A 72,089-nucleotide genomic window follows, 5' to 3' on the forward strand; every position below is an offset into this window, starting at 1 on the left:
AAAACGCAATCAGCAACAACCGTGAATTATTTAAAGTTAAAGCTTAAAAAGCTTTGTATCACGTCGTGGTCACCAAATGTTGATCTAATAAGATTTTTTGTTAGCTATTTTAAGCAATCAGGGACAATGTTTTTGTATAGAGATTTCGAACGATATACTTTATTGGTGTACAATGATTCGAAAGCGAGGGATCCGAAAGTCATACACTATTCAAAGATAGGATAATGATAACAAACCCCTTAAGGCATTTTGGTAAAACCAATGGCAACTAAACTGCTAAAGACATTGTTGACGTTACACGCTTTTTTATTAGCTATTTTAAAGCAATTAAAAAGCGAGGTTATGTAGCGATTTCAAACGATATGTTTTTATTGATTTTAGTGAATGAGATTCTGCATCGATGTTATATGTACAAGTAACGAAAGCGATTGACGACTTAATTACAGAACGAAAACCTGAACGCTAAGCGAGAATACCAGCGCGAGAGAACAAATTAATTTAGGTCTTGCTGGCTGAGTGACCCGAATAATATGTTTCCTTCACTAAAATGGAGAACTTCACCGGAAAACTGGAAAGGAAAACTGGAACTTTACGGTTGAATATCGAAGATTCGGACACATGAAACCAACCAGTGGTTTCAAGGCCAATTCGTTTTGATAACTATTCATCCAACTTCATTCTGAGCATACCAACAAATCATAAAACGACATGTTGCATGCCAATTCCATTGTCCAAAATTAACTGTTTGCAATCATGCTCCGCATCCGAACGAACAAATACATGATCACATTGAAAATGTATCGAAATACGTACGTCGATTACCATTTTTATCGGTGAAAAAGAAAAAACCATCTTTTGGTCTCTGGTGCGGAAATGATGCAAAAAAAATTGCTCACGGAAATTCTCGATACAGAAATAGTCAAACAAGTCAACTAATAGTGACAGTGTTCCGACCTTAGGTTTGTCTGGATGACACAAAAGGATCAGTTATAAGTTGGGACCGTCCATCCCAGAAAATTAAAACGTCAAATCCGCCCAGATATTTGATCTATACGGGCATTTTACCCCGTAGTAGTATTTATGCAGCCCATACTTGGGTGGGGTCGACTGTTTGAGCTACATCGCTGATCTGCAAACTTTAAATGCAATACATTTTCATAGGCTCATATCAAAAACTAAAACAAACAAGGCACACATTCGTGAATGCATCCGAGGAAGCGTACGGATTAGCATTACGAATTAAAGCCAAGTACCATAAAAGCCTATGATGGAGTTTTATAAAAAATTTCAAACATTAAAATATTTATATACCTCAGGAAGCAAATATGATCAATACAATAATTTATATTTGGCACTACTTTTACAATAGATTTTAAAATTTACTTGCTAAAATTAAAAAAGGTGAGGGGCAGAATAAAAGTACACCATTTTAATGTGTTTATTTTAAATGACCGATTAAATCTACGAAGTTTTTTTAATTTGTTTTGCTATTTGAAATTTTAATAAAACCATTTGTATTATTAAAACTTGGATATTCTTATTTTATTTATTAAATTATGTGATTAGTGCTCTAAATATTTTTTTTAATATGATATTTTACAATTAAGTTGAGTAAATTTAGCAAAACCAATTTTGCTATTGGAATATAAGTTAATATTATTTAAACTTTGAATTCATTTATGTATTTTTAAATACTTTAATAATAAAAAAACAACCAATTTTATAGTTGTTTTCTAACCATTTCTGAAAGCATTGCAGATTCATTAGACATAACGGCACCACTGGAATCGTTAGCACCATATAATGTGCTTGTTCCGCGTTGAATGGTTCTGTCCTCATAGCGAGTACGTCCCTGTGAAGCCATCGGTCTATTAAGTGTATTGTTTACGTTATTCGGTGAACTTGGTGGAGTATTATGTGCAGTAAAATGTTTACTAACAAAATCTTGCTCTTTCCATCCATTTTTTTTATAAACGTCTCGCAATTCATTATGTTGCCACATGGTGTATAAAACTTGACTTGCAAATTTCAACACACAGGAGGTATATTTTTCTTTCCGTTTTGTTATGTTCATAAGTCTATCTATCCCACCCGAATCCAATAGGGAACGGGAAAACTCTGGATTTTTTTTTATAACCTCATTAATTGTTGCTAATACAGCTGTGATTGTATCATCTGATGTATTTTGGTCATGTTGTACATTTCCAGATGGAAGTTTCTGAACTAAGTCGCGCATTGCGTACTTTCCAATTAGTTCTTTGTTGCGTTGATCTATAGCTAAATTGCGCAGTGCTGTGGCGACTGCACAAACTACGCGATCCACTTCCATCCTAAGAAGCTCAACAAGTATCGGTAGACCTTTCTCTTTACGCACTGTTGCGCGAATATCAATACTGGGTTGCCAATAGCATGCAGACAAATTTTGAATAGCTCCAGCAGCGGCTTCAAGTGTTTCTGGATTAGAACAACTTTGCAATAATGACAAATAGTATTGAACTACTTCAGGTTGCCATAATTGTTCATATCCCTTGTTTAACTTGTTATATGTTACAGAACTTTTAGAATAGTCAGCGGAAATGTTGTATTCGTTGAGAGCATCGGAATTATTAGCTTCTTTTTTTTTTTTATTTGTTCCAAAACAGCCCAAATTTTCTCCTAAAAATAAATAGGAAATATTTATATTTCAATAATATTATATTTAATAATATAATATAATATAATAATAATATATATAATATAATAATAATAATATATATAATATAATATAATAATATATAATAATTGTATCATTTTTTATTTTGTAATTGTACATTTTTTATTTGTCAACCATTCACCATTTTTCTTATAGGTAAAAGCGACAAGCACTTAAAGATTGAAAGGTTAAACATGGAAAGGTTTCAGTTTTTGGGACGAAAGATGGTTATACCCGTTACTCGTAAAACAAAAGAGTACAGTAGTTTCTTTGTATGTAACAGGTAGAAGGAAGCGTTTCGGACATCAAAATATATATATTCCTGATCAGGATCAACTGCCCTTTCCGTATGTCTGTCCGTCCATTTGAACGTCGAGTTTTCAGGAACTATAACAGCTAGAAGGTTAAGATTAAGAATACAGATTCTAGAGACAAGCAAGCGCAAGTTTTTTGACCCTTGTTGCCACGCCCACAAACTGCGTAAAACTGCCAAGCCCAAAATTTTTGCAAAATGTTTTGATATTTTTTCATATTTTTATCGATTTTACTTTTTCTTCATACGTTTCAACCAATCTTGGATACTGTTTTACTCTACGATTAACGAGAATACTTTTCCACCATTGCGGGCGTGACAGCTTAGTCCGGTTTGCGGACGTTGTACTCGGACGTTGATACAGATTAGGACTATAAATACTTATATGGAGACAAATATCTCCTTTACTGCGTTGCCATTTCTGACTTAATCAAGCAAAAAGATAAGATATTTTTTTAAATATTTTTATTAGTCTTGTAAGTTTCTATTGATTTCATAAAAAAACTTTTTGTCACTCTAACGCCCACTAGCCGCCCATTTTTTGTCATTATATTTTCCAATATCTCCTGAAATATTATAAAATTTTGTGTTCTCACTTCCACTAGCTGAGTAACTACTAATCGGGGAACTTGACTATAGCATTCTCTCTTGTTTTTCATTATTGACATGAAGTATCTATATTTTTCGCAAATTCGATTCATACATGAGTAACAGCCGGGAAATATAAACAAAAATAAACTTTTTTTATTTATTTACCTTTAGATGATGATGGAATAACTTTTTCTGGTGTTATAAAGGGATGTTTGTCGTAATTGGGATCATCAACTTCTTGACATCGGTATGAAAGATTCCGAAGTATACATACGCAATTTTCTACAGTTTTATTTCCAATATTATTTTTCTCAATTGATGTTCGCACAACATAAAGAAGGCATTCAACTAAGTGCTCACAATTTCGAAGACATCCTCTTGCATGTTCTCCAGCTGTCACTTTATAATTTCATCCAAATCAAGTTCTTGGAGCTCGTTAAAAATTGTTCTAAATGTTTGTTTAAGCTCAACGATCAGCTCCAACTTCACAAGAAGATCAAACTCATTACACAAAATAAACGCAGAACTTGACAAACAATCCGCTAATCTTTCCACTCGATTATTATTTGCAGACGCCATTAAAATGTCATCCTAAATTTTCAGCAGCCATGGCAACAGCAACAACAACAAAACGGCAGAAACAGCGACTTGAAATTCAGTTCAAGCGGGAAGATGAGTGCAAAGAAGAATTAGCGGCAGCTTCCTATACTTGGTTATGTACGCGCACAAATATTCTTTATGTATACCCAATCTCGCGTAACCAACGAAGTTACTTGGTCACTGCCTTTAACTTTGCCTTAATATTGCAGACACAAAATGTTGTCCAAAAACGCAATCAGCAACAACCGTGAATTATTTAAAGTTAAAGCTTAAAAAGCTTTGTATCACGTCGTGGTCACCAAATGTTGATCTAATAAGATTTTTTGTTAGCTATTTTAAGCAATCAGGGACAATGTTTTTGTATAGAGATTTCGAACGATATACTTTATTGGTGTACAATGATTCGAAAGCGAGGGATCCGAAAGTCATACACTATTCAAAGATAGGATAATGATAACAAACCCCTTAAGGCATTTTGGTAAAACCAATGGCAACTAAACTGCTAAAGACATTGTTGACGTTACACGCTTTTTTATTAGCTATTTTAAAGCAATTAAAAAGCGAGGTTATGTAGCGATTTCAAACGATATGTTTTTATTGATTTTAGTGAATGAGATTCTGCATCGATGTTATATGTACAAGTAACGAAAGCGATTGACGACTTAATTACAGAACGAAAACCTGAACGCTAAGCGAGAATACCAGCGCGAGAGAACAAATTAATTTAGGTCTTGCTGGCTGAGTGACCCGAATAATATGTTTCCTTCACTAAAATGGAGAACTTCACCGGAAAACTGGAAAGGAAAACTGGAACTTTACGGTTGAATATCGAAGATTCGGACACATGAAACCAACCAGTGGTTTCAAGGCCAATTCGTTTTGATAACTATTCATCCAACTTCATTCTGAGCATACCAACAAATCATAAAACGACATGTTGCATGCCAATTCCATTGTCCAAAATTAACTGTTTGCAATCATGCTCCGCATCCGAACGAACAAATACATGATCACATTGAAAATGTATCGAAATACGTACGTCGATTACCATTTTTATCGGTGAAAAAGAAAAAACCATCTTTTGGTCTCTGGTGCGGAAATGATGCAAAAAAAATTGCTCACGGAAATTCTCGATACAGAAATAGTCAAACAAGTCAACTAATAGTGACAGTGTTCCGACCTTAGGTTTGTCTGGATGACACAAAAGGATCAGTTATAAGTTGGGACCGTCCATCCCAGAAAATTAAAACGTCAAATCCGCCCAGATATTTGATCTATACGGGCATTTTACCCCGTAGTAGTATTTATGCAGCCCATACTTGGGTGGGGTCGACTGTTTGAGCTACATCGCTGATCTGCAAACTTTAAATGCAATACATTTTCATAGGCTCATATCAAAAACTAAAACAAAAAAGGCACACATTCGTGAATGCATCCGAGGAAGCGTACGGATTAGCATTACGAATTAAAGCCAAGTACCATAAAAGCCTATGATGGAGTTTTATAAAAAATTTCAAACATTAAAATATTTATATACCTCAGGAAGCAAATATGATCAATACAATAATTTATATTTGGCACTACTTTTACAATAGATTTTAAAATTTACTTGCTAAAATTAAAAAAGGTGAGGGGCAGAATAAAAGTACACCATTTTAATGTGTTTATTTTAAATGACCGATTAAATCTACGAAGTTTTTTTAATTTGTTTTGCTATTTGAAATTTTAATAAAACCATTTGTATTATTAAAACTTGGATATTCTTATTTTATTTATTAAATTATGTGATTAGTGCTCTAAATATTTTTTTTAATATGATATTTTACAATTAAGTTGAGTAAATTTAGCAAAACCAATTTTGCTATTGGAATATAAGTTAATATTATTTAAACTTTGAATTCATTTATGTATTTTTAAATACTTTAATAATAAAAAAACAACCAATTTTATAGTTGTTTTCTAACCATTTCTGAAAGCATTGCAGATTCATTAGACATAACGGCACCACTGGAATCGTTAGCACCATATAATGTGCTTGTTCCGCGTTGAATGGTTCTGTCCTCATAGCGAGTACGTCCCTGTGAAGCCATCGGTCTATTAAGTGTATTGTTTACGTTATTCGGTGAACTTGGTGGAGTATTATGTGCAGTAAAATGTTTACTAACAAAATCTTGCTCTTTCCATCCATTTTTTTTATAAACGTCTCGCAATTCATTATGTTGCCACATGGTGTATAAAACTTGACTTGCAAATTTCAACACACAGGAGGTATATTTTTCTTTCCGTTTTGTTATGTTCATAAGTCTATCTATCCCACCCGAATCCAATAGGGAACGGGAAAACTCTGGATTTTTTTTTATAACCTCATTAATTGTTGCTAATACAGCTGTGATTGTATCATCTGATGTATTTTGGTCATGTTGTACATTTCCAGATGGAAGTTTCTGAACTAAGTCGCGCATTGCGTACTTTCCAATTAGTTCTTTGTTGCGTTGATCTATAGCTAAATTGCGCAGTGCTGTGGCGACTGCACAAACTACGCGATCCACTTCCATCCTAAGAAGCTCAACAAGTATCGGTAGACCTTTCTCTTTACGCACTGTTGCGCGAATATCAATACTGGGTTGCCAATAGCATGCAGACAAATTTTGAATAGCTCCAGCAGCGGCTTCAAGTGTTTCTGGATTAGAACAACTTTGCAATAATGACAAATAGTATTGAACTACTTCAGGTTGCCATAATTGTTCATATCCCTTGTTTAACTTGTTATATGTTACAGAACTTTTAGAATAGTCAGCGGAAATGTTGTATTCGTTGAGAGCATCGGAATTATTAGCTTCTTTTTTTTTTTTATTTGTTCCAAAACAGCCCAAATTTTCTCCTAAAAATAAATAGGAAATATTTATATTTCAATAATATTATATTTAATAATATAATATAATATAATAATAATATATATAATATAATAATAATAATATATATAATATAATATAATAATATATAATAATTGTATCATTTTTTATTTTGTAATTGTACATTTTTTATTTGTCAACCATTCACCATTTTTCTTATAGGTAAAAGCGACAAGCACTTAAAGATTGAAAGGTTAAACATGGAAAGGTTTCAGTTTTTGGGACGAAAGATGGTTATACCCGTTACTCGTAAAACAAAAGAGTACAGTAGTTTCTTTGTATGTAACAGGTAGAAGGAAGCGTTTCGGACATCAAAATATATATATTCCTGATCAGGATCAACTGCCCTTTCCGTATGTCTGTCCGTCCATTTGAACGTCGAGTTTTCAGGAACTATAACAGCTAGAAGGTTAAGATTAAGAATACAGATTCTAGAGACAAGCAAGCGCAAGTTTTTTGACCCTTGTTGCCACGCCCACAAACTGCGTAAAACTGCCAAGCCCAAAATTTTTGCAAAATGTTTTGATATTTTTTCATATTTTTATCGATTTTACTTTTTCTTCATACGTTTCAACCAATCTTGGATACTGTTTTACTCTACGATTAACGAGAATACTTTTCCACCATTGCGGGCGTGACAGCTTAGTCCGGTTTGCGGACGTTGTACTCGGACGTTGATACAGATTAGGACTATAAATACTTATATGGAGACAAATATCTCCTTTACTGCGTTGCCATTTCTGACTTAATCAAGCAAAAAGATAAGATATTTTTTTAAATATTTTTATTAGTCTTGTAAGTTTCTATTGATTTCATAAAAAAACTTTTTGTCACTCTAACGCCCACTAGCCGCCCATTTTTTGTCATTATATTTTCCAATATCTCCTGAAATATTATAAAATTTTGTGTTCTCACTTCCACTAGCTGAGTAACTACTAATCGGGGAACTTGACTATAGCATTCTCTCTTGTTTTTCATTATTGACATGAAGTATCTATATTTTTCGCAAATTCGATTCATACATGAGTAACAGCCGGGAAATATAAACAAAAATAAACTTTTTTTATTTATTTACCTTTAGATGATGATGGAATAACTTTTTCTGGTGTTATAAAGGGATGTTTGTCGTAATTGGGATCATCAACTTCTTGACATCGGTATGAAAGATTCCGAAGTATACATACGCAATTTTCTACAGTTTTATTTCCAATATTATTTTTCTCAATTGATGTTCGCACAACATAAAGAAGGCATTCAACTAAGTGCTCACAATTTCGAAGACATCCTCTTGCATGTTCTCCAGCTGAACTGACATTTCGTAAAACTCCAGAAGCGTTTCGAAATACTGTAGAAAAGCATGTTTCTCCACAACAAACTGCATCCCAACCAGAATGTGGCTTAATAACGCTGCAAACTACAGCAATGAGCGCTTCATCAATAATTGACCGTTTCAAGTCTTCACAGGAAGACATATTCCACAAAACGCCAGTCACCAATTCTTTTACTTCTGTTTCTTGTGACCGACATAAAAGATGTACCAAAGCTGCTATTCCACCAGCGTTCTTTATTCCACGTTTGTTTTCATCATTTTGTCTTCCGTAAGATAAATTACGTAAAGCACCGCAGGCATTTCTGAAACAAAAAAAAAAGGTCTTAACTTCCGACATATATGAAAATTATAAACGTAATTTAAATAAATATATAAATTCGACAATCTTTGACAATCTAAAATCGATAATCTTTTTCTAAAGTAAAAAAAATCGAACAATGTTTGTTGAGCTAATAAACTTCTTTATTAGCGATTTTAAAGCATTAAAAATACGAGATTCATTTAGCGATTTAAATGTTTTTATTGGTTTTAGCGAACGAGATTCTGCGTCGATGAGATATGTACAAAATAACTACAGCGTTGCAGAGCGAACAGCAGAATGCTAAGCCAAAGGTGTAGGCGCGAGAGTACTAGAAAGAGAGCGAGAGAGGGGAGCTTAGATAAGGAAAGATATTGCTGCACAGCTGAGGTGCCGCAGAGTTTAACTATCTCCAAAGATGGTATATTTACAAAGTATAAAGTAAGGTATTGCTAGCGGCTGCGCGACCTGACATACTCCATCTGTTGAATGCGTGTCTTTCAACAGATGTCTTGAGGGGTAGCATATACAGCAGATCAGATCGCTGGGAGATAAACTTGATCCACAGGGCACGTCCGACTGCGTATGCCGCTTTCTTCTGTACAAGAGAGGCGTGGTGGGTTCCACTCTGACCTTACCAGCAGCGCTCCACCTCCGGGCATTCTTACAGGACCGTATCCACCGGGGGCTGTTTGATTGGTGCTGCGGGTCCTGATTGGAATAAGGGTGTTGAAGCGAGGGAGGCTACTGCTGCAAGGCTGTTGCTGCATTTCCTATCCGGGATCGGCGGTAGCTTTTGAGAGTAGCTGAGTGGTCCCTGGCCACTTGTTGACCCACAACCCCTTAAAGGTGGCGGTGGCATTACGTAAGGTGGTTTAACCATTCCACCGGGTCCTACTTGTGGCGCCATAATCTCGGGGGCATGCACCTGGAGAAATAAACGTCAGCATAGTTGCCATCGGAAATTTCCAGTGAGGGAATGGTTTCCAGCGCAGTGTCCCACATCATGTCTGTCGTAGATGCTGCAGCTTTTTTATGTTGGTGAGGTCAGGAGGGCTATCTATTATCGCCGTAAACATGAAAAAAGTTCAGCCAGTTAGCAAAGCCAGTTGCAAGCTCAAGAGGGGGCAGCGACGGTGCGCTATTTCGGAGTGAACGCAGCTAAAGTCCATAATCACACGGACAAATGGCGTCAGTAAAGGCATTTGTTGCGCGACGCACTTTAAAATCTCCCCCCGAACTGAGGACTAAAGCGTTAAAAGAAGATTAACAAATTTATCACTCAAATTAGTTTCATTTTCATCTAAATCAAGTTTTTCAAGTTCGCTCATCAGCCCCAACCTCTCAAGAAGAACAGAATGGTCAAACGAAGCTAACGTTCTGCATTGACAAAAAATCCGCTAGTCGTTCCACTATTTAATATATTGCAGTTGCCTTGCGCTTTAATAATGTCACCCTGTTTGCATCAGCGATAACGTTTCCAGAATGGAGACAGCAGCCAATGGAGACAACAACGAAACGGCAAAGACAGCGATTTGAAATTCGGTTCAAGCACGAAGATATGCGCAAAGCCGAATTAACGGAAGCTTCCGTTGTTTGACTATGAAAGCGTAGCCAACGGGTTTACTTCTAGTGTTCACTGCCTTTAATTTTGTCCGAATATTACAGACAGCAAAACGGCGTTGTCAAAATATTTATTCTCATTTATGTTTATTGGAAAAGAAAATATTTTTTTATTTGGGCAACCAATTAGGCGTCAGTTAATAGAATTTTTTATTTGCTACTTTCGGAGTTATATAAAAGCGATTTAGTGCCTAACGATATTGAAGGTTTATTTGTTGTTTAATCGAGATGATACGCAACTTAATTATAAAGTGAAAGCTAATGTGGCAGCATATAAGCAATGACTTTAGGAACTATTAGCGCCAGCGAGGCCCCACAAATTCTATAATTTGGAACTATCGCTGCGAATATGGTTTCATGGGAGCAAGATACCCTGTTTTTCCACTCTTCATCTACCTTGAAAAATTCGTTAATTTCTTTGCGTTGATTATCGCATAATATCCACCAGTCACATGTATCGTTTCATATGTACACTGCGAGCTTTCCTTGTACTTTCCACGATTTAGCGAACTGGATCTTGCCCCACGGCTTGAATTTTGAAAATTAAAGAAGCTCTGTTTTAAATGCCGCAGTCCCACGTATATGGTATCGTTAGCATTGCACGCTGGTTCATGGCTCAACGCATCCAAGAAAAGGGCTAATTATGTTTAAGGCATGTAGCTGCTACTGCCTTTCAAATTCAGGAGGTAAATTTTCATATACACCCAGAGGACTTTCCTATTGCTCTCAAGACCATTTTTGGTTGGGGGAAGTTGAAGGTTCGAACCCGCTTGTGATGCTCACCCTGTTTCAGCGGTTACTCATCAAGTGGAATTTGACATTCTGGCTCGGTCATTTATGACGATGGCCAGCATTGCCGAGATCCGCGCCATTATAAAGGACTTCAAGGTGTCAGTCGTCGAAGTCCGCGCTGGTGAAGACGCAGGAGCTTTCCGCGGCTATCGCTACACACAAGGTGAAGGTACGAGCATTCGGCGAAGCTTCGCTGGGCACCAAACAGCCGTATTTAGCCTGCCCGTCCCCAAAGGGGAGACAGTCTCAAAACCCAGCCGCATTAAATTCTCTGTGCCGGATCCGCGAGATGAGTGTCCCGCCACGATGCTATAGCTGCCTAGAGATGGGCTGCATTGCAAGTGAATGCAAGAGCCCAATAGGCAGGAGTGTTAGGTGCAAATATTCGGGACACAAGACTTCAGGGTGCTCCAAGAAGCACAGTTGCTTTGTTTTCGTCGCTTTCGACCACAAAGCATCAAGCAGGTGGCAAATAATGCCCCTCGGAATGCGGGTACTCGCAGAAACCGTCTTCATGCAACTAATTAAACTTTACATGAATCATTTCGGGGTGGTGCAGGAGCTGTGCACCTAGACCGTCTGCAATCTAAAGGCAGAGGTGGCTCTTCTTAGCGAGAGGTACAGGGTTAACCCTTGTGGCAAGTGGGTTTCAGACCGAAAAGGAAGAAAGCACCCATATGTGTATGCGGGGAGGTCGCAACGAAGGTAGTCTAGGTAATGGCAGATTTGTCTGTGAAAAGGTAGGCAGGATCTGGATCTATAGCTGCTACCTGGAACCAAGCCTCTGCCTTAATGCGCTCAACAGCGTCATGGACGACCAGCTGCAATATACGAGGACGCAGTAACGTCGTAGTCGGAGGGGACTTCAACGTGTGGGCACTGGAGTGAGGCTCACCACACACAACTCCTAGAGACATCAATCCATAAAGCATTCGCTACGCTGAACGTTCCTGACCGAGGAATGTGACGAGGAAGACGTACCGAAGGCACCACACCGCCGTTTTCTGGTGGAGGGACGAGATTGCCGTATAGAGCATCATCGGCCTACGCGCTAGGACACTCGTCTCGTGGCACCTCTCGCCAGGAAGATTGTCACGAGGAGTATAAGGTCGTGAAAAGGGCATTCAAGAAGGCGATTAGAGCCAACAAGCGCGAATGCTGTCTACAACTTGGTGAAGCGGGAACGTGTCAAGTGGAGACGAATTGCGGCCGGTCACGGAGCCCGAGTTCCTGGCGGTTGCGAGGAACCTTAAAGCCAAGGTACCAGTTCCTGATCGGATCCCAAACAAGGCAACCAAGCTGTTGTCAATACACCCGAAAAGGGCCGCCGATTTATTCAATAAAAGTCTAAGCGAGGGAAAGTTTCCCAAAGGATAGAAACTCCTAATCCCGGACAAGCCAGGCAAGACCCGGTAGAACCATATTCGTACAGACCTATTTGCCTGCTGAACACGATTGACAAGGTCTTTGAGAAGGCGATTGCGGCGTGGCTTGAGCAATAGCGGCAGCGGGGGGACTTCCTCCGAGCCAGTACGGATTCCGAAAGGGATAGTCGACGCTAGACGCGATCTCCACGGCTGTGAGCGGTGAGGACAGCCTTTGCCTTTCGCACAATATCGGACGATGCTGCTATAGTCATCGCTGGGCAGGTTTACCTTGGAGAACTAGTGCGGGTGAAGACCCACGAAGGACAGCGCCCCATAACGCAAAATCTGAGGCAAAAAAGGCCACCAGGAGGCGTAGCCTAGACAACCGGCAAAACGCTTGGGACAACTCTTCCAAAGCACCATGGGCTGATCCCAAAAGTGGAGCCCTGGGTTAACAGGAAGCACGGCCAGATTGACTTCTACTTTACTTTAAGTGCTGAGTAGACACTGCTGCTTTCGGGGTACCTTAAACGCTTCGAGATGACGACTGTCCCATTCGATCTCCTGAACTCAAGGACCAGTACGAGGGTTTTTTGGGCGACTATCTACACCGGGGCCATAAAGAACAGCTTACACCAGATCAGGTAGAGCAAGATGGGACCGGATCCTAGAAGCATTAATTAGCTTCGGGGTGCCAGCCTACCTAGTCAGGATTATACGCAGCTACTTCTCGGAACGGGTTCTACTCTGCGAGACGTCAGGAGTCTTCAGGCACCAGATCACCGGTGGAGTCCCGCAAGGCTCGGTTCTTGGCCCGCTTCTACGGAACGCCATGTATGACGGGATACTTCGCCTACCGCTGGTTGGGAGGAGCGAGATCGTAGGCTTCGAGGACGACGTGGCTTTGCTCGTTGTTGACAAGCATCCCGGTAAGACTGAGGAAACGTCCAAAAAAAACATCAGGGCCATTGAAAAGTGGCTCAGCTCAATGAGGCAATTAGGTACCTGGGAGTCATGATAAACACCAGGCTTTCGTTCCGAGAACACCTAGCCTACGCTAGCTCGAAAGCAGCAGGAGTAAATCGGGCGTTATCAACCATAATGTTGAACACCCGAGGCGCAAAACAGGCGAGTAGACGGCTGCTGACGAGCGCCGGCCGCGCTACTATGCTATATGCCGACCTGGTGTGGGCAAAAGCGCTTGAAATAAATAGCTACGCTTAGGGCCTTTGGGTAACATTTAACCCATAGATTGACGGCACTACGTATCTGCTGCGCATTCAGAACAGTTTCCAAAGAGGTGGAATTGGTGATCACAGGAATACCGCCTCTAGACCTATTAGCGCAGGAAAACAAAGTGGTCAACTAAACCAACGGTGGAAGCCTCTCCTCCTGCGCCAAGAGGTCAATACGAGCAGAAGCAAGGCAGCGCACCCTGGAGACATGCAGCACAGGTGGAGCAACGGTCTAAAGGGCCGCTGGACGCAGCAGTTTCTAATTCTCAAGCCGTGGATAGAACGAAATAACGTCCCATTCAACGCAGCTGATCAGTGGGCACGGTTCCTTTCGCAGCTATCTGCAGCGGTTTGGACAAGCGAAAGGAGATCCCTGTAAACCGTACTTGGCAGCAGACTGAATGCGGATAATCTAGTCCTATTCATGCTGCAGGAGGAGGTGGAATAGCAAGCGGTGAAAAGCTTCGCCGCAGCGGTAACAACAGAGCTCAGCCGAGAGAGCCAGAAGGGTCCACGATTGAGCAAATCTTGATCGTCCGCGCGAAGCAATGCTTCAGGGCCATACCGCGGGGGGTTCTGTATTTGCCTCCAAATTGTTATTCTGTTTACTTTTGTTCTAATAAATGTTAAATGTCTAATAAACGAATTACAAAAAAAAACACCAGCTCAGATAGAGGAAAGCTCAGTTTTCTATTATTTTTTATTACACTAACCTTAAACGCATTGTTTGGCGCAAGAACGAGACCGACCCACTGCTTCATTTTCGCCTGTTGCCGTTCTCATTTCTGGCGGTTAGAGTTTTAAAACTACTGGCCGATGACCGAATCATTCTCGGGAGGTGCTATTCTTGGAAAGTGTCATTCTCCAGGGGGCTATTCTTGGGAAGTGTCATTCTCCGGAGGTGCTATTCTCGGGAGAATACCGTCTTAAGAGCTTTGAGAGATTTTGTCGTCAAGAGTCCAGAGAACCCAGAGAAGAGAGAGGATCCAATCCTGCGCAAAAGCCCAGGATTCCAAAATCATGGACTGGATAGATCAGGGGCACGAAAAAGGGCTTCCCGTAAAGGAAGACCCACTCTTTTAAACCAACAGACAGGAAGTCAAGAGTGCGCCTCGTTAGAGAAGGCCTACAATCAAAAGGAATTTAAACAAATTTCCAAGGCCTCCGAGAATACAGCCAATATGATCAACACCGTGAAAGTAATCGACCACAAAAACGAGATCCTAGGTGTACTCAATGGCCAATGTCATGAAACGATTTAATTAATTGCCCCTGGGCAGATAAATAAAGAAATATACATTTAAAACAAGAGAGAATACTATAGTCAAGTTCCCCGATACTCAGCTAGTGTGAATGTAATCGCTAAATTTCATATCCCAGTTTTCTGGGATATCGATGGGTATTGGGGAATAAAATGAGAAAACATTTAAAAATTGTTAAAAGAATGGGCGTGACAAGTTTGGCGGCTTTATGGCTTTAGTGTGGACGTTGAAAAGATTTTTAACAAATCGATAAAAATTTACAAGACTAATCAAATTATGAAAAAATGTCGGAAAAATTTTTAAAAATGTGGGCGTGGCACTTTTAGTTTAGGGCGTTAGAGTGGGCGTGGGAACATTGGTCAACAAGCTTTCGCAGCGTCTATATCTCTAGAATCTGTATGCATAATCTCAACCTTCTAGCTTTTATAGTTCCCGAGATCGAAACGTTCATACGGACAGACGGGCGAACGGACGGACAGATGGACATAGCCATATCGACTCGGCTATTAATCCTGATCGAGAATTTATAATGTTTATATAGTCGAAAACGCTTCCTTCTACCTGTTATATCCTTTTCAACGGGTATAATTACATAGCGGACGCTCTATCCCACCACTTGAGGAGACATACTTGAGTCAATAAGTTTTTATTTATTTATTTTATTATTATAACACATCACTTAAATCTATAACGATATTATGACCAGAGAAAAAGCTGAACAATATTTGATAGACCGTTTTTGCGGAAAAAAAGCGTTGTATATTTAGAGTGAAATCACCCGCACGCACACAAACTAACCATAAACACCAAATAAACAAACATTTTATGAAACTCGATTTTGTTGAAAAACATAACCAATTGTGCAGAATTTAAAAAAATCATCTTGAAACAGAAATCTTTAACGATATTATGAGCTGAAAAAAAGCTGAACAATATTTGATAGACCGTTTTTGCGGAAAAAAAAGAGCGTTGTATATTGAGAGTGAAATCACCCGCACGCACACAAACTAATCATAAATACCAAATAAACAAACATTTTATGATTTTGTTGAAAAACATAACCAATTGTGCAGAATAAAAAAAAATTCATCTTGACACAGAAATCTACAAAGCTTTTCAGGGAGACTTACTAGTTCTCTAATAGCCGGCTACTTATCCAGAGTATAAATGCAGTATTTGGAATCCGTCAAAAACAGAGCATATCCATTCTACACCCACAACTCCCCAACCATACACACATAAACAATCACACACACACATTAATGGCTAAGTACAAAATGTAATCAAAGATCGAGAGCCCTTCGAGCATCATGTTCCAAAGTCTAGACTCTGTGGCGAGACAACTTACCCTAAACATCCTTGGCGAGCCAATTGAAATAACAATAACTTCCGCCCACACAATCGTCTCAGGATTCTCCAATTACTCCTATTTTTCGGGAGCTCCTCTCTTTACGGGAGAATAGACTCCTCTCTTTTCGGGAGAATAGAGGTAGATAACTTTATTCTCTTAAACTTCGCTCTTAAGCTATCCCAATCTGCCTATATAAGCCCAAACATGTCCCCATACAGTAGTTCAATTCTGAGTACGTTATCAATCGCGACAACCCTGCAAAGTTCACTTCAACTTCGAAGTCCATTATCCAACCTAGTGATAATCCAAAGGCTCTAGTTCTTCCTTTATTGAAATGAATATAAACTTTTAATAATTCATAAAAAACCCAACTGTGTTCTTTTTTTATTAAACTCTCGGTCTAAATTCGTAAATGGCGCAGTCGGTAGCATAAATAGGAAAAATTGTTCGAGTTGTTTACAAATATAAATCTAGTGACAAAAGATCCTTGTACGACCAAGCGTATCTTTTAAGATTGAACCACGGAAAAATTGTGCGAGTTGTTTACAAATATAAATCTAGTGACAAAAGATCCTTGTACGACCAAGCGTATCTTTTAAGATTGAACCACGCGAATTTGCGCTAAAGTGAACATAAAATCGTAATACAATTAACTCTTTTTATCCGCAAAAGAACTACGTATAATCTCAAACCTCAAACACTCAATAGTCAAACCTACTGCATACGGTTAATAAAAGTGTAAAAACAAAAATAAAAATAAAATCATCAACCTTGGCAACTGAGCAAGTCAAACTGTTATCGGAATCCCATCTGAATCAAGTCTTAAGCCAAATTAGGCACATACGAACATTCAGCGGTAATACCCAAGAACTCAGTGCCTTTTTCCGAAGGATCGAGTTCATACTTCAGCTCTATCCATCAACGGACACCAGGCAAAAGTGTCGCAATTGAGATGCAGGTGATGGTCAACGAGTATCCCAGTTATCCGGAGCAACAACCTGGCCAACCCTAATGAATGCGCTCATTAGCGAATAAAAAACCCAAACACCATTTGAAGAATTACTCCGTCGTCTTTACAACACACCCTTCAGCGGAAGTATCCGTAAGATCGTCGAAGAGTTAAAAATGAAGTCGTTCACAATATCGAATAAATTTATGCTAGAAAATGATATCAACAATACCGTATTATACACAAATGCATTAAATAATACAATTTAAGATGTAATCATGAGAAAATTGCCCGATAGGTTATTTATGACTCTTGCTAAATTTGACATTACGACAGTATCTAAACGCAAACAAAAGAAGGTGTATACGAAATAACTTTCAATGACAGAACAAGACCCCAAAATAATTCCAATTCTAACAAAATCCAACCCCAAACCTCTAAGAATAAGGGAAACTATCCAAATTTCGTGAACAATGCTATGCATAACACAATTACGTCAAATCCAAGCACTACTCCGAGACCCTGCGAACTAAATCCAAGGTTAGCAAGAGAGCTCGCACAAAAATTAAATACAGGTAGAGTCCAGTATCCATTAAATTTTTAACACAGAAGTAATAGTGCCCCAAACCCTCCCGTCAAAAGACAGAGAGAAAATGATAGTGCCCAATACAGAATGGATACAGGATGCGAACATTTTCTTCAACCAGCCTCGGAATCAGAAAGCGATTCAGAGAAGGGGGAAACCCATTCTTAAAAATTACAATGAATAATATTACTCTTAAATGCTTAGTAGACACTGGTTCGTCAATTAATATTATGAAACAAAATTTCTTTAATATCCCAATTAAACCTTCTAAAGTAAATGTCCACACTATTAATGGCAATATAACATTGAACCAAAGCCTTTCATTGCAGTCAAGCAAACTTTGTCCCATTAAACAAACATTCTATATTCACAACTTTTCAGAAAAATATGACTTACTATTAGGTAGAAACTATTCAGAACCAACTTACACTCAAATTAATTATTCAACACAAACAGTCACTATAAATGGCTACACATCCAAACAGATGAGTCCAAGGCTACCAATGAGTGCCTCAGGTCATCTAACCCAGAGGAAACCCAAACACACACCAAAAAAGGAGAAAACCCTCCGGGAAACTAAGCGGAAACCCTCCTTAAATTCAGACGAGTCAAAGGTTATCAATGAGTGCCCCAGATCATCTAATTCAGAGGAAACCCCTCTACATATACAGAAAAAGGAGAAAAACCCTTGAATACCGTGATATTCAGTACAAAGAAGATGAAACTTAGACCTTTACAAGTACGATTAAACTTGGATTTTGATGACCCTTACTTGACTAAAACCTTATTTATTTCGTTAGTCCGTCCGATTCTCGAGTACGGATCACCTGTTTGGAGTCCACAATACGCAGTCCACTCGGACCGCATTGAATCGGTCCAAAAATACTTCTTACTTTTTGCCTTGCGGCGCCTAAATTGGGATGCAAACCGTATATCACCTCCTTATTCCAGTAGAATAAGAATTTACCGTCCCTAGCTAACCGTAGAACTATGCGTGGAACAGTCTTTATTTGTAAGCTTATTCGTGGGGATGTTGAGAGTCCCGACTTGATTGTCGGTTGCAAGTAGATTTACTAGAAACTATATAGCCCTTATCTTAAATAATTGTAGATCTAATTATGAGTTGCATGACCCTTACAGAGTTTTATGTTCTGACTATAATAGACTTTATCCTATTATCTGTAATCTTGACTCTCTGCCGCTCTTAAAGCATTCGATTTTATCTTTTCTATTACATAATTAGATCCTACTTACACTAATATTTAACATAGTTATTTCACATTATATTCATTTCCTCGGTCGGTTGGGCGGGAGGTGTGGCCGTGGGACCCGTGCGTTAAAAAAAAAAAAAAAAAAAAAAAAAAAAAAAAAAAAACATTCTATTCATATAAAACACGAAGACCCTATCTATAAAAAACCATACAAATACCCCCAAACGTTTGATCAAGAAGTCAATGAGCAAATCAACAAAATGTTGTTCTCCAATTTGGATTGTGCAAAAGAAAAGTGATGCTTCTGGTAAACCAAAATTTCGATTAGTCATAGACTATTGTAGTCTGATTGAAATAACCATTGACGACAAATGCCCTATTCCAGTAATGGAGGAAATATTAGACAAGCTTGGACGCTGTCAATACTTCACAACCATTGATCTAGCTAAAGGTTTCCATCAAATTCAAATGGACCAGCAATCAATATCCAAAACAGCATTTTCAACAAAATATGGACATTAGGAACTCGTATGCCTTTTGGTCTGAAAAATGAACCAGCAACATTTCAACGCTGCACGAACAATCTCCTAGAATACTTAATTTATTAAGATTGTTAAGTTTATTAAGATGATATTATCATTTATTCCACTTCATTGGAAGAACACATAATGCCACTAAAAAGGTATTTGATACGCTACAATCAGCTAATCTAAAATTGCAACTTGATAAATATGAATTTCTGAAGAAAGAAACAGAAATTCTCGGTCGCATTATCACAACAGACGGTATAAAACCAAACCCTAACAAAATAAATGCAATTATTAATTTTCCACAACAAGACAACACACGCAAGTAATATAGCCATAGGTGCTGTATTATCCCAAGAGCATAAACCCATGTGCTATGCAAGCTGAACTTTAAACGATCACGAACTTAACTATTCGGCTATAGAAAAATAACTATTAGCTATAGTACGGGCAACAAAATATTTTAGGTCCTACCTATTCGGTAGAAAGTTCGACATTTTAAGCGATCATAGGCCACTTGTATGAATATGAAATTACAGAGATGGAAGATAAAACTTATCGAATACGATTATACTATTCAATATCTACCCGGTAAAGAAAATCATGTAGCTGACGCTGTATCTAGGGTTCAAATTCAAGAAAACTTCCTAGGAAAAGACAACCCAGTTTTCCTTTCCACAGCAGCTACTGTGCACCTGTGCACAAGAAGACAACCAAAATCACATTTCAATAACAGAAAGACTTCTTAATTATTATAACAGACAATTCGAATTTATAAAAGACAATTTTGACGACGTCCAAATAATAAAATATTTTCATAAAACCAGAATTAAAATCAATTATAAAGAAATGACTGAACCCTTGAAAAGATAACATTAAATAATACTTCTGCACTAAGAAAAGTGTTATTTACTTCCCTAATGAAATCGACCTTCAAATATTTCAAAATGCGTATATTCAAATAATAAGTCCCGACAGTTTCACTAAAACTATGAAAACCATTAGTAAACTAATAGACATTTAAACATATGCCAAATTCAAGGAAATCATTCTCAAAACACATAAAGAATTATTACACCCTGGTATAGAAACACTTACACTTCAGTTCAAAGAACTTTACTATTACCCTGATTATCAAAAACTTATCCAAAACATCATAAACGAATGTGAAATCTGTAACATCGCTAAAACTGAACAAAGAAACACAAAATTAACCCCTGAAACAACCGCAGAAACATTTAGTCCCAGAGACAAGTATTTCATGGATTTTTACTTTGTAAACAATAAACAATTCCTATAATATATTGACATTTATTCTAAATAGCCTCCCTGATAGAAGCAAACAGTAGAGAGCATGATACTCATGTTATGCCTCCTATCGACAATTAACACACAATACCTAGAAATAACCCCTATCCAGGTCAAAAACGGTTACCTAATCTTTCAAACCGGATCAATAGATTTACCGATAAACCACGAATATCATTACATATCCATTAACTTAACTAAAACAGAAAATACTTATGAAAAACTTAATAAATTAACTCAACCTTTTAATACCTCAGCACAAATACAGTATCTAGTAGAAAAACTTAACAGAGAAATGAACGGTATACGAATTGTAAAACGTAGTAAACGCGGTCTTGTTAACTTTATGGGAACAATTTACAAATGCTTATTCGGTACTTTAGATCAAGAAGATAAAGAATTATAACAAAAAATAGCCGACATCTCTAAAAATAATGTACAAACAAGCGAACTTAACCACGTAATAGAAGTCATTAACCAAGGTTTTTAGCTATTGAGCTTTTTCAATAGCTGTTGCGAATAATAAAAAACCGAAGAAAGTTTGTTTTTATTACGACAGTTTTTATTTTGCGAATTGTTATTCTTTTACGATAGCGATAGATGAATGCGTAAGTTTGGTCTTTTCCGAAACACGAAGAATTGGCAACTGGCGGGCAGACAGCCGAAATGCAGCGCCCAAGCTTAACGTAGGTAGCTAACAACAACAAACAAGGAATGAGCGCCGTACAGATAAATGCGTGCGAGAGCAGCGGTTTGCACTATGGGCATCGCAACTGCTACCACTGACTAATTTGGCTTATAATATTAAAGAATATGAGATATCATGCGGCTGGAAGCTTGGCTTCCAACAGAGTCCTCAAGGGGAAGCAGACACAGCTTGTTCACTGCCCGCCTTATTACTCCAGACGCGGTCCTCAATTCTGCAACTCGAGCGACGCCGTCCCTGCCAGGAATCAACTGCATGACTCTCGCCAAAGGCCATCTCATTGGAGGTAGATTCTCGTCCTTAACAAGAACGACGTAGCCCACGGCTACGCCAGGCTTTGGGGTGCGCAACTTGGAGCGCTGCAGAAGTGAATCAAGATCAACATCAATGCTGTTTCCCTTGCTGGCTGAAGAAAGAACGCGTGAAGCTATTAAGGCGCTACCGCAAGGGCGCGCGCAGCCTCCAGACACAACCCAGCCCAGACGAGTTTTTTGAAGCAGGGGCAGTCCTGGCAACAACTTTATCTGACCTACGCACAGCAGCTCATAAAACAGGCTAGCTCCTATTAACAGGTCAACACGTTAAGCTTTATAAAAATCCGGGTCGGCGAGCTGCATGTTTTCTGGAATCTTCCAGTCCCCAATGTCCACATTAAAACTTGGCTGGCGATCCGTTATATTGGGAGCGATAACTGCTGTTATGCTCGTTGAGAAATCCGAAGTGACAGACCGAATCGCAATTCCTACCGAGAATCCATCAGTCGCGAAATTGGAATCCCCGATTCCAGTGACGGAGTCGGACGACCTCGACCTCTTAAGTTGCAGTTGATTTGCAAACCGAGAGGTGATCAAGTGCCGTTGAGAGCCAGAATCTAACAAGGCCCTGCAGGGAACGAACAGTCCCGACCGATTCTGCACTAGAACGGTTGCAGTGGCTAGCAGCACAGGGTCACTACCGAGATCCTGGGCAATTAGAACAGAAGAAGTCGAAAGCGGGGCAGAAGGCTCAGTGTGGGAGCTTGAAGACACCGGAACATGTGGCTGCGAGGAAGGCGGATCATCTAGATAGAGCAGCGTATGATGCCTGATTCCACAGGTGCTGCAGCGGCTCGAGCTGCATTGCCGTAGCTGATGACCTGTCTTTAGGCAATTTAGGCAAAGTGCTAGTCTCTTTGCCTCGCGCAGCCGATCTACTGGCGCTAAGTCTCTAAATTGCGGGCAATAATATATGGCATGCTCTGCACTATGGCAAAGCATGCAACCAAGAGAAATTTGGGTGGTAGCAACTAGTGTCGAACGATCTCTGCCCACCTGAACGCCTGGCGCATAGGTTGCCATTGCGCAATCCACGGCCTCCAAAGTCCTACATCGCTGCTCCAGGAATGCAGCCATCGATTCCTACGACGGAATAAGGTTGGCAAGGACCGGATCCTCCAGGCGCTCCTCCAGGCGCTCCTCCCACTTAGCTTGGCTCGCCGCATCCAGCTTTTGCAGCAGCACTTGAACTATGATGCAGCCAGAGATTTGCTCAGTGGTGCCCAAACCCTTCAACGCACGAATGTGAGCGTTAAATTTGTCCGACAATTCCCGAAGCGATACCACTGAACCATTCCGTACTACCTTTAAACCCAGAATCTCGGTGATGTGCGCCTGAAAAACGAGATGCCGATTATCAAACCTTTTTTGAAGCAACTCTAAAGCCGCTTCGTAATTGCTGTTTGAAATCTGATCGGATAGTTTCCAGCGCTGAATCCCTCAAACACTACCGCAGATGTTGAAATTTCTCAATGTTGGAGAGCTCCGGATGGCTGTCGATTATGCTCGTGAACACGGAGTAAAAATCCGCCCAGTTTGCGTAGCCTCCGCCAAACGTTGGCAGCTGCACGGGCGGCAACGGCATCGGCCGCGGCTGCGTTTGAGGACCACTACACTGGTGGGGCACAACACCTTCCGCAAGCGTTGAGTGCGGCGCGAAATGCACATTGCGTTTGGCTATTTCCGCGCGCACACTAGCCTTGAATTCAACGATGAATTCATCGAAAGACTCGCTCATTTCACTGCCAATTTCGTCGAAATCCAATTCCTCCAGTTCTGTATGCAGAACATTGAAGGCACTTTGCAGCTCATCAATCTGCTCCAGCCTCACCGTAAGAGTGGGTTCGTCGTATCCGCTTAGCGTCTCATTAGACAGCGACGTTTGTAGCCTCTGCAACCTGCTGAACAGCGCATTGGCTTTTCGCTTTAAAAAGGTCACCCTGTTTTTTTCACCTTCAGCGGGCATAGTAACAAATCGTCTTTAATTCGGTTCAGCGGGAAGATGAGCACAAAATAGATGCCGAAAATGCAAGCGGAGTCAATGCACGCAACGATATATGTAGCAATGTATGTATATATGCAATGCTAGCTCGCTTAAACACAGCCACTATCACCGAAATCTCCACTCACTTGTCCAACCGATTGCGATTTAATGTATTTATATTTATTTATAAACGGGATAAGTGCATTAATTAATGCATGCAAATTAACACGATCACGTCGGGGTCACCAATGTTTAGCTATTGAGCTTTTTCAATAGCTGTTGCGAATAATAAAAAACCGAAGAAAGTTGGTTTTTATTACGACAGTTTTTATTTTGCGAATTGTTATTCTTTTACGATAGCGATAATTGAATGCGTAAGTTTGGTCTTTTCCGAAACACGAAGAATTGGCAACTGGCGGGCAGACAGCCGAAATGCAGCGCCCAAGCTTAACGTAGGTAGCTAACAACAACAAACAAGGAATGAGCGCCGTACAGATAAATGCGTGCGAGAGCAGCGGTTTGCACTATGGGCATCGCAACTGCTACCACTGACTAATTTGGCTTATAATATTAAAGTATAATATTAAATGAGATATCATGCGGCTGCTTGACTCAACACAAGGAATCGAATTGACCATTCATTTAAATAATAAATCATTTTCAACTTACAACAATTCACTGAATACATTGAAGACATAGGGCTTGGTTTGCAACTGACACGCTTAGGTATCTTTAATCCAAAACTTTTAAAACACGATTCATTAATTCACATAAATTCTGAAAAACTTCTTAATATTAAAACTTCAGCTTGGCTTAAATCTGATACGAACGAAATTCTGATAATATGCCACATTCCAAGAGAAATAACCAAAACCCCCGTTTTTAAAATAATACCCTACCCAGACGGAAAATGTAACATACTAACCGAAACAATACATGACAAATATTTTTCACACAATAATCAAACTTACACGGCAAGTTCTCAAAGCTTAGTTGTAAATAAATATATAACTGGTATACTAAACCAGGTCCCAACACAATCTAGATACAGTAAAACATATTCTAATTTTGAAATAAAATATGTAGAACCTAATATAATCACAACTTGGAACCTTCCCATGACTATCCTAAACCAAAACTGTAACAATAGAGAAACTATAATATAAGGCAATAACATGATAAAAATTTTATCTTAATTGTAAAATTTTAAAATCAAACCCTAAAAAAATGAAATCTTATAAGTCTTGAAACAGACAATACTGCACCCCCCAATACCCCTGTATTGTACCCTAATCTAAACGCCTGAGGAGAGGCTTTTTCTTAAGGATGGGGAAGTAACATATCCATTCTACACCCACAATTCCCCAACCACACACACTATTGTAAACAATCACACACTCACATTAATGTCTAAGTACGAAATGTAATCAAAGATCGAGAACCCTTCGATTAAGCTTAGCTGTCATTTACGCACAGCAAAGTGCAAAAGTCCGAAATCTAGACTCTGTGGCGAGCCAACGTCCACGTCCCCTAAACATTCGATCACTTGGAGAGGCGACTGAAATAACAAAAACTTCCACCCACACAATCGTCTCAGGATTCTCAAATTACTCCTATTTTTCGGGAGCTCCTCTCTTAACGGGAGAATATACACCTCTCTTTACGGGAGAATAGACGTTGATAACTTTATTCTCTTAAGCTTCGCTCTTAACCTATCCCAATCTACCTATATAAACTGAAACATCTCCATAAAGTAGTTCAGTTCTGAGTACGCTATCAATTGCGAAATCCCAGTTAAGCCCACTTTAATTTCGAAGTTTATTATCCAACCTAGTGATAATCCAAAGGCTCTGAATTCGTATATATAGTAGCATAATATGCTTCACATATTATGCTTACATAAGCATTATACATACAATCTTGCACCGCACATACAATACATAAACACACGAAACAAGAAACCAATTCACATTTTTGCTTACACCTAAGCGCATGATTTGTTGTGCAATCATATCATTCTATTTGTACACATATAAAAAAACCAAACCCCACAAATATGCTGACTAGGCATTTCCGTTTCTCACAACTTACTTCGAGCCGATCAAAACTCTGTACATTTAGTCTTAAGCTGAGATTTCTTAAATAAAGACGTTTTATTGTTCCTGTTTTCGATTTAAAGTTGGTTCAGCGTTGATCTTTGTCTTTGTTATTGGCGGATCATTTATTCGACTGACAAATTAATAACTACGTAAGTATATATATATTAGAGAAAAATAAAAGTTGTAACATAACCGTATTTTTGGAGTCTTCTTGTTGTAAGATCTCACTCCCGCAATTAAAATAAATCTTTCCTTAATCATCACAAGACAATAATATTTATATAATATAATTTTTTAAAAGTTAATGTTATTATATACATAACTTCTTGTTAGAAAGACCATTTTATATTGCTGTAATCATGACTGCGGACAACAACTTACAAATGCTCTAAATTGATAGTCAGGAAAAACTTCTATGAACGTTTAAGACAGTGATATTTATTACATTTCTTGTATTTAAAGATTTGTACTTACTTATGTATTTCCGGAGAATCATAAGATAGCAGTCGAACTAATGGTGGTATACCTCCCAGAGATCTTGTACGTTGCTTGTTTGGATCATCCATGTAGCACAAATGCTGTAGATAGGCTGCTGCATTAGCTTTTATAGCACTACTCGGGTTGCTTAAAAAGCTTATTACTTCTGATAGATTTGGATCCCGCCATCTCATTGTAGAACAAATATCATTTTCTGATCCTTCTATGTAATCATCCTTTTCTTCCAATCTCTGCGGCACAGTATTTATAGAGCTCATGGCGAATTGAGGTAATTTAAATTCAGCTGAACTTTTAAAGGTTCTACATTGGGAATCCGCAACAGCTTCTGCTCCATTTAGGTTATCATTAAAAGGCCTTCCAGAAAATGGTTTAATATTTGAAGTCGAGTTTTGAATTCCTGTATAGTTTGCATCCGACGTATAGCAGTAAGGTACGACAGCTTCAGCGGTGTACTCAGAGTCTATTCCACAAGTTAAACCAGCTACACCATATTCGGATGTATCCTCATATTGACCCCCTTGTACATATCTCACTGTTGTAGCTAATGGATGGTTCTCTATGTCTGGAATGGAATTGTCTGTCGTCTCAATCTTATTTTGAGAGCAGTGCGGCGCAACTTTTGTTATTGCACCTATTCCTGTGGGCTTTGTTATATATAACGGAGTGCTTGAATATCCTGATGCCGAAAATTGATCATAATTTGGAAAAGACGCAAATTGGGATTGCATGTTTGCAGACTCATGCGTCAATGAAAGGTCCATGTTTATGTGAGTTGAATTCATATTTAAACTGAAAAGGGAGTTAAATTTCATTAATATACGAACTCTTGGCATATTTAAAGACTGTCAGTCCAATCTAGATGTAATTTCGATTGGTTTGGAGTTCAAACCAAATGATTACCTGCCAGTACTTACAATATGAATTGCAATAATTTATTGTACTGGCTACAGATCAGGCTCCAGGCTCTCTCAAATTTTTGTTCAAAAGCCAAAGAGCGGAGAGCTCTACAACAAGCAACAGACTCCTGGTCATGTATGTAGTCCCACGGGAAACAATTGCAGTCCTAAGCCCCAATAAAATTCTGGCATTTATACAGTGCATTGGACTTCAGGGGGATCTTTGAGTCATGAAGGGGTAGTACAATAGATCCGACTGGGTCGCAGTACACCTACAAGCCCATTAAATAATAATAAATTAAAAAAATTTAAAAAAATTTAAGGAACCTTCTGCATCTTTTAACCTTCTTCCCTGATTATAACACCGCTTTAAATTCGAATAAGTGAATATCCGATTATGGCTTATTTTAAACAACTTTGATTTGGATTTATAAAAAATTTGTCTTATCAATGAAATACGTACATATTTAGAGAATTTCATACAAGACGCGGAACAGGGACTTTATTTTTTGACTTAGATAAATCGTATACCTGAACATTTTAAAAGACATTTTGAGATAATACTGCTTTTAAAACAACTGAACAAATGCGGAACTTAAACGAACAATGTGTAATTAGCGCAGCCGCACCAGAATTAATTTATTTAAAGATGCTTTGTATTGTCAAAACACGAAAATGCAGTTCCTAAGATTTATGTGTGCAAGTTATCCAACCCGTAAATATAGGACTCTGCCCCAGTTGATAATTGCAAACTCCAATCTCAGCAGTATCTCAATTATCCAACACGTTAATATACCTTTCTGAAATCCGGAGATCGCGAACAGTTTCAAATCAAAGATAAGCTATTAAAAAGTGCCTTGTAATAGTATAAGTGAAAAAGTCTATCACCGAATAAATACTAAATAACAATAAAAAAAAAAATGATTTTTTAATTAATTATATTGTAACAATTTTAACTGACGCCCAACGTCAAATATTAATAAATAAAATATATTAATAAGTTAAATATAAAACGGAATTCGAGCCGCCTAGAGCTCACATTTGTAGTGGAAAAATTAAAACATCCACATTAATCCACCGACATCTAACTACTGTAACAGTGATCGTGGAAAAACGTAATTGGAAATTAATTAATGCAATAATCCAATTAAGAAATGAATATTTAAAAAGGTGCACTGAATACTTAATACAAATAACAAGAACACAAGAATAATAAATATCAGACTCAACAAGAAACACAAATAAAACCAAACCAAAATCTATAACCAAAAATATTAAAAAAATTAATACCAAGGAGGAATAACTGAGGGCAATCCCTCGCTACAAAAGGACTCCAACGGAAAATATCATGAACAGAAAATAATATTAAGTCTTTAAAAGTTATTAATAAAATAAGAACAAGATACAGGGAATGCCTTAAAATTTTTAAATTAAACATTATAACATCAATTTTAACAATTAATTAAAGAAAACAATCTAAAAAACTTAATAAATAGTTTTGAAAATTTAAATTTAACAATGGCAACCGGAGGTTCAGCACCAACCTTTTCTGCGGGCGGGCGCTGGATACCACCAATTTAAAAATTAAATTTATTAACTGTAATATGTTAACAATATTTGAAACCAAACATCTATGTTATGGAATAGAAGGTTTAGAATCCGACTTATTAATTGAGTACAATATATTAAGGAAAATTGGAGCTAAAATAAATGCAGAAAAAAGTATCATGGAATATAATGGGAAAAAAGAAAGCTGGAATATTATGACAATGAGTTGTTTGGTTATGCATCCCGCAGTCATCAGCAGCTCATCATAAATTTTAGTTCTTTTATTTTATCGCTCTTATACATTTCTCTGTGCAGCAATAGGTTTCGCATTCCCCATTGTGCTACGTTCCTCTCACTTTCAATATAGAGCCAGCACAACTGTTTAAATCTTTATTCTGTAAAACTAATTTCTTTGCTGACCTCCTGATCACTGATTTGGGTAAATTTTCAAGGTTGCGGTAATCTGAGAGTTTGGTTATACACCCGCAGCCAGCAGCAGCTCATCATTTGAGTTATTTTATTTCTCACTCTTATACATTGCTCTGTGCAGCTATAGATTTAGCATTTCCCTTTATGCTATGTTCCTCTCTCTCAATAGAAGACGAGCACAGCCTTTCGTTTAATACCCATTACACCATTTCTCAAAGTCGATGAAAAAGCTCATTGCCTAAACAATTTGTGACCCCGACGTGATATGTAACATTTCTTTATCATGAACTCAAAAACAGTTTAATTAATTTCGGTGCACTTTTGTGTGTACATAAGTGGCTGCATTTTTCGCCGTAGCTACTTTTCGTTTATCGCAAGCTTTTTCGCATTGCGGCAGTTGCACCCGTTTCGCTTGCTGTCGTTTCGTTTTCGGTTTCTTCTTTGCCCACCGCCAAATTCGTGTCGTGCAAAAAGAATTGTTTTTGTGAATAAGCACACACACATCATTGCTATTGTGCGTGCAGTTTGGGTGCCGGTGTAAACACGCTCGGCCGTGGTTTCAGTTTCTTCTTTGAATGCCGCCAAAGTCGTGTCGTTTTGGCTGTGCATAAACACACAAAAAATTTTTTATTTTCATTAGTTTATTAGACATTTAAGATTAAGATTAATTAAAGTGATAACAAACAGTATGGAGGGCAAAACCAGAACCCCCCTCGGTATGGCCGTGCCATTACTTTAATTTTGCTCAAGATTTGCTCACTCGTGGACCCTCCTGGCTCTCTCAGCTCCTCTGAGCTCGGTAGATTATCGCTGCGGCGAAACTGTTGACCGCTTGCCATTCCGCCTCCCCCTAGATTATCCACATTCAGTCTGCTGCCAAGTACGGTTTCCAGAGAGCTCCGTTCCCTTACATATTTTTCGCACGAGAAGAGAACGTGCTGTGGGGTTTCGCTCCGTCCACTTCCGCACCATGGGCAATCATCCGCCTCCTCATGTCCGAAGTCTTTCAGATAGCTGCGAAAGCAACCGTGCCCACTGATCAGCTGCGTTAGATGGAACGTTATTTCGCAATGCGTCCGTTCTATCCACGGCTTGAGATTAGGAATCAGCTGCTGCGTCCAGCGACCCTTTAGAACGTTGTTTCACCTGTGCTACCATGTCTCTAGGGTGCTGCCTTGCTTCTGCTCGTATTGACCTCTTGGCGCAGGGGGAAAGGCTTTTACCGTATGTTTGTTTCTAGGCTAATAGGTCTACAGGCGGTGTGCCAGCGATCACCAATGCCGCCTCGTTGGACACTGTTCTGAAGGCGTAGCAGATACGTAGTGCCGAAAGTCTATGGGTAGCATTGTAGCCTGAGCGTAGCTTTCTGTTTCAAGCGCTTTTGCTTACACCGGGACGGCATACAGCATGGTCGCGCGGGTGACGCTCGTCAGCAGCCGTCTACTCGCCTCTTTTGGGCCTCGGGTGTTCAACATTATGGTTGATATCAGAGGCTTCGTTCAACTTGGCTCACGATTCCCTGGAGGCACTGGATCTAAATAAAATGGGAAGCTTGTTCGACTATGCGTCAAGATCCAGGAACTGAGTGGTCTTCTGGTTCTCTTTTTCGACGACATAATGTGCCTGACCTGAAGCTACCAACCTTTAGTGGAAATTTACTGTATACACAGATTTTATGTCGATGTTTTCCACTGTCATCGATAAAAACCCAAAAAGCTGCGTGAACTGTCCGACCAAATTAATTTGCGTTTATGGGCACTTCACAACATGGGCACCCCTGTGGAAATATCCGAGTGTATTCTCATTTATTGTCTTCTCCAAAAGGTCGACCGTGAAACACAGCTATGTTGGGAGGATGCTGCTTCCATTGAAAGGCTTCCAATATATAATGAATTTGTTAAGTTTTTGGAGACAAGATGTCAGAAGGTTGAAAACATCGAACGTACCAATTTTGCACTTGGAATCATGCCAAAGGTTGTAAAACCTAGGAAAGCCATCCACAACTATAGAAACTCATTTGTCGCCACTACCCCAGCTTGCTGCTCTGTCTGCAATTCTGTAGACCACATCATTTTTGATTGCCCAAAATTCAAAAAACTGTCGCTTCAAAATCGCTTACAGGCGGTAAAAAGGTTGGCTTTATGCCAAAACTGCCTTAAAGATGGACATCACCTACGACATTGTAATGCCGATCGACGTCGTATTTGTGGAAGTAAGCACAACAAATTACTACATTTTGGCTCAAGGTCTTCGTCATCTCTCTCCCAGCCTGCTCAACCTCAGCTAGATTCTGATGCTCATTCCAACGGATTGCAGAAGACGAAAAAACGTCGTTTCCAATAACTCAACCGAAAAAGTCTTGGAGATCATGCCACAGACCATGGGATTCCTGGATAAAGGTCCTTTTAAATTAAGAAAATGGTGCTCAAATGATCCAGATTCCCGATTCAGAAAAGAATTCCTTTCTTAAATTTTATGATGGCAGCGACAACCTCGGATATTCTGCTATTCTGCACATCGCCCATGAAAGCAGTTCTAAAATGCTGCAAGCGCTCTGTCCTGCCTACAATTGCTCGCTTTTACGGCCCTCTTGGCTCAACTATTGCGGGAAGTCCTGGAGCTTGGCTTAATTTCATGCCTGTTTATTGATGGTCAGATTCTGCTGTGTTGCTGTCCTGGATTCAAGATGAGTCTTCACGCGTTCAAACTTTTATTTCTAATCGCATCTCTTTAATCTAGAGCTGTCAAATGCCATAGAATGGCATTATGTTCCTACTGCCTGCAAATCCAGCGGACATACATTCCAGAGAGGCACTTCCTAGTGAGCTGATCGAGTCCAGTCTTTGGTCGCATGGTCCTGACTATTTTCAAGACAAATCGCACTGGCCAGAATCTTGTCTCGCTCCAAAGGTTCTCCCTGAGCTAAGGAAGAAGGCCCTCGTCACTCTCAAGACCCCTGCCGACATCGACATCCCAACCAGTTGTAAATTTGTCAACTCCTGGCAAAAATTGAAGCATTTTTTTGGATACATCTTCAAATTTCGTTATCGTATCAGGTACCCCGGCATAATTGTTAATCATCTCACCGGAGGCATGAGGGTTATCATTCGTTCCATGCAGATGGCACATCATACCGAGGACTATATTGCCCTGCTCAACAGTCGACAAGTAAAATCATCGAGCTCAACTTCATCCCTCCCTCCCATCATTGACAACTCTGGACTTATGTGAGTTGGTGGCAGACTGAAGCACTCATCGTTGGACTATGACACACAGCATCCATTAATATTACCACGTCAGCACCCAGTCACTCGTGCCATTATACTCGACTATAATCGTCGCAATCTGCATTCTAGCACAACTCGCTTCCATTCGACTGTAGTTCTGGGCCATTGGCGGTCGCAAGACCACTGCATGTGCAGTCAGCAAATGCATAATATGTTTTCGAGTCAAGCCACACATAGGGTTGATTTTCCTGAGGACCGCGTAACAGCTTCACATTCCTTCAAGGTCACTGATCTGGACTTTGCTTCACATTTTATTACAAAAATCCTGTTCGGAACAAAGCACCCATCAAGTTCTATATCGAAATCTTAATCTTCTTTTCTACAAAGGCTGTTCACCTTGAGCTGGTTCAGGATCTCTCCACTTCTCCATTTCTTAATGCATTGCATCGATTTATACTGGCTCGTGGAAGGCCGGCACACATATGGTTGAACAACGCCACAAATTTTGTCGGCGCTCGGAATTAGCTGAAGGATCTTAACCGTTTGTTCCTAAACACATCACATCAAACTGCAGTACATGAATTCTGCATGACTGATAGCATTGAATGGCGACTCATCTCTCCTCGATCGCCGCATTTTGGAGGCCTCTGGGAGGCGGCTGTCAAAACAGCAAAGCATAATTTTTACCGAGCTGTTGGCCCTGCCGTTTTGCCCGCTGATGACCTACGCTCATTTGCCACATTGCGGCAATAATTAATTCAAGACCTTTTGTTCCTCTTTCAGAACACCCTGACGACCTTGATGTACTAACGCCAGCGCACTTCTTAGGCACGGCCCCCTTTGCCTTGTTTGCTAAGCCTGATCTAACAAAATTAAATCTCAACCGATTGGATCGCTGGCAGCGAATCACCTACTACCATCAAATATTCTGTAGCCGGTGGAGACGTGAATATTTAACGCTCATCAGCAACGTTCAAAATAGCGAACACAGAAGACGTTCAAATCGATGATGTCGTTTTAGTAAAAGACGAAAAGCTGGCACTCCTCGAATGGCCACAGCTCGTGTCCTCCAACGGGTGGAGGATGTTTGGTTATGCAGCCAGCAGCAGTTCATCATAATTTTTGAGTTATTTTATTTTATCATTCTTATACCTTGCTCTGTGCAGCAATATGTTTTGCATTCCCCTTTGTGCTATGTTCCTCTCTCTCTCAATAGAGAGCGAGCACAACTGTTTAAATCTTTGTTTTGTGAAACTTGCTCATTTGCCTTCTGCATAGCAAAGTCAGTTACAAATCGCACCGGTACTGCTGTGATGCACTTTAAGTCTTAATCGGTTCGGTACGGGCACTTCAGCCGTTCGTTTTATACCTTACAGTCCTGCGTGGCAAAATATATTGAAATAAAACTGAAATATTAATTGAAACATTAACTTTACCGTGTTTATAAATTGCCACAGCACTTCTCCTAGTCCATGAAAAAGCTCATTGCCTCAACAGGAGAAAAAAACGATTTGTGTTTAATTGGGAAAGAAAAGGCTCTTATAAAAAAATACTTTGATGAACAAACAGTATTTCAAACCGAAACGGTAATGGGTGAAGGAAGTTTATATAGCAGGAAGTTTATGAGCACGTCGACGTTGAATTTTCTGACAAAGAAAAAATTCATAATCTAAAAATAATATCAAATCAAATTTAAGAATTCGAAAATAATATGATGAATATAATTGAAAAGGAGCATTCTAAAAGAAATATGCAACTTTCTTTTCGAACATATACTCGAAGAGAAATAAATACTGCGTAATTTTTACCAAACAATATCCATATGCTATGTCAATCTCTGATTTCGTTAATAATGAAATCGATAAAATGCTAAAGGAACAAATTATAAGACCAACAAGCCCTTATAATTCACCAGTCCTTGTAGTACCCAAAAAGGGTCAAAATGATGATAAATTTCTAAAACATCGACTAGTTATTGACTATACAAAATTAAACGAAAACACAATACCGGACAGATAATCGATACAAGACCCGTCCATAATATTATCTAACTTAGAAAATTCAAAATATTATTTCTCAACAATTGATTAGGAATCAGGATTTCACCAAATTTTAATGAAAGAGTCGTATATTGAAAAAACCACCTTTTTTTTATTAACAACGGGCAATTTGAGTTCTTTCGTGTGCTATTTGGGTTATCAAACGCACATAGAATATTCCAAAGAGCAATGGATGCTATACTAAGAAAACAAGTCGGAAAAACTGGCCGCGCTATATTTCACAACAAGCTAATATGAAAATCCAAAAATCCAAATACTTTAAATTAGAAACAGCGTTTCTTGGTTATGTTTCTCACAATAATTAAAACAGATCCTGAAAAAAATTCCACAATTATGAAGTATCCGACTCCATTATACATTAGAGAGCTTCGAAGTTGTTTAGGCCTCACTGGATATTACCGAAAATTTTTCCAAAATTGTGCAAAAATTGCCAAACCTATAACCAAAGAAGATACTGCTAAAATTTCTTTTTTTTTTTTATTAATTTATTTATTAAGGCATACAGGGAAGTCTTTAAGCCCCTTTAAGTCCTTCTTATCTATTAATTCATTTGGGCTCGCCGGCTAACTATAGTTAGCTTTTTCAAATTTACACTAATTTTACTACAATTACATAACAATCACATATAACAAATAGGATTTAAGATAAGCGTCAGCTTCTGCTGACCCTTGTCAAAGGAGATCGGGTAATGAGATCTCTAGGTTGCCTTCTATTGAGCCTCCTTGGTGGGCGAGATCTGTTTAGAGCGCAGGCCAGCCGATTTCTGTGATTTTCATATCATATTTCATATTATTTTCATATCTAAAACCTTAAATAAAACCGAACAACTTTACGCCACAAATAAAAAACCCGAACGTAGCAATGAAAAGATGGTATTCTTTCATAGAAAGTTTCACTCTAAAAATAATATATAAGCCCGAAACAACAAATGTCGTAGCTGACGCATTACCTCGAAAAAAAAAACTTGCGGTGCGTCTTTGTTTCTAGAATCTGTATCCTAAATCGCAACCCTTAGTTACTTTAGCTTAAATAATTCCTAAGTATATCGACTCGGATATTGATCCTGATCAAAAATATATATATATACTTCGTATAGTCGGAAAGGCTTACTTTTGCCTGTCACATACGAATCTAGTATACCCTTTTCATTTACGAGTAACGGGTATTATGACTGTATTGGATTTATTGTTATAAGAGTATTCAGCTTGCGACGTGTGAAAAATTGGAGAAGACAATGATTCTTAGGTGCCTATTTCCGCACATCGTGCCTCAAGAAATTAATTTTGCAATGAACAGGTCACATATTTTTAGTTATTTGAAAGCAACATTTTTGGTGATAAATACTGATGAACTATAGTTGATTTTTAAAAAATATTTAGAAACATGTATTTGCAGCCATTGAATAAAAATCATAGTGGGCACAAATCTCATCAGGATTGCGGATAATTGCTGTAGTTGTCCTATCATAGTTCTACAACAATAGCGCTTAAAATAGATCAGGAGTAAATGGGATGATTAAGAACGAATCACTTGTTCTCAGACAAATTTTCCATATGCCTCAAGCTATCGCGGCTAGCATACGAATTTCTCCCGAACAAGGAATCCTTTACGATAAACAAGGGGACTAACATACAAACTCAAATTTTCATTGGCATGTTCATAAATTGCTGACTGGTGACGGTAAAATAATAGTGTGTATACAGAATATTATATATATATTATATGTATATAAATTAAAAATATATAATATATATAATTTTATTATATATTCTCTTAATGGAAGGCATGTGTGGATAGACAAAAAACTATATTGTGATATTTTTTCAAATAAATCATGGGAACATTATTGTAATTCTTTCGGAATTATGGGCGAAACTGTAAGCCACTTTAATACCGAGCCACTCCCTCATAGTTATGTATTCAAAGGAGTCAGGTATATAATTTTTTGTATTAAAAAGACCTGTTAACTGTATTGGAAAATATTATTGTTAATGCATATTCGCTTGCATATTAATTTATATGTCATGTATACACACACTAATTCCTTCTTTTTTCATACAGTGATTGATTAGTACGAATTGAATTATCGGTTTTTCTTGTTTTATTATGTTACACAAAATTAAAAAATTAAAATATTTTTTTGATTTCATTAAAACGAGCATTCCTGTAATTTTGTTAACACCCTCTTTGCTCTTCTTAAATGCGAATTCCAACATACGTACGTTTAAATTAATATCACATACCCGATTAGGCTGTGTTTGAGAGATCGCGCTTCAATAGGTGTCCATATGTAAAACTACATATTCACAAAACTCGAATCAAATCCGTTTTTCAAGATATTAAAGCCTATAGTACAACATCATACACAAAAAAAGGAAATTCTGTAATGGTTGTGACAAAAGAACTAGTTCATTATTAAGTTGTTCGATAATGTAAGCACAATCGAATACTTTATGTGAAAACAAGATATACTTAATACATTCAGGTATGCTCCGGTAATCATAATTTGTTTTCAATTTCGATTTGGGCAAAATCTTTCGATTTCGTTTTTAGGTGCACTGGTTTTCTCAAAATTTTTAGTTGGAGCTGTTTTCAAGACAATAGAGTGGCCACCTTATTCACAATTTAAATTCTGATGTTAGCAATGGTTTTTTCACCGCACTTTGTCCATTTAGGTAATTAAATGAAATACCATTATTAACGAACAACACTTTTGGTTAAAAAATTAACCATATATGAATAAATATTTTATATTTTATAAGTATTTATACCTGCCTGTTTCGTTTCACCAACAGAATGGCACCCTTTGCGATAACTTTTGGGGACGTACTTATCGACCCCTTGCCAAATCGACAATTTTTTTGCAGACGGCTGTGTCTGCTATATCTGAGGTGGGGTTAGAAAATTTTTTTATAAAATATCAGAGTAATATAATGATCTTGTGGTGCTGTGAAATAAACAACTATGTTATTCCCTTTGTAAAAGATCTATTTTGATATAAAATAGGCATTGACTTTTCAGTTCCGCCAGACGAAAGTGAACGTTTTACAATTCGAAAAATCGAAAATTTGAAAACCCGATAAATGATATAGATTTTTCAAATTGAAAAATTTCTTATGAATTCAATTACCTGAGCCTGCCTGAATATAACGAACTAAGAAAATAAGCCTTTTTATTTGAAATAATAGAAAAGATAATATTTAAAATTAATATATTTGAAATAAATTAATATCTTTACACCAAAAAAATTTGAAATGTAACTTGGTAAAAATTACCTTGGCTGTTCAAAACGGCTAAAAGTCATGTGATTTCATTTTAATTTACATTCTGAGCGATAACGTATAATATATCGTTTAGACATAATATTTTTTCGACCAAACTAAACATTTAAAAATTTGTACAAGGAAATATAAAGGCAAATAGTAACAATGATAATAATTTTTGTATAATACTGGTTACTTGTAAATTACCGCTGGACATTTATTATTTTTAATATGCCTAATTTTATTAATATTGATTTCCAAAAACCTTAGTCCTGTTTAACCTAAAATAGTATTTGTATAACAAAAAAAAATTTATTTGAACTATTTACATAAATACATTTACATAATATAAAATTACATATTTTACATGAAATAGTAAATACTTTATTTATTTTCTTAAATACTGATACTAAAATTCACGACAGCGTCTATCTAAAATCTTATTTCTTTACAAAAAAAATTAATGTCTTGCATAAAACTGGTCATTTAATGAAATTGAATAACAAGATGCGTACGGCCTTACATTGGTTATTGTTTATTCAGCATAATTAAAATTTAGAGCGTACAAATCTAGAAGTAGAATGCGCATGCTTGTGTAAGTTTTAACCGAAATCAATCTATACCCAAAGAACGAACTTGCACTTTTAGAGTCTTGGCCAATTTTCTCGTTATATGATCTAATCTAATATTATATAAAAATGTATTCCCTGACAATTATGAATGAATTTGAAATTTTTTAATGTTAAACAATATTCTATGTTCCCCATTGAGAGTAATGAATCTACATTCTTTTATGCACTGTTGATTTTTATTATTCTTAAAAATATTTTATAAAAGTGTATTGTGTATGCGGGGCTTAAAATGTATTTTACTTATATAAAACCGAGTCAAACGAGTAGTTTTTTCAAGCTTCTTTTGATATGAGTATCAATTATCTGCCCTTATCGCAACTGGGTCCTTAACAATATACATATGTACATATCTATTGAATTATCTGCTCGAAGTTAGTTCAATATGTTCATATGTACATAGTACATCATTGCACATATTTTGGTGATAGTACCTCTCGTTTGCCTCTGCACAAGTGTGACTAAGTTTCTAAAATGCCAGTTATTCCCGTTATGGATTCCATGATGTAACTCTTGGACCTCTTTAACGGCATCAAAATCAACTGGTCCGTCAGGGGTCCGTCAGAAGATGATTCCCTATTGACTTGAAAGGATGCGGAATTTCATAAAGTATTTAATGTTTTTATTATTAAAGGTAACGTATGGTTTCTCATTGCTGAATCCCGACATACTTCCTTCGATGGAACCGTGGCATTCAACATGATATCTAAGGTGCAGCAGACGCAGCTCATCCTCTGCTCGCTTCGTCGATCCTGCTGCTGTATGAATCTTCGGAACGATGATCGCGTTTCGGCCACTGAATCCAACGAAGACTTCTCCAGATGACCATATACTGGACGAGGGCCATCTTGATCAACAAAGGGTGAAAGCTAGGCAGGTGATCAGATTGGTGTTCCAGTCTCCTAGTGTACGAAGATTTTCCAAGCAAGACTTCGACGAAATTCCTGTACTGGCATCTGCGTTAATGCTGTAGGTTGCCAATCAGTTATGGTGTTCGTGCTATCCCAGCGACTGCAACCTCCAGAAACAACCAAGCCTAACCGAGTCTTTTGCCTTAGGGGCAATCCTAATGCAAAGCAGTTCTTAAAAAAGACTGGCGGTCACTAATATATCTATGGAATGAAAACAATGAAAATCTGGGTCCGCAAGCTTAAGATTTTGGGGTATGTTCCAGGTGCAAATGACAGGGCTGACTTTCGATAATATTGGAGACAATATCAGCAGTGATTTTGATCGATTATTAAGACGTTCGAGATCGCATTGAAATACTAACTGACGAACAATCTGTTTCATCTTCTTAACTTGATGCTGATTTGCGAATCGTGATGTTAGAGGGTTCAGTTGTGATCCAGAGTCGAGAAGGGCATGCCAAGCCACAAAGGTTCCTGAACAATTTTTTACTAGAACGGTGGCATTGGCTAGGAGCACAACGTGTTGACTAAGATGCTGCGTAAGAAGCGCATTACACTTTCCAGGCAATACAGAGGGTTCTACCAAATACGTTACAATAACAAGATGCGTAACGGCCATAAATTGGATTTGCACTATGCAGCCACTATTTTGGTGACGGCCAAAATTGAGAGGTCAATCGAGCTCGCCTAAAATTAAAATTGAGAGCGTATGCGATGTCGAAAATAGCATGCATGCTCACAGTTAGTTAACAAGTCCTATCACAATTAAACTGGTTAACAACATAAGTTCACTAAAAAATACTTACTATCGATTACAATTATCGATCCGTGACATACCCGACCCCATAATGATCCTCGATAGGATAGATAATAGGAGTGATTGCCTTGGGTTTATTTTTGACAAATTTTGAAAAAAGGAGTTGCATTTAAGGTTTTAATTGAATTTGTTCCAAACGAAGACCAAAAATTCTATAGTCATGGGTCGCGGAAAGCATTGTACCGTCGAAAAAAGACATTCGATTCAAAAAATGATCTCTGAAGGTAAAACCTACGCTGAAATTGTTTGCATTGTCGGTTGTTCAGACAAAATGATCCGCAACGCACTGCTGTTTGTCGAAAGGAATGAAACACATGGAAGAAAGCCCTCAATGTCCAACGTGGAGATCAAGCGCTTGGTTCGGCAAAGCAAGAAGGAGCCTTTTAAGCCGGCGACGGAACTGAAGAAATACTTTCAGATAGCAAGCGTGAAAACAGTTCGCAAACGCTTAAGACATATCAACCTTGATGCGTGCAGTCCCAGAAAAGTCCCGCTTTTGACTGTGAAGCATGGGGCAAAGGGAATCGAATATGCCAAGATTTCTGTATTTTTGGCGGTAACAAAAATAGCACTGTTTCTCTTAGTTTGTAAACTCAAAACTCAATAAAAAAATAAAAAAAAGAATTCAACAAATGGATTATATCTTAAGAACTATGTTTAATGAATATTAATATTTGGTTGAGTGACCTTTGTTGGCAATGACATCTGCGCATCGTCTTGGCATGGAGTCCACCAAGTCCTGGGACCGTTTTTGAGGAAAGTTCCTCGTTATTATTTGGTTTGGCTTCAGAAACCTTTTTTTTCACGTCCGCCCAAAGGTTTTCGATTGGATTCAAGTCGGGTGACTGAGCAGGCCATTTCATTACTCGGATCGATTTCTGCTCAAACCACTTTGAGCATTCTTGCTCGTGTGTTTTAGGTCATTATCCTGTTGAAATGTCCAAACCAACGGCATTTCATCGTCGGCATATGGCAGCATCACATTTTCCAGGATATCTGTGTAAATGTGCTGATCCATTATGACTTGAATCCAATGGATCGGACCTACTCCATAGTATGAAAAGCACGCACATACCATGATGTTTGATCGCCCGGACTTTACCGTCTTAAAGGTGATGTGTGGATTATATTCAGTTCGTGGTGGACGCCGAACATAATACCGGGAGCCTTTCCCACCACACAACACAATTTTGTTCTCATCTGACCACATAATGTTGCGCCACTTCTCAACAGGTCAGTCCTTGTGTAAGTTATTGCCCTACAATCGATTCTCTCACATCTTGTGTTCCTAAACACAAGTGCCCAAAATGTTGACCAGAGGTCTGCATAGTCTCCGCTGCCATCAACGCCAACGAACGGTTAAGCGCGACATATACACTTCTCCGCAGCGCCGCTGCCGACGCCCGCTGCGACGCTGCTGACGACTTCACTTGATTGCTAGAGACTAAGGTAAACATTTTGTATGTTAGATTTAGTTTCAAATGATGAATTACAATAAACGGTCGCTTGCGATCTACAAAATAAAAACAAATTAACTGTAATTATTAACTGGCGCCCGAACAGGGACCAGCGAATAAACGCGAACGAAAAACAAAAATTCTAAGTCGTGGAACAAAATCAAAATTTTGCTAAAAAAAATTCGTTGGTTAAATTGTGCCGAAGAAACTCCCGTGAGCTATTATAAAACAAAATTCACGGTCGGCTATAAAATAAAACTGTTTTAAAAAAAAACAGATTTTCCGGAAGAGGAAAATACTCATCGGTAATAGCATTAGTAGCCCAGGCAAAAAAGGTTACATTCACCCAGCCAGGAGGAGTGACCGCAACAATTTTATGTTAATTAAACGCAAAACGAAGAACAGCAATTTCGCCGAAAAGAAGAAGGAAAAAGTAGAAGTAGAACGCCGTGAACTAACGGAACTACAGAGGAGTAACACGGATAACAGTTAACAGTGCAATCCAAAACTGTAAAACGACGAAGTGGCGACACACGTAAAGTAAAATCTGAAAAGTAAAAGCAAAAGTAAAGGCAAAAGTAAATAAGTAAATAAGGTCGGCTGCATGCAAATGAGCCGAGAATCCGAGCACATTGTTACAAAAATGTACAGAGAAAAAGCTCTGGGTACTGTTATTAGAGGCCTTCGAGGAGATTTACCTCGACTTTTGGAAATAAAAGAGCCAGCAGATCTCCCACCAGCTTTACATTACTGCCTTAAACTTTAAAATGAAACATTCAGGTCAAACCATGCGGCAAATAAGGGTCAACAGTCGAGTCTCAGAGGAAACGAAAAACCCATACCGGCACTCGCAATTTTCAGCCGTCGAATGCCTTTGGCCATCGACAGCCTCCACCGGTCCCTCCACGAAATCCCATGAGGAGACCTCCACAATATTTATGCCAGCCATTCCCGTCGCCAAGGCAACATGTGTCTAACTTCAGTAATGCACCGTTCATCGCACCCCGACAAAACTATCAACAGCAATGGCAACAATATAATGCCCCACCCCGTCCCTTTGCGACCAAACCACAACCAAGACCAGAACCAATGGACGTGGACGGCAGTGTACAGACGCGAAACATTAATTATATGAATAGACCACACTCGGACATAAACAAGCGACAAAGGAACTACAACATCCAAGCAATGGACACGAGACAGCCAAGTATTGAAATAACTGGGTCCAGTTCAAGCATGGCAGGCTAACAAAGGTCGATACAAGAATATGAAACCCAAAACGATATAAACGGCACCCTAAATGAATACTGTGATGGCCAAATAGACAATTTGGACAGCGAACAACGAGACCACGAGTTGCATTTTTTAGAGTAGAAAACTCCTCACTACCATACTTCGAATGTAGAGTGGGGAGTGGAAAGGTTTTAAGAGTGTTGATTGACACAGGCTCTAAAAAAATTACATCCAGCCCAATTTGGTGTCGAACGCGATACCAAATATCAAGCCTTTCATAGCTGATACTCCAGGCGGTGATGTAAACATATTGCATTACATAAGAGCAAACCTTTTCGATTTCGAAATAAAATTTTTTTATTATCATCGCTGACGACTTTTGACGCCATACTTGGCAAAGACACAATGGGAGCGCAAATTGATTTAAAGAACCTAACCATGACACTGGAAAACGGGAAAAGAGTCGTTCTCAAAGAAAAACAGTTCGAGGCTGTTAGCACAATTAGTCCGAGAATAAAACACTTAGAGGTATAACAGAGAAAGAAATTAAATAAAATAATTGATTCTTATCCAGGTCTCTTCGCAAACCCCAATCAGAAAGGACAGCAATTCGAACTATATCGGATATACCGGTTCTCAAAATTCTATCAGTACCCAATGTCTCTTAAAGACGAGGTACAAAAACAAATATCAGAACTTTTACACGATGGAATCATTCGACCCTCAAGGTCACCATACAATTCAACAATGTGGATTGTACCAAAAAATCTCGGCTCCTCTGGCAAGAAAAAATACAGGGTGGTAATTGACTACCGGAAACTTAATATGGTAACGGTAGCGGACATATACCCTATCCCTGACATTAATGAAGTGTTGGCCCAATTGGGAGACAAAATTTTCTCAGTGCTCGATCTGAAAAGTGGGTTTCATCAGATGCTGATGGAATCTGATATTGAAAAGACCGTCTTCTCCATCAATAATGGAAAATACGAGTTTACACGACTCCCATTCGGTCTGAAAAATGCATCGTCAATTTTCCAGCGCGCACTGGACGATATCCTTCACGAACATATCGGTAAGATATGTTTTATTTATATTGACGACATCATTATCTTTAGTAAAGATGATAAAACACACTACCAGAACCTTGGCACCATTTTCAGAACAACATGAAATGTCAGTTGGATAAATGCGAGTTCATGAAGAGAAAAGTGGAGTTCCTAGGCTTCATCGTGTCCGACAAGGGCATTGAAACCAGCCCAACCAAGGTACAGGCAATCTCAGACTTTCCAATTCCAAGAACACTCAAAGAACTGAGATCATTCTTGGGATTATCCGGATATTACAGGAGATTTATTCCTAACTACGCTAAGTTAGCAAAACCACTTAGTTCGCTTTTGAGAGGGGAGGATGGTCGAATTTCCAAGACATTATCGTCAAAAAGTCCGTCTCCCCTAATAGCGAGGCAATAGAATCCTTCAAGAAATTGAAGAGCAGCTTGGTTTCTCCAGACGTAATACTCCACTACCCGGACTTTAAAAAAGAATTTCACCTAACAACGGACGCTTCCAATTTCGCAGTAGGCGCTGTTTTTTCACAAGAGAACAGACCCATCTCATTTTTATCGAGAACAATCTCGAAGGCGGAAGAAAATTATGCCACGAATGAGAAGGATATGTTAGCCATTATCTGGGCTCTAAAAAAGCTAAAAATTTACCTTTACGGTAAAGCAAAGGTGAAAATCTTTACTGACCACCAGCCTTTGACCCATTCTCTCAGTAGTTGGAATGGGAATGCGAGGATTAAAAGATGGAAAGCATACCTTGAGGAATATGACTACGAGATTTTCTATAAACCAGGTAGAGAAAATACTGTAGCCGACGCTCTGTACAGAGGATCAGTCGAACAGATTATCACAGTAGCCTCAACAATGCACAGCTCCGACAGTTCGAGCCATGGGCTGATACGTAGCGTCGAAGCGCCGATAAATGCATTTAAAAATCAAATTTTCTTCAGGAAGTCCGAGTCAGAGAATTACTCATTTAGCACTCCATTCCCGACAATCCATAGGCATTTAATAGATCGTAAATTGTTCACACCTGATAGTCTCTAGTCAGATTTGAAGGAATATATAAGCCCATCCGTGATTAATGGAATTTTCACATCTGAGGATGTAATGGGGAAAATACAAATTCTCTACCTCATCCATTTTCAGGGTTTCAGGATTATATTCTGTCAAACTAAAGTCAAAGACCTTGTTAACGAAGCCGAACAAGAGGAAGAAATACTCGACACATAACAGAGCACACAGAAATGCTGTGGAAAATAAAGCTCAGTTGTCCGAAAGAGTATACTCTCCTGAAATGAGGAAAAAAGTTTCGGCTATCGTGAGTCCGTGTTTGGTGTGTAAGACGGCTAAATATGACAGACATCCCACGCATCCAGAAATAAAAGAAACTCCCTTTCCAGAATATCCCGGACAAATTATTCATATTGACATCTACTCGACAGAACGACATCTGGTGCTCACGGCGATTGATAAATTTTCCAAACTGGCCATGGGAAGAGTTATTAAATCCAAAGCTGTAGAAGACATTAGGAAAGCCTTAAGAGATATCGTGTTTTATTATGGAGTGCCCAAATTAATAGTAATGGACAATGAAAAGTCCCTCAACTCAGCCTCTATCATAATCATGTTGACAGACCAGCTGGGTATTGAGCTCTATAAAGCACCTCCGTATAAGAGTACAGTAAATGGACAGATAGAAAGATTTCACTCCACACTCCACACACAATAATGAGATGTTTGAAAGGAGATGGAACACACAGGGGCTTCGAGGAACTTCTCGATAGAGCCATCTATGAATATAACTACACTGTCAATTCTGTCACAAAAAAATTACCTCTAGAGGTGTTCTTCGGCAGGATAGCCGGACAATATAGACCAACTTAAGAAAAAACAGGAAACTGACATAGAATACTACAACCGGACAAGAAAGCCCATAAAGACCTATATCAAAGGGCAAGAAATTTTCGTTAGGGTTAATACAAGATTAGGTTCTAAGCTATCAAGTAGATTTAGGAAGGAACTAGTTAAGGAAGACCGAAGTACTACAGTATTAACAGAATCAGGGAAATTAGTACATAAAAGTAACATTAGATCATGATTGCTTTCAGGATAATTACAATTGCCACATCAATAGACAAGTAGAACATAGAATGAACATAATGACTAACGTAACCACGAGAACACAGAATTCAATTGGAAATGATTCGACTTTGACAGATGAGTTGCAGGTTTGCAGAATTAGATTGGACTCGTGAAAGAAGAGATAGCGTTGCGAATGCGTTTCTGCTGAGCGAGTTTAAATTGAATGAGCTCAGTAGCCTACTTAAGAACAATAATATGCCGATTTCTGCCTTGACGGTCGAATAAATGTTAAAACTTTCAGACGTTCTCGCCTTACACAACGGAACTACAATTTGTATGTCATTAAAATCTCCATATTGGATCAGTTAATTCCTTATTTCTTATATTTCAAAACAAGATCAGTAAAAAAAATAATAATAATAAATAAATAATAATTTAATTTAAATAATAATAAAATTATCAATTAAAGAAAGACGAAATGTACGAAATTAATGCCTTCTGCAAAGGTTCCAATAGTCTAAAAGTATGTAAATGTAAATTCATTAGTAATTTAGGCAAAACCAGAACTTTAAATAGAAAGCAATCAAGGTGTCAATGCAGAACACATACCAGCAATAGGGGAAATAGACGACGGGCTGATATTGTTTAACGACTTCAATGGCACGGTGGACTGGAGGGACATCGAGAGACGATCGAGCGGCAATTATGTTCCTGAACGAGACCCAACCTGCACCAACACTGTTACAGTGACTCCATACGAGAAGCACTCGATCTGCAACTTCACACATCCGAGTTGTTTACATTGTTGGAGTTGTTACATTGAGGGAGTAAAAATGTCTTGCTCAGAGAGACAACATATGCAATTGGATTAAAAAAAAAATAGCAGTAGTGCTATTATTTTAACCGCAGCTGTATATAAGTGCTTCTGTCCGCCGATCCTCAAATATGTGAATTGGCGCCACAACTTACCGTTATTACATACATAAGTACAAATTTAGTTTTAATAGGTGGGAAATCGAAAAAAAAAAACATTTTTAAGGGGTGGGAAAGCGTTTTTATTTGAAAATATTTATTTTAAAGAGGGGGGCTAACGAAAAAAACTAAGTTTAAAGGATGGGCAATCAAACAGATTCATTTTTAAGAGTGGACAAACGTTAAAATCTAATTTTAAAGGATGGGCAAACGAAATTATTTAGTTTTAAGAGGTGGGCAATCGAAATTATTCATTTTTAAGAGTGGGCAAACGTTAAAATCTAATTTTGAAGGATGGACATGGGATTAAGAGGTGGGCCATCGAAATTTTTTTTTTATTTTTAAGAGTAGGCAAACGAAAAAAACTAATTTTGAAGGATGGGAAAACGTTAAAAACGAATTTTGAAGGATGCGCAAACGTTAAAATCTAATTTCGAAGGATGGGCAAACGTTAAAATCTAATTTTAAAGGATGGGCAAACGAAATTTTTTAGTTTTAAGAGTGGGAAAACGAAAAAAACTAATTATGAAGGATGGGCAAACGTTAAAATCTAATTTTAAAGGATGGGCAAACGAAATTATTAATTTTTAAGAGTGGGCAAACGAGATAATTTATTTTACAAGGGTGGGCAACGTTTTTTATTGAAAATTTTTATTTTAAAGGGGTGGTCAAAATTTTTAAGTGTGGGCAATCAAAAAAACTAATAATAATGGTTGGGCAAACGTGTTTTATTAATAATATTTCGTTTTAATAGATAGTCAAACGCTTTGTTCTCTGAGTAGACCGCGGTAAACTTGAATGTCTTATATGGTAGAAAAAAACTAATTGGTCGGCAAACATGGGCAAAAAAAACGATTCCAGCTTTTTTTTTTTTTCGCACTGGTCCCACGGCCGCACCTCCCGCTCAACCGACCGTCTCGATTCGCGAGAAGATATAGACGCGATATAAAAAAGAGAACAGGTACGAGGAAAAGAATATAATGTAAAATAACTATGATTAAATATTAGTGTTAGTAGGATCTAATTATGTAATAGAAAAGATAAAATCGATTGCTTTAATAGCGGCAGAGAGTCAAGATTACAGATAATAGGATAAAGTCTATTATAGTCAGAACATAAAACTCTGTAAGGGTCATGCAACTCATAATTAGATCTACAATGATTTAAGATAAGGGCTATATAGTTTCTAGTGAATCTACTTGCAACCGAGAAGTTAAGCCGACTAATCAAGTCGGGACTCTCAACATCCCCACGAATAAGCTTACAAATAAAGACTGTTCCAAGCATAGTTCTACGGTTAGCTAGGGACGGTAAATTCTTATTCTACTGGAATAAGGAGGTAATATACGGTGTGCATCCCAATTTAGGCGCCGCAAGGCAAAAAGTAAGAAGTTTTTTTGGACCGATTCAATGCGGTCCGAGTGGACTGCGTATTGTGGACTACAAACAGGTGATCCGTACTCGAGAATCGGACGGACTAACGAAATAAATAAGGTTTTAGTCAAGTAAGGGTCTTCAAATTCCTTAGACCACCTTTTTATAAAACCAAGCACACCCCTGGCCTTATTGACAATAGACGAAATATGGTCAGAAAATTTTAGTTTTGGGTCCAGAAGAACACCAAGATCATCAACTCGTGTTATTCTGTCCAGAGAGCACCCACTTAGAGTGTAAGTCGTGCGTATTGGGTTGGCACGACAAAAGGTCATAACTTTACACTTGGAGCCATTTAAGTCTAATATGTTATCACGGCACCATATTTGAAAACGGTCTAGATCGGATTGTAAGTCCAAATGGCACGAAGTGTCCTTGTACTGGAGGCATAATTTAACATCGTCTGCGTACATAAGTACACGCGAATGTTTTATTATTAAGGGGAGGTCGTTAATGAATAAGGTAAAAAGAAGCGGACCAAGATGGCTCCCTTGTGGGACACCTGATGGGACTCGAAGAATAGAAGATACAGAATTTTTAAAGAGGACTTGTTGTGTCCTGCCATTCAGATAGCTTGAAATCCAATTTAGAAGATCAACAAGGAAACCTATAAGATCAAGTTTTCTTATTAGAAGGTAATGATTAACAGAGTCAAATGCTTTACTAAAATCAGTGTAGATGACATCTGTTTTAAGATTATTTTTGAAACCCTGTATTACGAAAGAAGTTAGCTCCAAGAGGTTAGTGGTTGTAGATCTGCGTTTCATAAAACCGTGTTTACACGGTGGTATGATTGATCTATAAAGGTGCTGCAAATGAGGAGTGATAACATTTTCGAAAAGTTTTGGGATAGCCGACAATTTAGAGATTCCTCTGTAATTGCTTGCATCCTTTTTTGTGAAGAGGAATCACAATGGACTCCTTCCATATATGAGGGAATTGTGAAGATTCCAAAGATAAGGTAAACAGTTTCAGTAGAGGCTTGCACAAGGCTTCCGCACAGAATCTGAGCACACAGCCAGGGATTCCATCGGGACCTGGCGAATAGACCGGTTTAACACGCTGAAGATCGTTAAGCAGTGAGCTTTCGTTTATAGTGGGGCAAAATATTAGATTCGACTTAGATACCGCATAAGAGTATGGCTGTTCGGAATGAGATAAAGTTGAATATGTTGTTTGAAAAAACTTGGCGTATAGATCGGCTATTGCCTGATCCGATGTAACCGTGGTGTCTGTATTTTACATTTCTTAGGTGTGTCAACTCTTTATTAAACCAAGGAGGTTTAGAGATTGACGGATAGTACATCGGAACACAAGAGTCAAAAAATAATTTAATTGCAGGAGTAAAGATCGGACCAGTTAAAGCCAGCTATAAAATTGTTTAGCCTCCGAAAATTTGCCTTGCGAAAACAGGGAATTCGCTTTGTTGACTTCTCTGAATTTACTTTTAATACCGTACCTATATCGATTGCCACCTCGAAAGTAGGATGATATGGATCTTCAGGTTAAGTAAGAGGTACTACCCTGGACAGAAACACACTTTCATTACTTGTTACAAAACATAGATCCAAAAGTCGACCAAGAGAATTTGGAATATAATTAACTTGCGACAGCGATAAGTCGAGCAAGCCGTCAATAAAGTCACGTTGTGCTAAAGGGAGAAGGATATTCGATTGTTTCTCTGGGGACCTCATTGTGCCAGGTATATTAAAATAACCTAGAACTACCAATTGGTCCCTGTCAGACAGTTTATTCAAGATGGACTGGATAGCGGACAGATGCTTCTGATATTCTGGGAATTCAGAAGATGGCGGAATATAGGAGCACGTAATATAAACTTATCTGTCGGAAAAAGACAGCTTTACACATACGAATTCCGAGTTACAGGAATCGTCCAAAAGTAACTCCTCCGACGCGGGGTAGATCTAACCGCAATTAAGACTCAACCTCCCCGTCTGGAGGGACGGTCAAACCTATATATAGTGTACATACCTGGGAAGACTTCGGAGTTAAGTATCTCCGGCTTTAACCAAGTCTCTGTGAGCACTATAATATGGGATGCAAATGAAAGACTATCACAATACAATTTGATTAATTTGCTACGCAAGCCTCTAACATTTTGATAGGAGATAGAAAGTTTTGTAGTTAGTTTTTTGAAGAGGAAGAAGATGAAGAGGCGGATGGTGCAGTGGTCTGGTCACGTGAGGGAAGTTTAATTCCCACGGGCACCTTTTTCATATTTTTGATCTTAGCTTCAAACTCTTTTACCATCATATTATCCGGCCAAAAATCACCCGAACACATGGTCGAAAAGAGCTTGTTTGGGACAGTTATCTTGAAAGATGATAGGTCCCTAGCGTAAGAGAAGTTAAATTTTTCCACTTTTATATTATCGGCTTTTTTTTTGTCTTGTATATAAGACAATACATCTCCGACGATGTTTGATCAGGGAAAAGCCGAGAAACGAAAATTTGTTTCTTTAGTGGAACCACCGCGAGGGGTTTTGGCCCTGCAGATTGTATTTCTGAAGCGCCAACTTGTGCCGGTAGTCCGGACTCAATGTTCCCTTGTGGTGGTAAACTAATCGAGATAGGTGGAATCATTGGTTGAGAAACCAGTGCAGACAATTCGGAATTTTTAGCAATCACAGGGTGGGGTCCATCCACAGCTGATTGATCGGATTGTTCCGAATCTTTTTTAGCTGCTGATCTTAGCAGCATATGTAGATTTGCTGCGATTGACAGCTGATCAGTTGTTGAGTCCTGTTGATCATTTGCCCGTGGTTGCGGGGCCTTAGGCAGCCTACCACCAGCGGCTTTTTTGCGCTTTGGAGATTCATCTAATAGCTTAAGGCCATTAAACTGTGCATTCAGCGCGGAAAGAAGTTCATCGGCTCGATGAAAACTATCTCTAGCTACGCCAAACTGTTGATCAGTTCTTTCAAGCCACCTTTAGTTTGGCCCATAAACGATTTCATCTCCTTCGCAACCACAAGGCAAGCATCATAACAGTAATTTAGATTTTTACCCTTTGCTAGGTCATCACTTGTACGGCCATTAAAACCATAAAATTTTAAAAATTCGATTTTTCCGAACCCAGCTTCTTTGAGCTCATCGATAGGCCATTGTCGTTCACTCGATCCTTAGAGCGTTTGACGACTCCATCAGCTCCGCTGTGGACCTCCTCCTTGTACCACTCTCGTCGGGTTCACAGACGAAGGCCATATTAAATGTCTTACGATTGCGTTGCTACATAAAGACATACATAAGTTTAACACTCCTTGTCAACGCATTATATGTTATTAATTTCAAAAGCTCAATCTCTACTGAATACAACAATTAATACAATCCCAAAATTTTTATACATCTCTAATGCTTAACTCTATTCAAACTCATTGTTAATACATCTGATATCCTGTTCTCTGTTGCCACATACTTAATTTCAATTACATTTCCTTATATAATACTCTTACATAATGTTACTTAATGGTAAGTGTCATTTTTTACTAAACATTGTGCAAATTATCGTTGAATAGATTTTCAATATATTTATTAGTGTAGGTTTATTAATTATAATAGGGCTTGTGCGGTCTGCACTTAATGAGGCGAATTGTAAGTACGTGGCGATGACCGACGCTTCTAATCTCCCAAAATCGACTGACTTAAGTATAGCAAGAGTTCTTATCTCTAAAGCTTAACAAGTTACAGTTTCTTATAGGTAAAGCTCGATCTATAAATGGGAAAAACACTTGAGGCTTACGACTATATTTCGTCTGTTTGGTGATTGTGTTAACTCCTCCCCTTCTAAGACGAAGGCTGTCCACAGACTTTTTACAATTGGCAAATCTATTTGAAAGCGGATCTTACGGGTAACATTGGTTGTGCACTAAGTTCCCATACTGCCAACTTGGTACTGCGTTAAACCATCGAAGGCAGGAAGGAAGGCAGCTCTGCGTATCTGGATGATCCGAGAAGTTCGTAAATGCTGCTGATTCTCCATGTCATGGGTTCGCAACAAGGTTCTGGAGATGATCGTAGCGAACTTGGAAAAAATCTTTATTGTAACCGTCGACTTGTTGACGACGATGATGCTGATGTTGGTTGAACTAGTAGACCATCAAAACGTATTTGTTGAACGCACTCTGGATGGCGTCTGATGGCAGATATTATTCAGTTGGTCGTTTCAGTACCCAGGCGCAGAAATAGTTGCCGCATCTTTACGTCTTTAGCAGATACTACGTTGATAGATCTTAATTCCCTCTTCTACTCTTCTCATCTACTTAAGAGGTAGTTATAGTTTTAATACTAAAGTTTTGACAATAATTAAGTATAACAATTATAATTTTATAATAAAGTTCATTGAGATATTTTTGATATTAAAGTATGTAGTAAAACGCTTATTGATTGCAAGTATTGATTTTCCTATTTAGTTGAACAGAATCAGAAAAGGGTATTGATAACATTAGCGTTTTTTTTCTAATCGGGAATTTGGAATCTAATTAGAGTGAGTGCGCTATACTGTTTTTATGCCGTTTTGGTAATGCATTTATTTTCTAGTTTAGTAGTTTTACGAAATATTTGTGGTTGCGTGGATTTTAAGTTTTCAAATTATTCGGGTCTAGCATTTCATCACATACCTTTAAACTTTTCTAAAGAGGATGAAGCGGAAATAATACAAAATGTTTAAATATTAAATAAGTAGGATTTGACAAATATTTAATTGAAAAAGTTTTGCAAACTCTTTTACTAGTGTCCAGATTTCACGTTTGTTTTTTGCTAACTTGGCGATGGTCACAAAAGGAAAAGAAGACCCTTTATGAGGACCGTTGTCCCGAGGTCTGCTTCGATTAGTTCTTCCCTATACCGTGGGGTTAGTTTATTTCCCAAGCGATTGTTTTGTTTTACCATGACGGTTTCTCCCACCTCAAAGGTTCTGTCTTGTCTTGTTACATTTTCTCTTCTTAGCTGTTTTTCCTGAGCTTCGTTAACCATTTCTACTATCTCGTTAGCCAATTCGGGAGGAGTTGAATGAATAATGTCGATCGGTCTTCTATTGGTGACTTAGTGCACCGTCTTATTGTATTCTATTGTTGCCTGAATAATAAGGTTGACTGTATCATCCCACTGTCAAGTTTCAGGCATCGAACTATTTCTAAAAGCGTGCTGTGAAACCTTTCAACCTGTCCGTTTGAGGTACTATGAAGTGGAGGTGCGTTCGCTATGTCAACATTAAAAGGATTTTTCAAAAGTGACTTGATTGACTCGGAATTTATGGACGGTTCATTGTCACAAAATATTGTCTTTGAATGGGGATAAAAGTTCATTAGTTGCATAATTGCAGGTTCTAAATTAGTTATCGTTCGAGAGCCGATTGGTTGCACAATAGCGAATTTGGAAAATTTGTCAATACATGCCAAAAAGTAATTCCTGTCCGTTGAAAATATATCAATATGCAATATCTCGCCTACATGTGACGTAAAAGGTGTTCTCCCGAGGATTTGCTTTTGCGGATGGCGGTCGTATTTGGCTTTTTGACAAACCAAGCAGTTAGCAACAAAGGTAGCGGCTATTTGTGACATTTTATGGCAAAAGTAGTATTGAAGAATTTGTTTTTACATTCTCCTGTGCTGCCCTATGCGCTCCGTTGTTCTAGAAAACCACTATTTCCCGTTGCTCAGTTTGATTAAAAATGTCGATGACCATTTTCATAGTGTGTCGGAAGGTCGTTGCTGGAAACTCATTTACAAGACTGTTTTGAATGAAAGCTAGTACAGGTAATTCGCATTGTATCGCATTTACTACATCCGTCTTAACCACATCACGAATTCTTCCGATTAAGGTCTCTTTGTCTAGAAATTGTATTAGATGCCTTGTCTTGCTTCCGAAAATAACAAAAGTTCGAGTTGAGTCTGCGGTGCCCTCATCTATTACAATTTGGTTTCTAAAACAGTTAACCGGCTTGTCGATAGTTTCGATTGTAAAGTCAATGAAATTTCGCTATGTATTGTTGCAATGTCTGACCGGGGTTCGTCCTCTAGGACATGAATAGCCTGCCTGGATAGTGCATCGGCAACATTGTTCTCCTTGCCAGGTTTATAGAAAATTCTAGCATTATGTTCGTCTATAAACGCCTTCCATCTCTTGATTTTTGCATTTGGATTCCTATCTGACACGGCGTATGTTAACGGTTGGTGATCTGTAAAAATGTTTAAGTTTTTGACACCATATAGATAGTTCCTAAGAGACTTTAAAGCCCAAACGATGGCCAAAAGTTCTCGTTCATTTGTTGCGAAATTAAGTTCTCTATCCTGTAAAGTTCTCGAAATCATTGTAACAGGCTTGCCATCCTATGATAAGACTGCCCCCAGGCCAAAAGCCGAAGAGTCTGTTGTTAAGTCAAATGCTTTTCTATAATCGGGATACAATAACATTACATTTTCGGAGACAAGAACATTTTTAAGCTTCTCAAAAGCAGAACATTGTCTTTCATCGAAAGAAATTGGTATCTTTTTAGACTGGCTTGCGGAAACCTTTCCGTTTTCACCCTTCAGAATGTCAGTGAGTGGTCTAGCAATAGAGGCGAAGTCTTTAATAAAGCAGCGGTAATAACTTGCTAGCCCTAAAAACGATCGAACACTAAACAGATTAGTAGGTTGATTATATTTCTGAATAGCCTCTACTTTGCTAGGACTGGTTGTGATACCTCCACTTGACACCATAAATCCGAGATACTCGACGCTTTCCTGGAAGAAAAACGATTTCTCTTTAGAAACCCTCATGTTTGCCTCAGACAGTCTGTCTAGTACCGTTCCGTTTGAAAATATTATTACGTCATCAACGTAAACATAACATGACTTTCCTATACGGTCCCTAAGAACATCATCAATAGCACGTTGAAAAATACTTGGGACATTTTTCAAACCAAACGGCAAAACTCGTGTTTTCCATATATTCCAAAACCCATCTCACTTATCAGCTTTCGCACACAGGAAGGCTCCCTCGCCGCAGTCGAGAGCGCCACATACTCCGCTTCTGTGCTACTTTGAGCAACCATCGATTGTTTTTTCGAAGCCTATGTAAAAACAGCTCCAGCAGCAATCAAAACCCAACCGGTGAACGATTTTCTGTCCGTAAAATCACCAGCCCAGTCCGCGTCGACAAAGCAGTGTATTGGTATACCAGTACGCTCGTAGTGCAGCTTCAAATCAGTTGTACCTCTTGCATATCTCAGCACCCGCTTCGCAGCAGTTTCATGCCCCTTATGTGGGTCTGCATTCTGCTGTGCCAGTTTAGTCACAGAATGCATTATATCAGGACGAGTAGTTTTTGCCAAATTCCCGCTTCGCAGCAGCTTCATGCTCCTTATGTGGGTCTGCATTCTGATGTGCCAGTTTAGTCACAGAATGCATTATATCAGGACGAGTAGTTATTGCCAAATACATTAGGGATCCGATTAAAGACTGATAGGCAACTTTATCCACCCTCCGGCAATCGACTCTGTCACATTATTTCTAGAAGTATAACGTTTGCCTTGCAGTCCATCTTGTAGTCATTCAGGAGAGTCTCTATGTACTGCTTCTGCCTCCAGTTTCGCCCTCCAAGAAATGCTTCAATTCTCCGCCGTCCACAACTATAAATTCTTTTGCAATTAGAAGTTTTATTTTCCCAAGTTCATCCTTGCTCGAACTGGCTATAATAAGGGCATCTACATATAAAACAATTATATTTCTCCTCTTTCCAGTATCTTGAATATAGATACAAGGTTCGCTAGGATACGGCACAAATCCAATTAAGAGCAGCTCCTCAATTAACCGCTCATTCCATTCTCGACCGCCAATAGCTTTCTGACCCTCTGGGAGAGGGTCACCAACGTCCAGGTCGCATTGGCGTGAAGACTCTTCATCTCCTTCTCCATTTAGCAGAACTATCCATACTCATTGCCTCGTTCACACTCGTAGGGACGGGGACTTCTTCAGCATACATTGCATTGACCATATTGTACTGACCGTATTGTCCTCCGGTGATCTCTCTGCTCCTGCGGAGTTTCTCCTGCAACGCCTTACCTTCGTGGTCCTGTGTACTCCTTGACAACGGACGACGAGCTCGGCCAGGATTAGGATGTTATGGGGCAGGGTGTATCGTCCACGGGCGAGGCAACGCTCGGCCTGGGACCACCTTTGCCGACCACTGACAGAATCACTCTTTAGGACTTAGATACCAACCTAACTTATTTTCGTTTTAAATTTGAGTTTTCTTTCCGCAGTATTTTAATTCGAATTTGTCTCTCATCAGACAATTTTTTAAAAGACAAATAATATTTTTGAAACACTGTATGTGTTTTTACTGCACTGACGACAAACTTCAACAGGGGACTGTGGAGGCGATCCTACAGCATTTAAATTAATATCGTCATTGTGGCAACTATTATATTTAATAAGATTGCGATCTGGAATTCCCCTTCAAGAAAATAAAAATTTACAAAATAAATAAAAATATGAAAACGGTTATTGCAAAAGTCATATCTTGAAGCACGAAGTGTGGACACAAGCACTCAACAATCATTGCCCTATTACACTACACGTACTACACGTCGCAAGCTGAATACTCTAATGGCAAATATTGTAATATAACGTCATTTTTGAAATTTATTTTGTGATATTATGTACATATGTACATTCGGGTATTACTACTTTTCGGGTTTTATTACTATTACTCTCCGCTCTCTCGCTGTTGAACAAAAACTCGAGAGAGCCTGGAGCCAGCCTTAAAAAAAATCGTATGGCGTTACGCATCTTGTTATTTTAGTATCTTTGCCTTGATTCTGGAAGGGTGACAGGGGTACAACTTTAAATATCGATTGTTTTGTTGGCGCGAGTTAAAATTATTTTTTAAAAAATCATTCAATTGCTTACTCATTCTTTTGTTCGCGTTCTGATTTTCATTCAATCGAGAATCTCTATTACATACTAGTTCTTTTTTTATTACAGACGGACAGGCCAGATTGACTCGACTATTGATCGTTAGCCAATTCGGGAGGAGTTGAATGAATAATGTCGATCGGTCTTCTATTGGTGACTTAGTGCACCGTCTTATTGTATTCTATTGTTGCCTGAATAATAAGGTTGACTGTATCATCCCACTGTCAAGTTTCAGGCATCGAACTATTTCTAAAAGCGTGCTGTGAAACCTTTCAACCTGTCCGTTTGAGGTACTATGAAGTGGAGGTGCGTTCGCTATGTCAACATTAAAAGGATTTTTCAAAAGTGACTTGATTGACTCGGAATTTATGGACGGTTCATTGTCACAAAATATTGTCTTTGAATGGGGATAAAAGTTCATTAGTTGCATAATTGCAGGTTCTAAATTAGTTATCGTTCGAGAGCCGATTGGTTGCACAATAGCGAATTTGGAAAATTTGTCAATACATGCCAAAAAGTAATTCCTGTCCGTTGAAAATATATCAATATGCAATATCTCGCCTACATGTGACGTAAAAGGTGTTCTCCCGAGGATTTGCTTTTGCGGATGGCGGTCGTATTTGGCTTTTTGACAAACCAAGCAGTTAGCAACAAAGGTAGCGGCTATTTGTGACATTTTATGGCAAAAGTAGTATTGAAGAATTTGTTTTTACATTCTCCTGTGCTGCCCTATGCGCTCCGTTGTTCTAGAAAACCACTATTTCCCGTTGCTCAGTTTGATTAAAAATGTCGATGACCATTTTCATAGTGTGTCGGAAGGTCGTTGCTGGAAACTCATTTACAAGACTGTTTTGAATGAAAGCTAGTACAGGTAATTCGCATTGTATCGCATTTACTACATCCGTCTTAACCACATCACGAATTCTTCCGATTAAGGTCTCTTTGTCTAGAAATTGTATTAGATGCCTTGTCTTGCTTCCGAAAATAACAAAAGTTCGAGTTGAGTCTGCGGTGCCCTCATCTATTACAATTTGGTTTCTAAAACAGTTAACCGGCTTGTCGATAGTTTCGATTGTAAAGTCAATGAAATTTCGCTATGTATTGTTGCAATGTCTGACCGGGGTTCGTCCTCTAGGACATGAATAGCCTGCCTGGATAGTGCATCGGCAACATTGTTCTCCTTGCCAGGTTTATAGAAAATTCTAGCATTATGTTCGTCTATAAACGCCTTCCATCTCTTGATTTTTGCATTTGGATTCCTATCTGACACGGCGTATGTTAACGGTTGGTGATCTGTAAAAATGTTTAAGTTTTTGACACCATATAGATAGTTCCTAAGAGACTTTAAAGCCCAAACGATGGCCAAAAGTTCTCGTTCATTTGTTGCGAAATTAAGTTCTCTATCCTGTAAAGTTCTCGAAATCATTGTAACAGGCTTGCCATCCTATGATAAGACTGCCCCCAGGCCAAAAGCCGAAGAGTCTGTTGTTAAGTCAAATGCTTTTCTATAATCGGGATACAATAACATTACATTTTCGGAGACAAGAACATTTTTAAGCTTCTCAAAAGCAGAACATTGTCTTTCATCGAAAGAAATTGGTATCTTTTTAGACTGGCTTGCGGAAACCTTTCCGTTTTCACCCTTCAGAATGTCAGTGAGTGGTCTAGCAATAGAGGCGAAGTCTTTAATAAAGCAGCGGTAATAACTTGCTAGCCCTAAAAACGATCGAACACTAAACAGATTAGTAGGTTGATTATATTTCTGAATAGCCTCTACTTTGCTAGGACTGGTTGTGATACCTCCACTTGACACCATAAATCCGAGATACTCGACGCTTTCCTGGAAGAAAAACGATTTCTCTTTAGAAACCCTCATGTTTGCCTCAGACAGTCTGTCTAGTACCGTTCCGTTTGAAAATATTATTACGTCATCAACGTAAACATAACATGACTTTCCTATACGGTCCCTAAGAACATCATCAATAGCACGTTGAAAAATACTTGGGACATTTTTCAAACCAAACGGCAAAACTCGTGTTTTCCATATATTCCAAAACCCATCTCACTTATCAGCTTTCGCACACAGGAAGGCTCCCTCGCCGCAGTCGAGAGCGCCACATACTCCGCTTCTGTGCTACTTTGAGCAACCATCGATTGTTTTTTCGAAGCCTATGTAAAAACAGCTCCAGCAGCAATCAAAACCCAACCGGTGAACGATTTTCTGTCCGTAAAATCACCAGCCCAGTCCGCGTCGACAAAGCAGTGTATTGGTATACCAGTACGCTCGTAGTGCAGCTTCAAATCAGTTGTACCTCTTGCATATCTCAGCACCCGCTTCGCAGCAGTTTCATGCCCCTTATGTGGGTCTGCATTCTGCTGTGCCAGTTTAGTCACAGAATGCATTATATCAGGACGAGTAGTTTTTGCCAAATTCCCGCTTCGCAGCAGCTTCATGCTCCTTATGTGGGTCTGCATTCTGATGTGCCAGTTTAGTCACAGAATGCATTATATCAGGACGAGTAGTTATTGCCAAATACATTAGGGATCCGATTAAAGACTGATAGGCAACTTTATCCACCCTCCGGCAATCGACTCTGTCACATTATTTCTAGAAGTATAACGTTTGCCTTGCAGTCCATCTTGTAGTCATTCAGGAGAGTCTCTATGTACTGCTTCTGCCTCCAGTTTCGCCCTCCAAGAAATGCTTCAATTCTCCGCCGTCCACAACTATAAATTCTTTTGCAATTAGAAGTTTTATTTTCCCAAGTTCATCCTTGCTCGAACTGGCTATAATAAGGGCATCTACATATAAAACAATTATATTTCTCCTCTTTCCAGTATCTTGAATATAGATACAAGGTTCGCTAGGATACGGCACAAATCCAATTAAGAGCAGCTCCTCAATTAACCGCTCATTCCATTCTCGACCGCCAATAGCTTTCTGACCCTCTGGGAGATTCACCAACGTCCAGGTCGCATTGGCGTGAAGACTCTTCATCTCCTTCTCCATTTAGCAGAACTATCCATACTCATTGCCTCGTTCACACTCGTAGGGACGGGGACTTCTTCAGCATACATTGCATTGACCATATTGTACTGACCGTATTGTCCTCCGGTGATCTCTCTGCTCCTGCGGAGTTTCTCCTGCAACGCCTTACCTTCGTGGTCCTGTGTACTCCTTGACAACGGACGACGAGCTCGGCCAGGATTAGGATGTTATGGGGCAGGGTGTATCGTCCACGGGCGAGGCAACGCTCGGCCTGGGACCACCTTTGCCGACCACTGACAGAATCACTCTTTAGGACTTAGATACCAACCTAACTTATTTTCGTTTTAAATTTGAGTTTTCTTTCCGCAGTATTTTAATTCGAATTTGTCTCTCATCAGACAATTTTTTAAAAGACAAATAATATTTTTGAAACACTGTATGTGTTTTTACTGCACTGACGACAAACTTCAACAGGGACTGTGGAGGCGATCCTACAGCATTTAAATTAATATCGTCATTGTGGCAACTATTATATTTAATAAGATTGCGATCTGGAATTCCCCTTCAAGAAAATAAAAATTTACAAAATAAATAAAAATATGAAAACGGTTATTGCAAAAGTCATATCTTGAAGCACGAAGTGTGGACACAAGCACTCAACAATCATTGCCCTATTACACTACACGTACTACACGTCGCAAGCTGAATACTCTAATGGCAAATATTGTAATATAACGTCATTTTTGAAATTTATTTTGTGATATTATGTACATATGTACATTCGGGTATTACTACTTTTCGGGTTTTATTACTATTACTCTCCGCTCTCTCGCTGTTGAACAAAAACTCGAGAGAGCCTGGAGCCAGCCTTAAAAAAAATCGTATGGCGTTACGCATCTTGTTATTTTAGTATCTTTGCCTTGATTCTGGAAGGGTGACAGGGGTACAACTTTAAATATCGATTGTTTTGTTGGCGCGAGTTAAAATTATTTTTTAAAAAATCATTCAATTGCTTACTCATTCTTTTGTTCGCGTTCTGATTTTCATTCAATCGAGAATCTCTATTACATACTAGTTCTTTTTTTATTACAGACGGACAGGCCAGATTGACTCGACTATTGATCCTGATCGCCGCTGAAAGCGCTCCTTCGAAAACTTCATTCTACCTACTTTTCAACGAATCTTTTACTCTACGAGACTTTTCTTGCCATTCATTCCGATACGGCTCTGCAGTTAAAATAATACTTTCAGAAAAGGTTCGTGTAGATAACTTCAACTGACATAAGTACGGGCGCATATGAATATTTCAGCTCATATGTTGTTTTTCATTAAAAGGAAATATACTTTTTCCTTCACTGGGTTGCAAAGTTTTTATTGGAATCATTATACCCTCGGCAATGGCATGTATAATATAAACGCTTTATTAGTAGAGATGGATTGGAAACATTTTGAATCAAATTTGCTAACATATAACAAGAGTTGACTTCTATCAAATATCTAATACCAGTTACTCAGCTAGTGGATGTGCGAACTTTAATATTTTTGAATATTGATAGATATTGGCGAATAAAAATATAAAAAAGAAATCCTCCAAATGTTGGGCGTTTTGTAAATGCACGGTGGGGGTGGCCAAAGTGTTTTTAGTACACCGATACAAATTTTCAAAACAAACAAAAAATAAAAAAATATGAAAAAATCCCAAAATATTTGATCACAAATTTTGTGATCGGTTTGTGAAAGTTAGAGTGGGCGTGGCAGAACGTATATTTGGCAACTCTATTGAAACTTACAAGACTAATAAAATTAAAAAATATTACATTTTTTTATGGACGTACATACATACAACCAGGCTCGTACTGCGGCTATGACTCTGGAAGCTGCGTGCCTAATCTCAAAATTGTAACTTTTTTAGTTCCTAAGATCGAGTTGTTCATATGGACGCCTTTTATCTTTTACTCTACGAGTAATGGGTGTAAAATTTTAAAATTATTATTGGTTGTGACGTTTGAATTTATTTTTTCAATGTATTTCTTATGTGCGATAATAAAATTATCAACAAAACGAATCAATTAGTACATTCGTACATGTATCATTCAATACTTAAAATTTTTAAACCTTTTCACATCAGCAACATGCAACTTGCTACTATTTGTTTTGTTATAGTGTTACAAGCTGGTAATTCCTTAAAATAACATTTAACAGTACGTACAAATAAACATTATTATATCACAGGAATAAATGAGTGCGGCCTAAAAAGTCACGCTGAACTAATACGCTTAGCAATAAAGGCGGATAATAAGATTAAGGATCTTATCCATAAAGTCTCAGGTTTTGTAAAGGGCAACTCAGAGTTTAAAGAAAACTACGAAAACCTGAGAATCCCATTGATGGAAAATTATACAAGTTTACCAACAAAATTAGCGCATCTTCGAGAATTTAAAGCTTACAACATGGAAAGACTTCACTTAGAGCAAAGAATTATATCAGCAATTTCAAAGCTACATACACCAATGTCTGAAGATTGCGACAAGCTGAGTGCAAATGTTCGTAAGCAGTTGTTTTTAATGTTGGTTTCTTCCAATAAAAGAAAGATTGATGCCTTAGAAAACTTAAAAAAAGGGTAAGTTTAAAAAAATGTTTGTAATATTATAGGTCAAATGTTTCTATAAAAATTAAATTCATTTTTCGTCAATCAAAGATTGAAGTCTACTGATTTTGATAAATAAGGATATAATGCAACTTAAGCTATATCGGAGAAAAAGCTTCAGTAGAGTTCCTCGACGCAAAATGTTTTTGGCATACTAATAGAACTTTTTGTCAAGTATAAATATGACAACAAGAGAGCACGCTATAGTCGGCTTCCCCGACTATCAGATACCCGTCACTCACCAAGGGGAAATGAGAAATTTCATAATTTTTCTGGGATATCGATAGATATTGGTGAAAATTGAGAAAGTCGATAGAAATTTACAAGACTAATAAAATTATAAAAAAATATCGATCGATTTACCACACCCACTCTATCGCCCACTATCCGCCAAAACTGTCACGCCAGCACTTCTGTACTATTCTTAATTTTTTTTATTATTATAAAAAAATATCGATCGATTTACCACACCCACTCTATCGCCCACTATCCGCCAAAACTGTCACGCCAGCACTTCTGTACTATTCTTAATTTTTTTTATTATTCACAAATATCTATATCTATCAATATTATATTCACCAATATCTATCGATACCCCAGAAAAATTACGAAATTTTGCGTTCGCATTTCCACTAGCTTTGTAACGGGTATCTGATAGTCGGGGAAGTTGACTATAGTATTCTAGTATTCTCTCCTTGTTTTGATTTTCCTCCCAAGGCAGGTACATACTATACTATGCACTGCATAGGTATCCAAAATGATAAATTTAGGTTTATCCGTTCAGGATTAATAAATATAGTGATTATGCGCGAGAGATCTTCAGCTTTTTCTTGTGGTACATCGGCGAGTAATACGAGAGCTAAGTGTGACGAGTTCTAAAAGAATTTAATGCCCAAGAAAGAGTAACCGATTTGGTACTTTGGATAAGGCGCTTAATTCGAATAGCCAAAGTTGCAATACTATTCTTATATACTCGTTATACCCAAAGAAATCATGCAGTTATTGTATTTTATACTTCCTAACCCTTTGGTAAAGACATCAGCGGGCATCTTCTCTGTCGGCATGAATGCCACCATATATCACCATTTTTTTCCTTCTCTTGAATAAAGTGGTGGCGGACATCGAATTGTTAAGTCCGTGGATAGAAGCCGAAGCCCTTTACCATTGTGCGCTCTGGTTGTCGTTGAAGATAAGGATTCACAAGTCGATCCAATCTTATAAAGAAGAGCCTTCGGATAGAGCGCTTCTTTTACAGCTTTCGACATCGTCAATTATTCTGACTCAGTACTCGACAAAGCCACGGTACGTTTGCTTGCGCGCTTCCCAAGATATGAAAGCGCCTGCCAGTCCAAGCTTCTTTGTACCTTTTAAGTACCGTAAGATGCGCTTTGACGCCTTCCAGTGCTCTGCTAATTAGTTTCAGACTTCAGACTTCCCCTCGACCGATATGATAGCTGGCTTGCAGTATTCCATTCCGATTTTTCGAAAAATATCGTCGATGTACATTTCCTGACTCATGAAAGCAGTCTGATTTCTGAAATCCTTTTTGAAATCGATGCACAAATAAAGTCTTGACTGGTTCAAATTCTTTTATCCTGATTGATGCACCTAAGTGCTCTTTGGTTTCTTCCAACCATGGACTGACGAAGTCCATAAAGTGTCTTTCGTAGTACACATACAGGGTCCTTAAATTGTTATAAGGATTTTCTCCAAAAAATGGTATTGCCTGCTTCGATCCCATTTTTGAGCCCGATTCCAGTTTTGAAAAAGGCTTAAACTGACACGTATATCTATAAATACTTGCTTCTCCAGATCACCGTTGAGGTAGGCAGTGTCCATTTGATAAATTTTCATTTGAAATTCCGCCAATAAAGCAACCAACAGTCGCACTTAATGTGGCCTTCCACGCTGCCCGGTTCTCATTGCCCCGTCCCTCCACAGGGGTCTCTTCTTCGAAATTGCTGCTGCTAGAGGATTCAACTCGTTCGCCCGGTTTAGAATTTGTCACCTGAATGTTAAATTATTCTTCAGGCTCATAAAACTATTCGTAATTACTTTTAAATCCTAATGTACTCAAATTCTTTACATCGTTACCCACCACGATAAATTTTCTCTAAGGAGAGTACAGGCGATACGCCTTCGATTCAACGGCATATTCTACCAATATGCATTCCTGTGATCTGTATTCAAACTTTCCCTTATTGGTACCTTTCATTAATGCATGCATAATGCAAAGGCCTGTCCCAAATGTCCGTAAGTGTATTATCGTGAGAATTTTGCCTGTCCAATAGGTGTAGGGTAGCTCCCCAAATAGAGCCCTTATTCGGCATTTGTTTTGCAGATAGCAAGCCGTGCTAATAGCTTTTGCCCAAAATGATGATGGAGCCCAAGCCTGTTTCATTAAACACCTGGCCATTTCTACAAGTGTACGGTTTTGCCGCTCAGCCATGCCGTTTTGTTGTGGAGTACATGGAGCATACGGTGGTCGACTAATTCCGCTTTGCCGCAAGAATTCGTGGGATTCCTTATTCAGGAATACCGCTCTGAAACTGTTTAATTTTATTTCCGGTTACATTTTCAGCTAATGCTTTAAATATTTTAACGCAAACAGACCGAACTATTGTAGCTGCGCCTGTAGCGATGGCAAAGCTATTAGAATACTTAAAATGTCTAACTTAGCTTAAGTTTAGTATTTGCCACATTAGTTCTGTCAAATATTGTATAGCATTTTATCTAGACTTACACCGATATCGATCAACAATTGAATTTTAAGCACTGATAATGGCGTTGTCAGATCGACCATAGACTAGTGTGGCCATATCGAGAAGCCATCGATAGGGAGCATAAAAGCGTTCTCGTATCGATAGATTTGACAGCTGTCGCGTATTACCGGTTTGCCATCGCTAATCTAAAGGAGTTTCCGGAAAATTCCTTTACCTCCTAGCGTCAGCGATTACAGTTGTGCACAAAGAGTGTAGAAATGTGTACTTTAAAATATAAATATATAGTGACGTTTTTGCGTGGTTCAAACCGGCCACTTCAATTATTTTAAAATATATAAACAGTAATGCACTTAAGTGATTTCCAATGTATCCCATCTGCGGAGCATCCGTTTTTAAAAAGCAATTCTTTGTCAGCGGAACTTAGTCGTTCTTGTAAACATCCTAAAGCCTGACCTAGGCAGATTTGACTGCTCTCTTTGAATCTATTTCTAATCTTTAGAATCCAAAAGCAATGCTCTCCCGAAATACAAATATTGTTAAAACACTGAGGCTTCTACTCAATCCAATTTACATTTGATTTTTAGTCTTCAGCTGAGATCAAAAGAATAAAGACGTGAAAACTATTTCTCCGATAATTTTTATTTCTTAGCCTTGTCAACTGACGGGACATTAGTTCAAATCAAAAATATAACAACTATTTTACTATATATATTATATTCACTTGAAAAATTATTAGTTAAACAAAATATATTCTTAATGCTCATAGAAAATACATCCTTAGGTTTACTACACCTAGAAATATTTTTTTCAATTATAATTAGGGTTTATATTAAATCGTTTATCTACTTAATAGTTCCATCATACTATGTTCTTAATCTATGCTATCATTAATAATAATATCATTAATAAAAAATATTAAATTCATGAATGCCTAAAAGGCAAGGGGTCACCGGAGAAATGACTCCAAGGAAGGTGATAATAGGTTGGACGGGATAAATGCGACCACATCCGTGGCTTCGCTACTCTGACTTTCTCTACTTTCGCGCCAGCATTCTGGTTCTTCAACTTCTTTTCTGAATTTTTTTATTATTTTGTTTCCCCTTTCGTTAACTTATTCTCTCTTGTCGCAACCTCGCTATATTCTAATCTTTGATATAATTTATGTGTGGTAGTGATAAGAACTGTGTAAGCAAGACCACATCGCCCGAAAGTGCTGTTTGAATTTCGCTTCTACAAAATTTCACACGGCGATATGTATACCTGCTACTCCTACAGTAAAGGGGTATACTAGATTCATCAAAAAGTATGTAACTGGCAGAAGGAAGCGTTTCCGACTATATAAAGTATATTCTTGATCAGGATCAATAGCCGAGTCGATCTAGCCATGTCTGTACGTCCGTATGGACGTCGAAATCTCAGGGACTATACAAGCTAGAAGGTTTAAATTTAGCATACAGATTCTAGAGACAAAGACGCAATGCAAATTTGTTGACCCATGCTGCCACGCTCTAACGAACACAAGCCGCACAAAACTACTATCGATTTGCACGATTCTCGCCACGGCCACTCTAATGCTCGAAAATCTCTCAAAACTGCCATACCCACATTTTTGAGAAATGGTTGGATATTTTTTCATAATTTTTTAGTCGCTTAAATTTCTATCGATTTGCTAAAAAATTTTGCAAAATTTTGCCACGCCCACTCTAACGCCCCAAAGTCGTAAAACCAGTCACACCTACGCTGTAGAAAAATTGTTTGATCTCATTTTATTCCCCAATATCTACCTATATCCCAGAAAAATATCCCAAATGAAATTTTGCGTTCACATTCACACTAGCTGAGTAATGGGTATCTGACAATCGGGGAACTCGACTAGAGCATTCTCTCTCGCAATTATTATTATTATTATTATAATTATTATTATTATTGTTATGATTATTATTGTTATTATTATTATTATTATTATTATTATAAACATTGATACTATTATTATTATGAATATTATTATTATTATGATAATTATTATTATTAATATTATTGGTATTATTAATATTATCATTATCATTGTTAGGGTGATGGGGTTGCTGGTCCTGGAAATTTCCTAGTTTGCTGAAAATCGAACACTCGGAGAAAAGCAAACACTTGACTTTGTAAATGCGCGGGCGCGACCGGGCGTACGTTTATTGATCGTGGTAGTTATTTCACACTAAAGCTTATTCTAATGAGTTGGGTTCTCCCAAGCGCAGCGGAGACTCCTCGGAGACTCTGTGGTGAAGAGCGGGAGAGCGTGAGAGGGAGTGGGGAGCGTAAGAGGGAGCGGAGAGCGGGTGACAGTCCACACCCCGTAACTTGAACATTCCGCCCCCCTTGCAATCACTGGGGTTGCAACATAGCCATCCTACGGCAGGCTGCAGGCACCGGACACGATCCACCCAAACACAGTTTTTTGAGCGACCGGCATTCCCTCGTCGAAGGTCAGGAATCCGGATTGGATAACCTTAGGATAAACATTTGCTCCTAAGACCATGGAGACGGTAGCCGGCCGATGGAACTGGTCATCAGCCAGCATGATGTCCCGGTACTTGGATACTATGGTGTCGCTCAATACCCGGACAGGTGTGCGGATCCGCACCCTGGGCTCGATCTTGAGCACGACCTCCAGCTTAGTATTCGCGTCGATCCTGGAGCGGATCGTCGTCGTGCAGACCTTCTCGTCGCCAACATTGGTCATCGGAAGCGTAAAGGGTGACGCCAACGAAGCGTCGATGCAGCTCATGGGGCTGCACGGATCGATCAGTGCTGCGGTCTAGAAGGTCTTCGTCCCGGTCTCCAACTTGACCAGCAGCAACGACGAGAGCGATGGGCCTGGCGTGGTCGATTCCGGGCGTCGTGGCGATGAACTCCTACGCTGAGTTGGCGGATTGTGCCGGCGGGAACGTTGGGACGAGGCCGAAGCTGCTTGCCGGGTTGGCACCGGTTTGAGACGTGAGCGCGCTCGCGACCGCGACAACGAGCTAACCTGCTCGTGCATGTGGAGCAGCGTGTGGTGGGATCGGTCGCACTTCTTGCAACGATCACCGCTTCGGCAGTCTCCCGTGGAATGCTCGTGAGCGAGGCAATTGGCGCAGTATTTGTTAATGAGGACTGCTCGCAAACGCTTTTCAGCGCTGAGCTTTAGGAACCTCGCGCACTTCCGAAGAGGATGGATACCGCGGCAGACTCGGCATCGGTAGGATTGAATACCTCGGGTACGTCTGCTCTCCACGGCACGAGCACTGCGTGCGCTTTGTTGACGAGGGGCCATGCTGCGCGTAGTCGAATGTCGAACGGAGATCGAAAACGAAATGAAAAATAATGGATGATTAGTGGATGATAATGGATAGCTAGTGAACTACAACTAAGGACGATAGGAGCGCCTATTATTGTCGAGATTCGGAAGACTCTGTCGGCAAAAGCACCACTTTTGCTACTGGACGTTTAACAACTCCACGCGCAGTACGGATATTTACTACACGGACGTTGCCGTCGGCTCCTGGGAAAACAGACTCAATTCTGCCGAGCCGCCATTCATTAGAGGGCAAGTTGTCGTCCTTGATGACGACCATGTCATCGATGCGGAGATTTTTGGACGGGGCCTGCCATATGGAGCGCTTGTGGAGTTCTTTGAGGTACTCTTCTTTCCATCGCACACGGAACTGCTGATGAAGAGCTTTCAAATGCTGCCACCGATTAAGAATGGATTTCGTTTCCCCCTTTACTTCGGGTTCCACCGTGGACATAAGGGGTCCCCCGACAAGGAAATGACCTGGCGTCAGAGCCAGCAAATCTGTCGGGTCCTCAGACATGGGAGAGAGCGGCCTGGAGTTAAGGCACGCTTCTATTTTTGCCAATAGCGTGGAGAGCTCTTCGAACGTGTATTTTCGTGTGGCAGTGCATTTGTAAAATAGCGTCTTGAAACTTTTTACGCCTGATTCCCAAAGGCCTCCCATATGGGGTGCCCCCGGAGGAATAAATTGCCATTGCATCTCTTGATGAATATAGGCATTCGTCACCGACTCTTTTACGGCTTGAAGGAAATCGCGGGAAAGCAGGGTGGCAGCGCCAACAAAGGTTTTGCCATTGTCTGATTGGACTTGACGTGGACACCCTCTTCTGGATACAAAACGAGAGAAAGCGGCAAGAAACTTCTCGGTCGTTAAGTCAGATGTAGGCTCTAAGTGAATGGCCTTGGTGGAGAAACAAACAAAAACTAACACATACCCCTTTGTAATAAGACATGCTCTTCCCGTATAGTTCTTTATATCGAACGGACCGGCGTAATCCATGCCCGTATACGTGAATGGTCGGGAGAACGATGCTCTTTCTTTGGGCAGGACACCCATCAGTTGGCTTTGCAGCCGCTTTTTGTGGATCACACATACTTTGCACGAATTAACTACTGCTTTCATCAGGTTCTTAATTCTCGGAATCCAGTATTTCGACCGGATGAGGCGCACCATTAACTGGTTACCACCATGGAGAGTTATGCGATGAGTGAAATTCGCAAGGAGGCGAGAAAGCAGGCAGTTGTACGGAAGAATCACTGGATGGCGTTCATTGTATTGAAGGCTTTCGGAAGCCGCCACACGTCCGCATGCCCTGATCAGTCCTTGCGGATCTAGAAACGGGTTCATGCTTAGGATGGCACTTGAACTTGGCACTGGACGCTTTTCACTTAGGCAGTGATATTCCACAGGGAATTCTCTGCGCTGAGTGTTCGAAATTAGGAACCGCTCGGCGGCGGCGATTTCAGTGGCCAGCAAATGCACATCAGATGAAGATGTCTGCTTCCTGCACCGCTGAATGAAGCGATGAACATAAGCAAGGACTCGTAGAGCTTTCTCTAGCTTGGAGAAACGTGACAACAACTCTTCAGAAGGAGCTTTTGCAAGATTGACTTTTAGAGCACGCTTTTCCAGGTCGGTCACCGGAGCGTTGTCGACCTGAGTTGGCCATTGGTTGCGTGGATTTTGCAACCAAGTCGGTCCGTGCCACCATAACTGGCTATCGGCTAGATCTTGGAGGGAAACTCCTCTACTTGCCAGGTCTGCTGGATTATGCTCAGATTGAACATGAGACCAATTCTCTGTTTTTGTGGCCTGGGCGATCTTCGTCACCCTATTGGCTACAAATGTAGTCCACTGGCACGCTGGCTTGCTTAACCATGCAAGCACTATCGTGGAGTCCGTCCAACAGTAAAGTTCGGAGTTAATCGTAGGCATCTGCGGAATGATGGCTGCAGCCATTTCGGAAAGCCATAACGCTCCGCACAGCTCCAGTCTTGGGAGCGAAACCGTTTTGACTGGTGCTACCCGGGTTTTCGCGGTTAGGAGTTGCACCATAATGGTGCTGCCCACTTCTACGCGGACATATATTGCCGCCCCATAAGCCTTTTGCGATGCATCGCAAAAGCCATGATGTTCGACCTTGAAATCTGGACGAAACGATAGCCAGCGTGGAATGCGTATCTGCTCTAAAACTGAATAACTTTGGAGAAAATTAAGCCATCGCTGAAAAAGCTCATTTGGAATGTTTTCGTCCCACCCAAGCTCCTGCAGCCAAATCTCCTGCATGAAAATTTTAGCTCGAACGATAAACGGCGCTAACCAGCCTGCAGGGTCGAACAATTTGGCAATTTGGGACAGGACTTGGCGTTTTGTAAAGGACGTTTCGATAGCCAACTCTGGCGGGACGAAGAAGAATTCGTCGGAGGTTGCTTTCCAGCGAATGCCGAGGGTTTTGGCAGTACTTTCTGCATCGATCTCGAGAAAATCAGTATTTAAGAGATGGTTGCTCTGAATGGATTTCAATTCGAAATCTCTGATTTCCCCTCTATGGTTACGGAAAAGTATTCGCTGGAATGGAGTGTGTTTCGGATCTACCCAGATCTGCCGATACATTTTTTCGATATCGGCGTTGAACACGTATCGGAAATAGCGCCACTTCAGAATTTGAATGGTCAAGTCGGACTGTAAGACAGGGCCAGCATGAAGGATATCATTTAAACTGGCACCATTCGATGAAGGGCTGGAGGCATTGAATACTACACGGAGTTTAGTAGTTACGCTCTCCGGTTTTAAGACGGCGTGATGTGGCATATAATAGGCGTTGCAATCATGGGCAGGAAGAACTTGTCGCATGTGCTTTAAGTCGAGATATTCCTGGATCACCGAATCGTATCTCGCTTTTAAGGCCTCAT

At 39.1% G+C, this 72,089-nt stretch overlaps 1 protein-coding gene and 1 long non-coding RNA gene across 5 annotated transcripts; one reads left to right on the top strand and one right to left on the bottom strand.

The window, feature by feature from the left end:
- Window positions 1-1,682: 1,682 nt before the first annotated feature.
- LOC116802443 (catenin delta-2) lies at window positions 1,683-37,125 on the bottom strand. Of its 4 annotated transcripts, none has more exons than XM_032726923.1 (5): window positions 36,952-37,125; window positions 26,525-27,337; window positions 8,403-8,740; window positions 3,762-3,980; window positions 1,683-2,655 (listed from the first exon to the last, which is right to left on the bottom strand). In XM_032726923.1, exons 2-5 carry the CDS (start codon window positions 27,328-27,330, stop codon window positions 1,721-1,723), a joined length of 2,298 nt encoding a protein of 765 aa, XP_032582814.1. In that variant the 5' UTR covers window positions 27,331-27,337; window positions 36,952-37,125; the 3' UTR covers window positions 1,683-1,720. The 4 variants fall into 4 exon arrangements, with proteins under 4 accessions (XP_032582814.1, XP_032582813.1, XP_032582811.1 ...); XM_032726922.1 differs by having other exon boundaries at window positions 3,762-3,971; window positions 8,394-8,740; XM_032726920.1 differs by lacking the exons at window positions 1,683-2,655; window positions 3,762-3,980 and adding an exon at window positions 6,105-7,077 and having other exon boundaries at window positions 8,184-8,740.
- Window positions 37,125-37,892, top strand: LOC116802444. The gene is made up of 3 exons (XR_004362744.1): window positions 37,125-37,193; window positions 37,262-37,383; window positions 37,504-37,892. It is a non-coding gene; the product is annotated as an uncharacterized LOC116802444 (long non-coding RNA).
- The last annotated feature ends 34,197 nt before the right edge of the window (window positions 37,893-72,089 follow it).

Source organism: Drosophila sechellia, unplaced genomic scaffold (genome assembly GCF_004382195.2).
Source record: "Drosophila sechellia strain sech25 unplaced genomic scaffold, ASM438219v1 2R_2, whole genome shotgun sequence".
NCBI lineage: Eukaryota > Metazoa > Arthropoda > Insecta > Diptera > Drosophilidae > Drosophila > Drosophila sechellia.

Excerpts from the sequence above, each read along its gene's own strand:
- LOC116802443 (XM_032726923.1), bottom strand. The coding sequence starts at position 27,330 with ATGAATTCAACTCACATAAACATGGACCTTTCATTGACGCATGAGTCT. Across the intron at positions 8,741-26,524 it reads GATTCTCCGGAAATACATAA|AAATGCCTGCGGTGCTTTAC; the intron begins GTAAGTACAAAT and ends TTTTTGTTTCAG. Across the intron at positions 2,656-3,761 it reads TATTCCATCATCATCTAAAG|GAGAAAATTTGGGCTGTTTT; the intron begins GTAAATAAATAA and ends ATTTATTTTTAG.